We start from the raw sequence: 72,089 nt of genomic DNA on the forward strand, positions 1-72,089 counted from the left end.
TGTATATACTAGGATAAGGGACATATACACTAGGATGGGGGATATATATATATATATATATATATATATATATATATATATATATATATATATATATATATATATATATATACCAGGATGGAGGATATACACACCAGGATGTATATATACCACGATGGTGGATATATATGTCAGGATGGGGGACATATATATACCAGGATGAGGGATATATACACCAGGATGGGGGAAATACATACCAAGATGGGGAATGTATATACCAGGATAAGGGACATATACATCCGAATGTGGGATATATATAAGAAGACAAGGGACATATACACCAGGGTGGGGGATATACATATCAGGATGGGGAATATATATAGCAGGATAAGGGACATATATACTAAGATGGAGGACATATATATGTATATATATACTAGAATGGGGCCATGATGGGGACATATATACCAAGAAGGAGCCCAAGGGTACACAATTAGGTAAATTATAGTAACGTAGTCAGCATTTCCGTACCTACTGAGTGACGCAGCACTGTGGTCCCGCTCAGTTGTGACAGGGTGTGTGTGAATTAACCTGTCACATTTTGTTGGTTGGTGGAAGCGTAACAAGCCCGATTTTAACAGTAAAAGTTAATTTGACAAATTTAGTGTTTATTGCTTTCCTGGTTCCTTAGAACATCACATTACAGGCACAATCTACAGTCGGGTGTCTAATTCTTAACAACTATTTTAATTAGTTCTGCTTTAAGGCGAGTCATGAGTGAGGCAGATCAACAATAAAGAACAGATTTAACGATGAAAATTCAAAAAAACCGTAACAATGAAAACATAGATGTGACACTCTGAAAGGCACATTACGGAAACGGAAGCCTCTATGGCGGCTACGGCCGCTCCGGTCTCAGGAACAAGGGAGGACCGATCACGGGGTTGTCCTTTGTCCGGATCGCCCTGTACGTGATTGAAGAAACCCATGACGCCCTTATACTGTGTGATGAAAAGGAACAAAGCGTCAGCACAATGTGGAGATTCTGAGATGACGCTTCACATCATTACTCGCCTCTTACCTGTCAGAGTTACAAGCGCGGGCCGCCGGGGTAAGATGCCTCCACCTGTACGAAGGAACGGTGGCCGGGAGCTGCTCCAACCCGCCTGCAACAGCACACAAGTGTTACCTCCTATAAACCCTGTTCTGAGACCCCAATGTTTCATTTTTTTCTGAGATGTACGAGAGCTTATGTTTTATGGATACCACTTTGGGGTAGATACAATGTTTTAAGTTTGTTTTTGCATTTTTTTTGTGGATTGACAGTGACCCTCACCCCTAATTTTGAAAGTTGGAAATTTTTTTATTTTTCTCATTATGGCTAATTAATTTTATATTTTGATAGATCGAACTTATATGGAAGTGCACTATTTTATTTATATATATATATATATATATATATATATATATATATATATATATATATATACATACAAGTATAATATAATAAATATAATGAAAAATATATTAAATAGTAAATAACTATAAATAAATATAAAATAATAATATATACATATATAGTAAGAGAAGGGGTGTTTCAAATTTTTTTATACTTTTCACTTTATTTTTTCTCAGTCTCCTTAACACCACAGTATTGCAGTATATGGTAAAAATAACAGACTATGAATGTTGGGCAGAAGTTGGTTTTCATGGCAGCACATGTCACGGCAGGCCCAGGGGTCTTAATGTTCAAGGTATATTCTAATCTTCAAGATCCCATCCCATTATGTAGCAGGTGTAATAATAATGTTATCAAGTACCTCCAATTAGAAATGTTGTATAGTTCTTCTGATTAGCTGGTATCCCTTACCCCATGTGCAGGTCAGTGCAGTAGCTTAGGAAACCATAGTAACGACCACTAACTGTCACTATATAAGTGGCCGTAACCATGGATACCCAAGCTACTGCAATGCCCTGCACATGCGGTAAATGACATAGTTTATAAGAAGAACTATACAACATTTTTAACTGGAGGTATTTGCTAATATTACGCCTACTACATACGGGGATAGGATCTTGGAGATGAAAATATCCATTCAATTACTAATGTCCTACACCTCCGGCTGACCACTAGAGGGCGCCAAAGGAAAACAAGCTTTTTACAGCAAATGAAAACTGCAGCGCTGCGGGCTCCTACTACAACTCCCAGCACTCCCTGGGGCAATAGTGATACACATATATCCCCTACGCTGCCCCCAGGACTTGCTCTTCTCCGGCAGACCTTGCCCCACGATATATAAGGTTTGCACGTGAGTCTAAGTTGTACTCGGGTCCGGTCATTTCTCTAGCGAACAGTAATGATAATAATTGCTTTGTAGTGACATTTTTAAAAATATTCTGAAAAAAAGGTGTCAGATAACAGGCAGCACATTATAAGGACATGCCATGGGATTGTATTGTTTGTTTTATAGAAAAGTCATGATTAGAAAATGATTTACTGTAAATTGGGTATTTTTTTGTACAAAGTTTTGGCATTGTTTCTCTCTGTATCACAATCGGTATTAAAAATAAAAAAACAATTTTTGCACTGGTGCTTTTTTTTTCGACTATGACTTCCTGTTATTCTAGGAAGTGCACTTGCACATTAGCAGCAATGAACACACTCTGGCCCTGTTGAATTGAAGCATCTAATGAGCATGTGCTAAGTCATTGTGAAGGGAAGGCGAGCTGTGAAATCCTGTCTTATTAAAATGCAATATTTTCCTGCTTTTGATGAAAATTAAGCTGCGGAAAATTATTCCTGAAAGAACAAAAAGTACAGGTCTAAAAAAAAAAAAAAAGCCCCAGCGGACAGTGTGAAAATTGGAACATCACTTTTTTGTTTAATAAAAGATCGTGGTATTAAAAAAAACCTAAAATACTTTTAGAAAAATTTGCAGCATGCTGCAAATGGATGTGAGAATCAGAGCGCACTCGCCAATGCAAGTAAATGGGCGCGAGAAAAAAAAATCTGACGACTCACAGATCATGCGTATGGCACCCGACTGTTTTGCACCAATCACATAGGAAACCGGACATTTCATCAACCGGGTGCAATAAATTCACAATCAGAACCGTCGTAATAGAGATAGAATAAATATAAGTAATAGATAGAAGTGCTGTAGATATTTAATGTCACAAGTCCCTACATATTATAAGCTCGCACCCTTTAGTGCCTTTCATGTGGCACTATAGGGTGTTTAGCCTTAACCTATTAAATAAATAAATAAAAAGGTTTGGGGTCCCCCTATTTGTTTTTTATAACCAGCTAAGGAAAAGCAGTCAGCTTAGGGCTTATATTATCAGGCAGGGAAGGTCCATAGTACTCAAGAAATGGATACCTAAAAAGACACAAATAAAAAAAAAAAAAGATTGTCCCTCGTTCTCAAATTTATTACCCAAAATGTTCCCATGAAGCTCCGCCGTCATCCACGCTCCATGAATCTGGCGACTGAAATGCAGTAAGTTCCCTCTATTCACAGGCGCCGGTGCGGACGACAACGCTCATCATAGCTGCTGCCTCACGCTGTGCTCAGTGAGACCTCGCCAGCACCTGGTGCCTGTGAATAGCGGTCACTTTACTGGTATTCAGTCGCCGGAGCGGACTACGGCGGAGCTTTGTGGCAACATTCTGGGTAATAAATTGGTGAACGACGGAGTGTCTCTTGTTTTTATTTCTGTCTTTTTATGTTTGTCATGTTCCATTTCTGGACTACTTCGGATTGGTTGGATTACGGCATGATTTTTACATTTTTTCCAATAAATTGGTGAACGAGTGACAGGGTGGGGGGAGGTGTTTTTAAAAAAAAAAAAATAAAGTGCTTTTTTCCTGTGTGTTTATTTTTGATTACTGGGTTAGTAATGGGGCATCTGATAGACAACTCTCCATTACTAACCCCAGGGGTTGATGTCAGCTGTGATTTTGGACAAATCAACCCCGACTACTATTACCCAGATTGTGACCGCACCAGGGCATCGGGAAGAACCTGGCATAACGCCAAAATTGGTGCATCTAATGTGATGTGCAACTTTGGGGGTGGCTGGTATTTTTAGGCTGGGGAGGGCCCAATAACCTGGGACCTTCCCAACCTGATAATATCAGCTCTCAGCTTTACTTGGGATGGTTATCAGAAAAATAAGGGGAACCCCAGGTCATTTATTTTTTTAAATTATTTAATAGGTTAAATAAGGCAGCTAAACACCCTTTAGTGCCACATGAAAAACACCAAAGGGTGCAAGCTTATAATGTGTAGGGGGCTTGAGACATTAAAGATCTACAGGAAATCTATCAATCTATAAGATTGCTTTATTAGTTTTGTAGAGTAGCTTTAAATTACATAGAGTATTATAGTATGTAAAACATGATGTTAAAAACGCATTGTATATGGATGCTAGGTGCAGAAAAAAAAATCGCACACTCGCATGACGTAAGTTTCCACTTGTCCAACTTTTCAGGAGCAACATTAGTTATTTTTTTTATAAGCTAAGTGAGCGTTAGGGTTGAGTCACATGTAGACGGCTTTTTGTGGAAATTTGGGTGACTGCCCTGTTCATCTAAATGAAGCTCATAGGTTGCCCGACAGAAAGAAAAACCTTATTTGTGTGAACGGAAATAGAATAGGTGCGTAACTAACAAACCTGTAGTGGATGCCCTCCAACGCTGGGAGCCTTCCCCGGGGATTAGGTTAGGTGATCGCCCATCTCCTCCCCCCAGACTAACATTACCTAAACTCTACTGCTTGAGTACGGACCGGTCAATGATACACGGATGTCTGAATTCGGCCTTAAATTATGGGCTGAGCGTTTTCCAGAACCTATCTACATATACAGCGATTGTCCAGATTACAGATCCCAGGAAAGATTCCGACTTACACAGCTGATTTATCTCGCTCCTCACAGGCCAGCATATCTCGCAGTCGTGCCGTAAGCAGATCATGTAATGTGTGAAGGTGAAGCTGACATAGCGACAGTTCGAAACTGAAATATACAACATACGGTTATACGTCATAGCGGAAGGAGACTTGTCACAGCTCATACAAGGCAACGTGGAGAAAAGCTGAGGCTGCGCAAAGTCTATTAGTGATTATTTATAATAAGTGGAAAGGCACTTTGATATTGATGACTCATTAATATAACAGGGTATCTGAGCAGTGTAAGGAAAACCCCTTAAAGAGCGCCTGCGGTGGCCATCTTACACTGGCAGGTTGATCCGTCCTCACAAGACTCCATGTGTTGGAGCACGGCCCGCATTGCTCGGCACTCGGGGAGATCACAGTTGTACATTCCCGCGGTCATCCGACGATGGCTGCAGTTCCAGGCGTGATAAATCAAAAACAGAACCCGGCGCTGATACCCAGTCATGTCCCTATTAAAACGAATTATGAAGGGAAAACCGAGTTCCAGCCTTGGTTTTTTCTGTGAACGAAAAAAAAAAAAAAGTACACCTCACCTTGCTTTAACTAAAGCAATTGTTACCATCCACCTCTCGTGTCTCCCCTTTTCCCCATAGTTTGTAGCTTGCGAGCAGCAGGGCCCTCATTCCTCCTGGTATCTGTTTTGAACTGTATTTCTGTTATGCTGTAATGTCTATTGTCTGTACAAGTCCCCTCTATAATTTGTAAAGCGCTGCGGAATATGTTGGCGCTATATAAATAAAATTATTATTATTATTTATTATTACCTCACTATATTGACTGTTCTTACCACTGAGGCCAAATAGCAGGCACGTGGCGCTGTGTGTAATGCTCCTTCCATAAACCTATGAATACCGATAAGAGCCTTAGCCATACCTGAAAATTTGAGAAATATCGTGGCGAGGCTCCGATCTTCATAGATGGACATAGTCGTAAACAAGAACTTTTGCTATTTACTGCTTTTACTACAGTTTGCATCTTTTCTTGACACGTTAACTTTTGTTTACAACTCGCTGCCTAGGAGACCGACCTCTTTCTGCAGGTTGTATCGGTTATTATTATATCCTGCTTCTAGAAGGGCGCCATCTTTAATATGCAAAGAATCCGGATTTAGTCTTCCGGACAATCTGACATGTTATTGTAACAAACCTTCGCTGGATGATCGTTTTGCTTGCGATCCTTCCTCAGGCTGAACACCACCAGGCAATTCTCCTTGCTGCACTCCTTCCAATGAGAAATGATTGATCGAGCGGCCGGACATCCAGGGACTGTCAGACACAAGCATAAGGTTACATACAGCGGGGCTCAGGACGGCATCTGACCCTAACAGCAGCAACCGGAGCTCAGCTCCAATCGCCATCAAATGCTGTTGTAAATATCGGAATAGTCACGGCAGACGAGGGTCTGCTGAAAGACCCCTCTTTTTTTTAAAGGGAACCTGTCACCAGGTTTGGCAGATACGAGTTACGACCACCACCAATAAGGACTTATCTAAAGCCTGAAAGGCGGTGGCCGTGACTCGTATCGGCCAAACCTGGCGACAGGTTCACTTTAACCAGTGAAATAATAATTATTAAAAAAAAAAAAAACAACTTTGAAAGTGAACACCTTCACAATATGCGCTGTATATGTACGGCACATGTCGGGTCTCCCCCTTTGATGCGGGCTGCGGAGCGGAGCCAACTTATTTTCTGGCACATGTTAGCAGATTTCAATAGCTGACATGTGCCCCTCTGACAGCGGCATTGAACACGATTGCGCTGGAACAGGGTCACTAATCTCGCCCATGTCACATGACCGCAGGTCACCGATGGGATAGCATGCTATGTGTAGCACAAGCGATCGGATGATTGCAGCTTCTAGTCTCCCATGGAGACTATTGAAGCAAGTGTAAAGTAAAAATTTAAAAAAACAACCAATGTTAAAAAAATAAAAGTTAAAATCACCCCCTTTGACCCATTCAACATAAAACAAAATAATAATTAAAAAAAAAACATATTTGGTATTGCCGCATTCAGAATCGCCCGATCTATCAATATATAAAAAGAATTAATCCGATCTGTAAAAAGTGTATTGAGAAAAAAAGTCAAAACATCAGAATTATGCTTTTTTTTTTGGTCGCCGTAACATTGCAATAAAATGCAATAACAGGTGATCAAAAGATTGTATCCACACAAAATGGTGTCAGCTCGGCACATAAAATGTAAGCCCTCATCCAGCTCTAGGTCCCGAAAAACGGATAAACTACGGGTCTCGGAAAATGATGCAATTTTTTTTTCCTAACAAGCTTTGGATTTTTTTTTCACCACTTAAATGACAAAGAACCTATACATGTTTGGTATCTGCGAACTCGTAACAATTGTGGAATTGCCCATTTGTTTTGCATTTTCACTGCAATTGGAATTTTTTTCCCTATTTTCCAGAACATTATATGATAAAACCAATGTTGTCGTTCAAAAGTACAACTCGTCCCGCAAAAAACAAGCCGTCACATGACCATATTGACAGAAAAATAAAAAAGTTATGGCTCTGGGAAGAAGGGGGAAAAAAACAAAAAAAAAAAAAAAAACAAACGCAAAAACGGAAAATGGCCCAAGGGTGAAGGGGTTATCTACTACTAGGACAACCCTTTCTCATACCCCACGCTTGGCCCCTATAAAACGAAAAAGCTTACACTCACCTCCCGTGCCGGCGCCGTTCCTAGTGTCCGCACTCGCTCTCCAAGGGGCTCTTGTGGCACGTGACCCCGGAGCCCAAGTGGGGGGTATGAGAATAAGTTATCGAACTGGAGAATCATGTTTCCAGGCCATTTTTACCACACAATGAAATTTGTAATAGAAAACCTCCCAAAATACGGTGTTTTTTATTCACTATTTCACTGCACTTGTATTTTTTCCAGTGTTTCATTTTGTTTGCAATTTTTCATTTTTATATTTGTAGACAAATTAAAAAAAATAAAAATTGAAAAGCACGTCTACCTTTCCCTTGGCTGCAGAATTTTGAGGTCACCTATTTTGCCCTGTACCTTATTGATAAAATACATCTTGCAGTAGAAAACCCCATAACGGTAAAAAAATAAATAAAGGTTAACGGTCTCCGCACTTACATCGGCAGGACATCCCGGCGGTGCAGTACTTCATGTGGCTGAGCTCGGCATCCACGCTGTGGCACAGGGGCACTGCCTTCTTCGAGTCCTTTCTCTCACACATTTCACAATGGTGGTTGTGGAACAGGAGGACGAGCTCTTTGAAAAGTATTTTGCAAGGGGTTTCCACAGACGGTAAGGACATCATCGCTCGTAAGTGCACCTAAATAATAAAGCCGATCATAAAATGGTGGTGAGATAAAGATGGTGCCGCCGTCCCTTACAATGATTTTACTTTACACTAGTGGTTAGGGCTGTGGAGTCAGTAAGCCAAACCTCCGACTCCTGAATTCCATGACACCGACTCCACCAAAATGGACTCCGACTCCACAGCCCTGCTAGTGGTGATGGACTCATCACGGCGATCTCACTACTCCCACCGGTGATGTGACCCCGGCCTGGCGTTCGGAGGTCAGAATTGCATTTCATAAAATAAGACATACTGTATTTTCTGGCGTATAAGACGACCCCCAACTTTTCCATATAAAATATGGAATTTGGGATTTACCCGCCGTATAAGACGGGGGTCATCTTATACGTCCAGTCATCTTATACGGCGTGTGGTTCCCAGGGTCTGAAGGAGAGGAGACTCTCCTTCAGGCCCTGGGATCCATATTCATGTAAAAAATAAAGAATAAAAAATATGGATATACTCACCCCTCCGAAGGACCCTGGCTGTCACCACTGCAAGCGTCTGCCTCTTTTCATAAGAATGCATTGAGTGAAGGACCTTCGATGATGTCATGGTCACGTGAGCGGTCAGGTGACTGGTCACCTGACCACGTCATCGAAGGTCCTTCACTCACTGCATTCTTAGGAACGGAGGCAGACGCTTGCAGCGGTGACAGCCAGGGTCCTTCGGAGGGGTGAGTATATCCATATTTTTTATTTTTATTCTTTATTTTTTACATGAATATGGATCCCAGGGCCTGAAGGAGAGTCTCCTCTCCTTCAGACCCTGGGAACCATCCAGGATCGCTCCGTGCACCCATACCTACCCGGCGTATAAGACGACCCCCGACTTTTGAGACAATTTTAAGGGGTTAAAAAGTCGTCTTATACGCCAGAAAGTACGGTATTTAATTGTACTTGGGTTGTGGTGATCACAGTTTTTAGCGACGGTTTGCCACAATGCTTTTCCATTACCTGGATCTTTTTCTTGCGATCCTCGCTGAGGTTCAGGATCACAGGGCACTCATTCTTTCTGCAAATCTTCCAATGGGACACGATAACTCGGGCAAAAGAACAACCGGGAACTAATGGCAAATAAAGTTAAAAAAAAAAAAAAAGTTTCTATCATGTGATGTAGAAGAAGCGACTACAGATGTAATTCACCCTCGGAAACTCCCTGAGTGGAATCCTTATACTGAAGACTATTAACCCGCCAATAATAGGATAACGTGTTTGTCAGGGGTCTTACATCGACAGGACATCCCGGCTTGGCAATACTTCATGTGGCTGAGTACGCCGTCTACGCTGTGACAGACCGGTACGGCGCTGTACTGGAGGATGCCGCCTGTTTCCTCGCACTCGGCACATCTGTGGCCGAAGAATATGATGACCAGCTGCTCATAGAGGCGACTGCACTCGTCGGCCATGACTTTCTGGAGGAGAAATTCAAGAGGAAATTGATTTTAGCATCTGACATACTCAGCATTTGATATCCTCACCGTTATCTGCCGGCTGCCAGCGAATAAAACACGGCATTAAATAAAGTAAAAAAGTATAAAGACATAGTCAATGTGTAAAAACATCTCCAACCTCTATGTTTTCCACTCCATGACACAATTGTGGGGTCTGCTGAAGACCCTCATCAACTCCATCTCGCTGCCCCTTCTTGTGGCTTCATAAGAGATGGTGATTTTAACTAAATACTACAATAGTATCTTGCAGTATATAAAACAATCGCAGGTTCAAACTCTCAAAGACTAAAAAAAAAAGGTGTAATGTCAATTTTTTTCTCTAAACGAGTACTTTGAATGGTCTCTGCTTCTTAATCTAAAAAAAAAAAAAAAAAAAAAAAAGCAAATTCTTTCATAAAAGTCCGATCTGTCAAAATATAAAAGGATTTAACAACAAGGAAAACGCTTGAATAAAAAAATTAAAAATAAATAAAAAATATCAGAATTGCTGTTTTTTGCAGCTGCATCTCCAACAAACGATGCAATAAAAGCAACCAAAATGTTGTACGTACATCAAAAAATGGTATCGATAAAAGGTAAAGCCCGCCACCCCAAAAAACAAACAAAGCGTCTTTCAGCTCCATCGATCGGAAAAAAAGTTATGGGTTTTTGAAGAAAGGAAAGCGCAAATAAACTAAAGCGGGCAGCAAGAAGAAGGGGTGAAAAGGAAGCTGTGTCTCATTAGGGGGGGGGGGTTCTGTCTTATTTTCAACGGATCGCGTCCTAAAAATTAACAAAATCACAAATAAGTAAACATAAAACGATATCAATGATAACAAGAGAGGAAAGTCCCCGACAGCTCCCGCATGATTTCATCTTTACTTTTCAATGGCTTTTGCTTTCATTCCGTCAAAATTACTTTGTTATTGTTATGTGTTTATGGGTTTTGTTTGACCCTTTTGTGTGTTCAAAAATTTACAGAAAATTTAATAAAAAGTTATTGGTTAAAAAAAAAAAAAAAATATTTACTTTCTATCTGTCCACTTATCGCCTTTCCACAATTCGTCGCTACCTGCTGCTCCATGAGACATCACCCCACAGAGTCCCGTCCTCACGCTCTACATTAGTGTTAATGTGCGACCCCCCGAGACTCAGAGGAGGATACATGAGCCGAGAACAGAGGAGAGATATTATACTCACAAGATCTGAGCCCAAGCTACCCCGGCTTCTGCTGCTTCTGTCGCTGACAACCAGCCTGAATGTGAAAGTGAAAGCACGTTTCCCTCATGAGTGAGCAGATACCACAGGAAGCAAGACTGCAGTCGTCATCCCAAAATGTCCTCAGGCTAATTAGCTGACACCAGATGTTCTTGTTACATCATACTATACTATCTAGTATCCAGATAATAATGCCGTATAGTAAGCAGATGAGTAAGGCTACGTTCACATTAGCGTTTCCCGACGCTGCGTCGGGAAACGCGGGGAAACGCAGCGGCGACGCACGCGTCATGCGCCCCTATGTTTAACATAGGGGACGCATGCGTTTTTCTAGGTGCGTTGTTTTTGACGCTAGCGTCGGACGCAAGAAAACGCAACAAGTTGCATTTTTCTTGCATCCGATTTTCGTCAAAAAACGACGCACGCGGCGCAATACGCGCGCGTTTTTGCGTGCGTTTGCGCGCGTTTTTTCGTGCGTCGCGCCGCCGACGCAGGGCGGCGCAACGCTAGTGTGAACGTAGCCTAACAGCATACAGTGACCAGATACATAACACCATCCAGTGACCAGATATGTCACTGTACAGATAAATACCATTGCATAGTGACCAGATAAGCAACACCGCAGTGACCAGATATATAGCATTGTACAGTGAACAGATAAATAACACTGAAATTCTGAATGTTTGTGACTGTTTAACCCCTCTACAACCCCATAATGTATTATTACCATGCACTTAACTGTGACAGCAGTGATCAGAGATGGCTCCTATTGCTGCTATTTATTCACTTAGCAGTAAATGTTGTTAATCTCTGTCAGAGACAACAAAATGGCTCAATCCTGACCGGACATCTGTTCCAGGGCTCCTCAGTATCCTGCGACACGGTCACAAGATACTGATGGGCAGCCACGGCTTCATTTTTTTTGTATTTTTACCATACACTAATACCGATGTCGCAACATATGCACAAAAATTGCGGATTGCATTCTATTAATAGGATGCTTAACCCCTTACTGACATCGGTTGGGATAGTACGTCCGATGTCAGCTCCCCAGCTTTAATGCGGGCTCCGGCGGTGAGCCCGCATCAAAACCGGCACATGTCAGCTGTTTTGAACAGCTGACATGTGCCCGCAATAGCGGCGGGTGAAATCGTGATTCACCCGCCGCTATTAACTAGTTAAATGCCGTTGTCAAACGCAGACAGCGGCATTTAACTACCGCATCCGGCCGGGCGGCCGGAAATGACATCATCGCCGACCCCCGTCACATGATCGGGGGTCGGCGATGCGTCTCCATTGTAACCATAGAGGTCCTTGAGACCTCTATGGTTACTGATCGCCGGTAGCTGTGAGCGCCACCCTGTGGTCGGCGCTCATAGCACACCTGCAATTCTGTTACATAGCAGCGAACAGCAGATCGCTGCTATGTAGCAGAGCCGATCGTGCTATGCCTGCTTCTAGCCTCCCATGGAGGCTATTGAAGCATGGCAAAAGTTAAAAAAAAAAGTTACAAAAAATGTGAAAAAAAATAAATAAAAAAAATATAAAAGTTTAAATCACCCCCCTTTTGCCCCAATCAAAATAAATCGATAACAGGCGATCAAAAGAACATATCTGCACCGAATTGGAATCATTAAAAACATCAGCTCGGCACGCAAAAAATAAGCCCTCACCCGACCCCAGACCATGAAAAATGGAGACGCTACGAGTATCAGAAAATGGCGCAATTTTTTTTAAAGCAAAGTTTGGAATTTTTTTTTACCAGTTAGATAAAAAATAACCTAGTCATGTTAGGTGTCTATGAACTCGTACTGACCTGGAGAATCATAATGGCAGGTTAGTTTTAGCATTTAGTGAACCTAGTAAAAAAAGCCAAGCAAAAAACAAGTGTGGGATTGCACTTTTTTTTTGCAATTTCACCGCACTTGGAATTTTTTCCCCGTTTTCTAGTACACGACATGCTAAAACCAATGATGTCGTTCAAAAGTACAACTCGTCCCGCAAAAAATAAGCCCTCACATGGCCAAATTGACGGAAAAATAAAAAAGTTATGCCTCTGGGAAGGAGGGGAGTGAAAAACGAACACGGAAAAACGAAAAAAATCCCACGGTCATGAAGGGGTTAATGGATGCGCTTCTTTTCAGCGGTTTTATAGCGAAAAAAAAACACGAAAAATCTGGAACGTGTGCACACAGCCTTATACAGCGTCAATAACGAATACACACCTTGGAAAATGGAGACAGAAACTAATCATATTTCTTTTCTTTTTTTTATTTTTACAAAGTTCAGAAGTTTTTTAGTTCACTAAAATAATATTAAAAAAAGATAAAAATAACCTTAATAAAACGAAAAAACATACAAACAAAAAACACCTATACAAGTTTGATTTTGCAGTAATCGTACTGACCTGGAGAAATAAGTTGCCGGGTCATTTCTACCATAAAATGAACCCCGTAAAAATTATTTTTTTCCCCGTTTTTCAGTATATTTTTTGGGTAAAATTCAAAACTACAACTCGTCCCACAGAAAACAAACGTCGATGGAAAAAAAAACAACAACACAAAATCGCAAAAACAAACATTTGCCAGTGCCAGTTGAGCTTGTGATGTCACCGCTGCTTCCAGTAAACAAACCGCCAGACCCTGAGGGCGAGGACCAGCTCCACTTCGTTTTTTTTTTACATGTATAGAGAAACATTATGGGGCCCTTTTATGAGGTAAAATATGGTTATTGGTACAATTCTCAGTTGAGCCATAAACCAAGGTGTAAAAATTTTGGGGTGGAAATTGCGAATTTTTACATTTTTTTTTTTATACAAGTTTACACTTTTTAAAACAGGTAGAATTTTTTTTTGTAATAGCTATTATATAGTTAGGCTAGGTTCACATTACGTTAATGGGTTAACGCTAGCGGACTCCGTTACATGGCGAAATTGTGGCAATTAACGCCATGCAACGGATCAGTTAGCGCACCCATTGACGGCAATGTGCCAACGGATCTCTAGCGCACGCCATTTTCGGCACGCGCTAGCGATGTCCCGTTAGTTTCGGACGGACCGCGGCCGCTGCTTGCAGCGTCCGAGGTCCGTCCCTCGCTAGCGCAATTCGGGTATCTGTGCTAGCGGGCTTGCTAAACGCGATCCCTTTTGGGACATTGCGTTAGCGCAGTCCGTAGCGCTATGCGCTAAACGGACTACCCTAACGCAATGTGAACCTAGCCTTATACGTTTTATATATTTTATACTTTTATAAATGCAAAGTAAGACCAAAAAATGTAAACCACTCCATTTTCTCTCGGTTCTCGTTAATGGTAAACTAAAAGGTGTTTATCCTTACATCTGGAGCATGAATTTACAAGAAAATGTCTCAAATTATGCAACATTTGGGGCACAAAACCGATTTTCTGAGGTAAAGTATGGAGTTTGGGTGTGAGTACACATTTATGAAGGCTCCGTCTCACTTTTTAAGTCATGTATCAAGGTTTTTTTTTATACACTTTTATGTTTAGGAAACAATGACAGACCAGTAAAGGGTTGTCTAGTCATCAGGCCTGGGGAACGGGTCTCCATTAGTGAGACTAGGCCCAGTTTGTGCCACAGGAACAGGATTAGCTGGGGGAAACAGATTAGGAGCACAGACATACAGAACAGTACACTAGGCAGAGCCGCCATTTTAGGTGACCAGCTGCCGCCATTACATGACCATCGACATGGACGCTAAACCCCGCCCACCGCCAGCACGAGCGCAGAGCGGGAACCGAGCGTTCGAATCACACACTCGCGTCCACCACACACGATGCGTCATTAAGACGTTTTATTGAGTATTGATGAGGACGCCATAAAAATACCGCGTTACCTCTTAACTCGGAGCCGAGACTCTCTCTGTAATGTCCGCTCCTCTGAGGTGTGTCTCATTCAGCCGGGAGTTTCTTCTTCCGGTCAGACAGCCACCACCAGATGAGGTAATTCCTGTCAGCCTTGTGGGCGGGAGCTGTATACTGAGGTAAAATGTGTCAGATTCATGGGCGGGAGCTGTATACTGAGGTAAATTCTGTCAGATTCATGGGCGGGAGCTGTATACTGAGGTAAATTCTGTCGGATTCATGGGCGGGAACTGTTTTCTGAGGTAAATTTTGTCAGATTCAGGGGCGGGAACTGTTTTCTGAGGTAAATTCTGTCAGATTCATGGGCGGGAGCTGTATACTGAGGTAAATTCTGTCGGATTCATGGGCGGGAACTGTTTTCTGAGGTAAATTTTGTCAGATTCAGGGGCGGGAACTGTTTTCTGAGGTAAATTCTGTCAGATTCAGGGGCCTGGGGCGGGGAGAAGATGTTTCCTGAGGTAAATTATGTCAGAGTCATGGACGGAAGCTCATTTCTGAGGTAAAGTCTCAGATTCATGGGCAGGAGCTGTATAATGAGGTCAATTTTGTAGTGTCTATGGCCGGGAGCGGTTTACTGAGGTAAATTCTGTCCTGTTTATGGGCCATGACGTCCATGTTGGGACTGTATCAGGTGTGTGAAGTGCACTAAATTGAGGCTTCAGACTCTCTCTAAAAAGTAATTGATAATTCCTGGAAAAAGCCATTTAGCGGTGTCTAAGGATTATGAAATAAATTATGGCTGAATATTTTTTTTTATGTGATAGTTCAGGTTTTCTTTTTAATAAATTTGCAAAAATTTCTACATTTCTGTTTTTTTTCAGTCAAGATGGGGAGTAGAGTGTACAATAATGAGAAAAAATGAAGTTTTTAGTTTACGAAATGGCTGCAACGAAACAGTGAAAAATATAAAGAGATCTGAATACTTTCTGTAATATAGATATATATATATATATATCTATAATATAACGCTGGGAGCGTCACTCTGTCCGAAGCCTTTATACACTGCGCAGACGCAAGCGCCGGCGCAGTCTGGCCCCCACAGAGTGACGCTCCCAGGAGATCGCGGTATGCGTAAGCACTGAACGCATACCGCGATCTCCACAGGAGAAAGGGACCGTGGATGCGCCAGGAGGGAGGGTAAGTATACTCACCTGTCCTCCGTTCCAGCGCTGCGTGCGGCTCCGTCTCCCGGCTCCTCTGCTGTGACAGAGTCCAGTCACAGGCAGAGGAGCCGGAGTGTGTGTTCAAGAAAATGGCGCCGGAAAGCGCGGACTGCGCAGGCGCCGATTCCTGCTGCCGGAATCGGCGCCTGCGCAGTCCGCGCTTTCCGGCGCCATTTTCTTGAAGACACACCTGCAGTGGAGCCGGACGATAGGTGAGTATGGTATTTTTTTTTTTTTTTATATGGCAGCAGCATACGGGGGCATACACACTGGAGCGTCTTATGGGGGGCATATAATACAATTGTGGCGCAGGATGGGAGCAGCACATGACAGAACGGGGGCAGGATGGCAGCAGCACATGACAGAACGGGCGCGGGATGGCAGCAGCACATGACAGAACGGGTGCAGGATGGCAGCAGCACATGACAGAACGGGCGCAGGATGGCAGCAGCGCATGACAGAACGGGCGCAGGATGGCAGCAGCACATGCCAGAACGGGCGCAGGATGGCAGCAGCACATGACAGAACGGGCGCAGGATGGCAGCAGCACATGACAGAACGGGCGCAGGATGGCAGCAGCGCATGACAGAACGGGGGTGCAGGATGGCAGCAGCACATGACAGAACGGGCGCACGATGGCAGCAGCACATGATGGAGACCATATACCAATATAAATGCTCGCCACCCGGGCGTAGAACGGGTTCAATAGCTAGTATATATATATATATGTGTGTATCACTGACATCTATATATCTATGTCTATCTGTTCTGTCCTATTCTAGCCTGTCAGTGTGATTTTACTGTACGCGGCACATGAATTGCCGGCTTTACAAAGGATCTATGGTTCTACATGAAGTAGTTTTCTTTCCCTCTGGCGGCATTCAACATGGTTAGCATACCAAACAAGAGAACGGAGCAACAAAATCCCAAAAGACATGATCATTAAAATATACAAATTTTATTAAACCAATGTCAACACATTATATCAAAACATATAAATATATAGTAGGCATATAGCTAAGGAAGCCTGAAATATGGAGGAAACCGGTGGTGAACCTGGGGACCAGAAGGGAGTAAAAATGTATTACATCCAAGGCATAGCCAGAGAGATCACCAGATCACATCACTACCTCATGGCGTTATTTTGTAGATTAGGGGACCTCAGTACAACTGTCCATGGCAAAGTATACCGTTGTGCACCGCCACCCTATCAATCAACATAATATATAGCGTGATCAGACAGGCTTACCCATTATGTCAGGATGCCTCCCTCCGGTTCCACAGGCAGACCCCCTTAATGGTTAGCATGTACAAAGAGACACAAGATAGTCCGACAAGATATTATTATTATTATTAAAAACGCATGTAAAAAAAACACACCAAAACGTGTTTTTGCCCCAGCTACTTTCTTGTAAAGAAATCATGTTTTGCTGCAGAAAAAAAACACGCAGCAATAATGCACAGTGTGAACTTAACCTAAATGTAAGGCTATGTTTCCACGGTCAGGAAACCTTCAGTATTCGCTGCAGATTGGACACTGCGTATATCCGCAGCATCCAGATACAGCATAGTGGAGGGGATTTTAGGAAATTCCATCTCCACTATGCGTGCAGGGCCGCATCCGGCGGCTCTGCGTAACCGGACATGTGCCGTGTCTTTATAGACCGCAGCATGTCTATCTTGCGGAGATGCTCCCTGTCCTGTCTTGGTATGTGGCTCCCCATGTCCTGTCCTGGTATGTGGCTCCCCTTGTCCTGTCTTGGTATGTGGCTCCCCATGTCTTGTTCTGTTATGTGGCTCCCCCTGTCCTGGTATGTGGCTCCCCATGTCCTGTCCTGGTATGTGGCTCCCCTTGTCCTGTCTTGGTATGTGGCTCCCCATGTCTTGTTCTGTTATGTGGCTCCCCCTGTCCTGGTATGTGGCTCCCCATGTCCTGTCCTGGTATGTGGCTCCCCCTGTCCTGTCCTGGTATGTGGCTCCCCCTGTCCTGTCCTGGTATGTGGCTCCCCCTGTCCTGTCCTGGTATGTGGCTCCCCCTGTCCTGTCCTGGTATGTGGCTCCCCCTGTCCTGTCCTGGTATGTGGCTCCCCATGTCCTGTCCTGGTATGTGGCTCCCCCTGTCCTGGTATGTGGCTCCCCATGTCCTGTCCTGGTATGTGGCTCCCCCTGTCCTGTCCTGGTATGTGGCTCCCCCTGTCCTGTCCTGGTATGTGGCTCCCCCTGTCCTGTCCTGGTATGTGGCTCCCCCTGTCCTGTCCTGGTATGTGGCTCCCCCTGTCCTGTCCTGGTATGTGGCTCCCCATGTCCTGTCCTGGTATGTGGCTCCCCATGTCCTGTCCTGGTATGTGGCTCCCCCTGTCCTGGCCTGGTATGTGGCTCCCCCTGTCCTGTCCTGGTATGTGGCTCCCCCTGTCCTGTCCTGGTATGTGGCTCCCCCTGTCCTGGTATGTGGCTCCCCCTGTCCTGGTATGTGGCTCGTCCTGTCCTGGTATGTGGCTCCCCATGTCCTGTCCTGGTATGTGGCTCCCCATGTCCGGTCCTGGTATGTGGCTCCCCATGTCCGGTCCTGGTATGTGGCTCCCCATGTCCTGGTATGTGGCTCCCCATGTCCTGGTATGTGGCTCCCCATGTCCTGTCCTGGTATGTGGCTCCCCATGTCCTGTCCTGGTATGTGGCTCCCCATGTCCTGTCCTGGTATGTGGCTCCCCATGTCCTGTCCTGGTATGTCGCTCCCCATGTCCTGTCCTGGTATGTGGCTCCCCCTGTCCTGGCATGTGGCTCCTCATGTCCTGTCCTGCTATGTGGTTCCCCCATCCTGGTATGTGTGGATCCCCCTGTTGCATGCATTGCTCCCCATATCCCGTCCTGGTATGTGTGGCTCCCCCTGTTGCATGCATGGCTCCCCCTGTCCTGGTATGTGTGGCTCCCCCTGTTGCATGCATGGCTCGGCTCCCACCGTCCCATGGTTGTATGCATGGCTCAAACTCCCCCCTGTCCTACTCACCCACCTCACGCCTCCATCTACGTCCCTGCATCTCCGTTGTCCTGGTGCGGCAGCTCTCCTGTGCTGAGCGCTCACGTGGTACCGCTCATTAAGGTAATGAATATGCGCTCCATGCCTATGGGAGAGGAGACGCGTACATATTCATTACCTTAATGAGCGGTACCATGTTACCGCTGAGCAGAGCTGCCAACTTCGGAACAACGGAGATGCAGCGACGGAGGGTGAATATGATGTCTTCTGTTAGCCGGCAGCTGTCACTGTGCCACAGCCGCCGACTCCTGCCGCTGCTCCACGGCTCCCCTTACCCCCCCCAGCATTCTGGATAAATGACTCGTGTATAAGCTGAGGGGGTGTATTCAGCACAAAAAAAATGTGCTGAAAATCTCGGCTTATACATTAGTATATACGGGACTTTTCCTCTGATTGTTCCATTCCTGATTTTTGACTTACAAATGCTGCTGTCACATGCTGACCAAGTACTGATAGTGTGACTGTAGCCTTGACCGGACAACTCCTTTTAAGGTAATTGTGCTTTTTTCATCTTTTATGCATTTAATAACTTAAAAACGTATTTTTTCCTGAAATCACAGATTGAAGACTGTCTGGCTGGTAACGCCCTATGTTCTGCAGCGTTAGACACATTGCGCCTGGACTCTTGGGATGTAATGAATGTACAGGAATATGTTATGCATCTACACTGTGCGCAGAATTCAGAGTGAGTATTTCAACAATATCATTTTCATGCAGATTTTCCACCTCCGCTATGTAAGGCTATGTGCACACGTCCGGATTTTTTTGCATTTTTTTTTGCGTATTTTCCCGATAAAAACGCTATAAAATCGCTTAAAAAACGCAAACAATATGCATCCTATCATTTAGAATGCATTCCGCATTTTTTGTGCACGTTTGTGTTTTTTTTCTGCAAAAAAAACGGAACACGGTAAAAAACGCAGCATGTTCATTAATTTTGCGGATTTCCCATTAAATTGGAGTGTCCGGGAAAAAAAAACCGCTAAAAATCCGCAAAAAAAGCGTCAAAAACGCGCCAAATCCGCGCAAAAAAATCATGCGGATTTCTGGCAGAAATGTCCGGTTTTTGTCAGGAAAAAATCCGGACGTGTGCACATAGCCTAAGTGTGAATGCTGATTGGGTAAAGCAGATCAGGTGATGTGTATTTATGTAATAAAGGGAATGTGGCCTAAGGCCGGGATCACACATACACGAGATACGGCCGAGTCTCGCAGGTGAAAACCCAGCTCTGGCGCCGGCACTCCGGAGCGGAGCGTGCAGCCGCACCGCAATACATGGAGCCGCACGCTCCGCTCTGGAGTGCCAGCGCCAGAGCTGGGTTTTCACCTGCGAGACTCGGCCGTATCTCGTGTATGTGTGATCCCGGCCTAAGGAAGCAACTCCTTTATAAGGGTGGGTAGAATTATTAGGAGCTTTCTTTCCACAGGTCAAACGGACTATAAGGGGTTGTTTCCACTAGCGAGAAACACGTCCGAGTCTCGCATGTGGAAACGAAGTTCTGGCGCCGGCACTCCGGAGCAGAGAGTGCGGCCGCATAGCAACACACGGAGCTGCACTCTCTTTCGCGCCTACGTCAGCGCTTCAACGGGTCTCTATTGGGACCCGTTGAAGCGCTGACGTAGGCGCGAAACGGCCGTCGTCACATCCTGCTCACCTCCTCCCTTGTTCCACTGTCCCGGGCCGTCTATATGATGGCGTTTTAAAGGCTTGAATAAAGATTGTTGCACCTCACTGGACCGGTGAGTGTTGCCGTACTTCTCTTCAGATTTCTTGTTGGATCATACCTGCTTTCCGTACGAGCACCTCTACTGGGATGTCAGGCTCATGCTTGGAGGCATTGTTGTCAGCACACTGATCTCACAGCAGCAGTACGGTCAAACTTTCTTCTTTGTTTGTTTTGGATACAGTTTTCAAGTGTCCCCGGACCAGGGGCTCCTTTCCTGGCCCTAACACTAGGGGGCACCCTAGCTCGCCCTGTTCCCTGGCATACTTCAGATGGCAAAGAGGCCGGGCAAAAACTCCGGGGCCTCCGCCTTTGCCTTATCTTCTAAGATAGCCCTTCATCTGTTCTCCTCCCTCACCCAAGGAAGAGGAGGCGCTACTGTGCATCTCAGTACACCAACCCAACAGATAAGGCAACAAAGACATGAGGTAACTGAAAACTCCACACACACAAAATATTCACTCACATGTAACAGGGGAATCCACCGTGGTGTGCAGGAAGGGGAAGAAACCAAAATAGGGAAGGATAAGGAATTATTAAGCGCACAAATCAAACAGTTGCTTATAACTCCTCTAGCGCTTCTTCTCATACTAACTTCTCGCCCTCCTTTAGCCATGCAGCAAAAAGATAACTCTGAAGAGGATTTGTAATAGAGGCCAGATTATATAGGGAAAAGGAGTGGCTAACCAAGCACAGCTGAGCCCCGGAGATGTCCAACATGGCTGATTAACCCCTGTTCTGCTGGAAGAAATAAACACGTTTCATAAGACGGAGAAGTGCTTCTTCTCAGCGCCAGAATAGGAACAACCAGACGCTGCGGTATTCTGGCTCCGCTCCCTCGCAGTAACCCTGTGACGAGTTTCCTACTTTTCTCTCTTCCTATGATGTGTACAATCACTGGAGAAGGATATCATGGTCAGAAGAATAGAAGGAACAAGGTTAAGAGGTAGACCAGCAATACGATGGCTTGATACAATCAAGATAACGGCGGAGAAGACCCTCGTGGACCTATCTAGGCTTGCATAAGATCGATCTTCCTACGGAGAATTTAGTCATCGAGTCGTCATGACTCACGATCGAGTGAAAGGCCGTTAATAATATTATTATTAACATTGCTGACCTTTGCGTTTGCTCCGAGCTCTGCAAATACAACTTATTTCCACAACTCTTTCTACTTTGCTCCCTTCACTGTGATATATAATGGCACGAATGCTTCCTAAATTTAAAATACACTTTGAAGCCCATTGAATATGCACTCTCCTCCCACCTCAAAAAAAATCACATGTAACAATTCTTAGTTTAACTTATTATTTAATTTTAATAAATAGCTAGAACAGTTTTCTTTGGTTTTTCGCTTCCTTTTTTTCTTTGCTACAAGCTGCAACTCCCTCGAAGGGCTGGGATCAGGATAACGTGACGCTGCAATTTACAAAAACAACGACTGTGGCGTTCACTGATGGAATAGACTTTGGGGGGGGGGGGGGCAATGCATTCTTAGTCCGGGTATTCTCCAGCTATATGACATTTTCCTTCATTTTAACGGGAGAAACGGGAGGGGAGCGCTATAAAAAAAGGGGGCAAGATCGGAAGCAAAACTTTAAAAGGTATGTTGGAAAACAGAATAACAGCCCATCAGTAACAGAGCCCTTGCAATCACACCTGGCATGCACCAGGATGTACGGACTTTGGGGAGACAGGTGGAGATTTGGCAGTGATGCGTCTTAGGGAGACGAAAGATGAAATCTTAGGAGGGGACAGATACAGAGAAAAGTCTCAATGGATATGTGGGCTGAAATCTGACGTGTTTCAGTAAAAAGCTGAATTCCTTTTACTTCAGGATTTCTCTCTCTGTCAAAAGAAAAATAATTCAGTTAGAAGACTTATTGGTTTTTTTTTTATACCAGAGGTGCTTCTATTATTCCTTAGAGTCATAATGGAATAATTAATGGAGAAAACACAGAAGATCGCTCTCATTTACCACTCTGTACACGCACACAATTGTATATAAATATGTATAATGACATATTTAATAGACAAACCAAAGTTACAGAAACACCCAGAGTTTCCTGATATTAATATTATCCCGTGCAGTGAAGGTGTTTCCTGCTGCTTTGTCCTCAGGTGTCGGGATGATCTTCATTGAGATTTATAACGAGCGATCATTTTTTTTTTTTTAATACTTACCATAAATGTGACTCGGCACACATTAAGTATTGTAATTCTCCCACCACGTAGCGCCTTCCATGATGCAAATTGTAAAACGACAGCATTTTTACAGTATCTTTTTGTATTGTCAGTTTCTTTCATGTACTGCTGTGGTCTTGCCAGCAAAAATACATATTCTGAATTTTACTAACAAGAACCAATTTTGGAAAGCTTATACCCATCTGTTTTGCTTTTTTTCACATTGTTGCAGCAACTTGTAAGTTGTTTTACAATATCAAGCCAGCCACGAATAGATATGATGGATTTCTCTCATATGAGCAGTGAGACTACACCCACATACAGCTGTCCGGCGTTTTGTAACGTATGTCCTCTAGGAGCCGTAGTATGGTGCCTTTATTCTTTGCTACTTATAGGGTAAGGAGAGGAGTAATGCTAGGGATGACAGGCAATGATTGTTAGACATGATGTAATGATTGGCTTAAATGGCACAGATGAAGTATACTTAGTAAGTGATGTTAGGTAATCTGCAATGATGATGGAAAGCAACATTGTTAATAACAATGTCATTTAATAATATATAGAAGATTTAGGTTAGAAATGATTAACATTTCTATTATTGTTTTGCATTAGAGTTGTGTAAATGTCTGGAAAAAAAAGCGACTAGTTATGTTTTATAGTAGTTCATCTAGAAATGAGTGCTATACTTAAGTTCAAGGGTTTGTCCAGTGAAAACAATCTATATGGTATGTCATAACTTATTAATTGGTGGGGGTCTAACCACAGCAATCTCCACGATCAACAGATCGGTTATTTTTTTTTTTCCGTAATGGGTCATTTCTGTCCCTGATATGATTCTCATCCGCCCCATAGGGAATGAATGGAGCAGCGATCAAGCACGGGCATTACCGTTTCATTCTAGCGGGGATAAAAGTGCCCCGTTCTTTCATATTAGTGCCGTCTCAGCAGTTAGATCCCAAACGATCAATATGCTATCAACTTGTTCTCACTGGACAATCCGATTAAAGAAAAATTGCTGCCTCACAAAACTTTTGACATGTTGGTAGTTTTGATCTGTGGGATTCTGGTACTGAGATCTCCACAAGTTGCTAAAATGAAGGATGAAGGGGCGGAAATGCTCAGTTGCGCTCAGTACTCCCCCAAGACTGAAGATGGGCTCCATAAATAGTTTATGAGCCCTTTTGCAGTTTTGGAGAAGTCAGTCCCAGTTCTACTCTATGATACGTTAAAAGTTTTGTGATCGTGAAGTTTAACTGCAACTGGGAAATACGAATGTGCAATATTAGATCAGGAACAGAGAATGATATCCATAGAGAACAGGACGTGACAATCGATCGATGAGACACTCCGTACGGTGATTAGTCAATTTTGCACATTGTTGTAGGAAACGTTAATGAAAAAGAGTATAGACATAAAAAAGCACGATGAAGCTAAATGAAAATGACAAATGTAGAAATGGTACAGAATGACATGTAACACATGCAACGGGGGGGAGGGGATACCTGTTAAACAGGAACAGGGAAGTTGTGAGGAAAGGATTATGCTATGGGAAAGGATAAAAGAAATACCAGTTTAATGTGAAGTAATCATGAATTCAAAGCAAGATAATTATGAGTAAATCTGGATCAGGTCCACGGATTCTGATTTATTTCCTGAAGCTTATGAAGTCATCAAACACTATAGCAATCATGGATTCGCCTAAACAATCTTGTACCTATATTCACCCTGTGCTGTGATTATAAGGTAAAAATTAATATTATCATTGTTGGATGTTGAGTAAATCCAGATGTCTTGAGACAATGGCTGCCATAATGATTTTATCAAGGTCATGACATCATAATGGATGAGAAGAAGGATAGCGCATTTGCTCTTAGGGCTGTGGAGTCGGAGTCTGTGACTATTTTGGTAGTCGGTAAAAAATGGACCTTACTCCAACATTTAACTTAAATGATCCATTGGGTACAGTAGTTCAGTGCAGGATGTGCTGTCAATTGTTTCATAAGAAGAAACTTCTGAAAGGTCTTATAAATGTTTGTTCTATTCCTGATCTCGGCTTTTAGTTCAGATGAATCTGTGCTGCACTTTATGAACATTCTCCATAGTGAACCAGGGCTATGGAGTTAAGAGTCAGAGGTTTGGCTTACACCGACTCCACATCCCTGTTTGCTCCATATTTCACTCTTACTTTTGGTATTTTTTTTTAGACAGTATAAATCCATACGTGATTGATTTCTGTAAATGATCTCCTATGGTAAAACATGAGCTAATTCTTACCTTCAAGGTAGTTACGGGCAACAAATTTGAGAAGTTCATCCAATAGGATGACTGGGAAAGAAATCTTCAGGACAACTAACCACTTAGTAATATCCAGAGGTGTCAACTTGAAGATCATCTACAGGGAAAAAAGCGGATGTTGGGATAGGAAAGCACATCTATAACTCACTTCTATTACCAATACATATATTTCCCAGTTGCCAAATATAGGACATAATCCTGAGTATATTTTTCCATAAAGTGGTTGTATTTTAGTTTATTTTACTCACTGGCAGAGGATCAACATAAAGGATCAGGAAATGGAGGGACATGGAGAGGCAGATGGAGCCCAGTAGCCAGATGTTGACCCATGGTGGCATCCTGACTAGAGACTGGTTCTCTGAAAGACTATTGTTAAAAAATAAAATAACTATACAAAGTGAAAACTGGACAGGAGAACACAATAATCCATGGCAAAATACGTGCAATATCGACTTACCTGTTCAGAGCATTGCACATCTCGATGGTGACCAACACGGACAAAGCCATGGTCATGGGAACTGGAGACTCAAAGATTTCGCACTCATGGCCTTCAAAGTCGGGATTGTCTTCTGTGCACTGCATGAAATGGCTCTGAGAAAGGAAGAGTAAGACGTAAGGATTTCATGCTGGGGCAGAAGACCACATCATTCTGGCATTAATATGAGTTGGCAACTATAGCTGAAATGGAGACATGATTACCATGTTGAAAATTATTGTAATAAAGATTAAGAAATGGAGAACGGATGCTTACCAACTGGTAAAACGACACCATAGGTCCATCTTCAGCACACATGAACCACCAAGCAGCAGCACCTACAGTGGCAGCACCCACATAGCCTGCAAGGAATCAACATGTCTTGTAGTTAATTGGTAAATGCAGTTTTTTTTAATTTTTTTTATAGAAACATAAAATTAGGTTGTTGTTTTCTTCATCAGTGTAAAAATGTTTGTAACATCACCTCCAATGGCCATGTAACGGAAGAAGAGCCATCCACTAATGAGGGGTTCCTTGGGGCTGCGGGGTGGTCTGTCCATGATGTCCAGATCAGGGGGATTGAAGCCGAGGGCTGTAGCGGGTAGACCATCAGTGACCAAGTTGACCCAGAGCAATTGTACAGGGATCAAAGCCTCAGGCAGACCCAAAGCAGCGGTCAGGAAGATACTGTGTTATTAAGAGTATGTTGCAATCAGTTTAAGTAAGCCAACAACCATGTTAACAATGGTAATATACAGTATTATTATCACTGTCTAAACACCTCAAGAACAAAACAGTTCTCTAAGGGTCTGTTTCCACGTGCAGGAAACGCTGCGTGTCTGACGCTGCATAGAGCCGCAGCGTCAGACACGCAGCGTCCAGATGTTACAGCATAGTGGAGGGGATTTAATGAAATCCCGTCTCCACTATGCGTGGTAACACGCACGCGGCGGCCCTGCGACTCCGGACATGCTGCGCGTCTTTTCAGATCGCAGCATGTCCGTATATCTTGCGGCGACGCTGCGTCGCCGCAAGATATAGCACAGGGCCCTATGGTGGGGAGCGATGATCCCGGATGTGTGCTATGAACACAACACATCCGGCATCATCGCGTCCCAGAAAGGGGGCGGGGCTTACGACGATACCGCCGGCCATCCTGATCGTGGACACATACCCTAACAATAAATATAGATATTAAACTCACCAGACGACCTCTCCTACATTGGAGGAAATGAGGTAGCGGATAAATTGCTTCATGTTGTTGTAAATGGCACGACCTTCTTCTACTGCAGACACAATTGTGGAGAAGTTGTCATCAGCCAACACCATTTCAGAGGCTGTCTTAGCTACTGCGGTACCGGAACCCATAGCAATACCAATCTCAGCTTTTTTAAGAGCAGGGGCATCATTTACACCATCACCAGTCTGTTGGAAGTTAGCAAAAAAGGTGTGAGCCAGAATGGATTAAAAAAAGGAATAATCAAAGTCTGTGTAGTCATAAATAATAACCCCTTACGTGAATAATTTTACCTACCATAGCTGTGATTTCATCAAAGGACTGCAGGAACTCAACAATCTTAGATTTGTGAGTAGGCTCGACTCTGGCAAAGCAAGAAGCACGTTTGCAGGCATCTCTTTGTTCTGCTGGTGGCAGATCATCAAACTCACGACCAGTGAAGGCACGTCCTGATACATCGTCATCCTCACCAAAGATGCCAATACGACGGCAGATGGCAATAGCTGTGCCCTTGTTATCACCAGTGATCATGATGACACGGATACCAGCTTCACGGCAAAGCTTAATTGAGCCCATAACTTCCTTACGAGGTGGGTCCAGCATACCCACACAGCCGACAAATGTCAAGTCAGTCTGTGGAAGAATGAATGTATCATAAGAAATGTAGTACTTCATCTTGGTGAAAAAAAAGATGATGCTAACTCTAATGCATGATTATAAATAAGATAATAATGAGATGTCAGTAGTGCAGCCAGTGTTTCTCTTAATATATTACCTCATAGTCAACAAACTTGGTGGCGTCATCGAGAACCATGTCTTCTCTTTTTGGTGGGGTGTCTCTTGTAGCAAGAGCCAAACAACGCAAGGTGTCTCTTCCTGTGCCCCACTCCTTGATTACAGCCATGATCTTTTCCTTGATGGCTGAAGTGAAAGGCACACGTGTTGTGCCCACGCGTACATAGTTGCAACGGTCAATAACACCCTCTGGGGCACCCTGTTGTTTTGGGAATAAAAGTGTAAAAATGTAATCTCCAAAGATTATTCAGGGTCTTAAACGATACCCACCATAGCAGTGGGCTAGCTCTACTTATTCGATTTATGTTTTGGCTTCGGTTTACAGAATTCTTGTACAAAGTTATTGGGTAAATGTATTAATCGTTTGTACCCCACAAAAAAAAATTATCCGTGGGTACCATGCTCTGCAATGGTTTTTTTTTTTTTTCAATTCAAAAGTGGGCATAGCCAAATATAGGTGTAATTCACGCAAAATTGTGTGTGGTTCATGGTAAGTGTCCTTAAAGTCAGCATAAGTAAGAAAGGTATCTAACTTGTAAGATGTGCCAAATAAATCATGACGGGGGGGCCAATGATTTATTTGGAACTTATTCAGATAGCATTACTGTTTTACGATTACCAAGCATTAATAAACATGCCCCAATATATCTCAGCTTTTACCTTCACAAACATCTTGTTACCCACTGCAGCACGGGAAGCTTTGGCGGGTGTGCAGTAGACGGACATGGACTTCCTGTCACGGGAGAACTCCAGGGTGAATTCTTTCTTCATCAGCTGTTTGATAACCTGTGAGAGTCGCCTTGTTTTAGATTTTTGTGATACAACAGAAATATTGGTTGATTTTCACAGTTTTGAAGCAAATATGTTGCTGGAGACATATTTTTGATTAAATAGACATTTGCTATAGCTCGTATTTCAAAAGCCTTTTTATCATAGAACACAGAAATCCCAAACTTAAAGCCGTATTTCAAGATTCAGAGAAACGGTTCTAAGTTGTAGTACTTTAATTCCACAATGGCATGTGTTTGGGACAGTGTGTGTCATGGGATCATTAAGGACAGCATAGCTAGAAGGGAGTTAAGTTTCTTGTACATGACGAGCACAAGGCAGGTGCGCGGTATACAGAGTTCTTGATACTCTGCTGCCAGCTTGCTGAGTGCTACATAATTAGATTTCTATAATGGTAGAAGACAAGCAGCTGGGGCTGTATGTCACCACGGGCAGTGGTTCTAGGAAAGTAGAAGGTTATTTCTTCTTGTGTTAGAGAAACATGATAAATGTAGATTCAAGTTCTCCAGGGTTATACATTTGATGTTATCCGGTACCAAGCTTTATAGATGTGTAGAGAGTCTCTCACAACTTTGTTTTAGCAATATATTTCTTCCAGAACTTACAGAGTTGCAGGCATTGGCACGCTCTACTTTAGACAGACTCTTCACTTCCGTGTTAAATACGTTCATTTTCTCAACAAGGGTAGTCAAAGCCGTTTCAGTGGCCTCTCCAACCTTCTCAAACACTCCTTTAGACTAAAAAAAATAAATCATTTATTAAAAAAAAGAGTTAATGTATAGTAGTTTACATGCATCTTTTCATCACTTTAAATGTTAATGCGAGATTTTTTAACATTTCTAACTTAAATGCAGCTATGGCAAACAGTGCATAGAGCTTGTATTTTCTTCTTCGGTCAGTTTTATTAGAGTACTCCAGTTTGTATCAGTGTCAAAAATAAGTTAAGGCCCTTGCATAATTGTGAGCTATACTGGAGGCAGGGACCATGTAAATATGAGTAATAGAAAGTGCAAAATAAAATAAAAACTATAGAATGTAAAATAATAATGAAGATGAACACACAATCCTCGGTAATTCATTTTAGTGGAAAGCGAATTGATAGTTTTATTACTCCCAAATCTTTTAAACTCATGCAGTTAGTGTTAGATAAAAAATCCAAGCCTTATCCTCTCTTGTGTTTTTTTTACCTCGTTGAAGTCAAGAGAAGAGTCATTGCAAAGTGCACAGATTGTGGCCAATTCCACTAGCCCATCATACTGGCCTGCCTTCACAGTCTTATCATTCTTCATACTGAGATGACACCCCAGAAAGACAAGGCCAGCCCAGTGTAGGTGGAGATGATAAGGAAGAGTAGTTTATGAAAAAAGTGAAAGAGAAGTACGATGACATGCGAAAATGAGGATGGCAGCAGTAACTGAGAAAAGGAAAATTATAAAGGCAAAACAACGGCAGTGGATAACTTATAGGGAAATGTGGTTGATGAGAATAGAAAAACAATATTGGACAGTTCTATGGATGCACATTACTGGTTTATTTTTGCACTCGTGTTTTGGGCCATAGCTGTCTATAATGATATCAGGCAGCCAGGGTCGTATTTCTGTCCAGCCGCTTCACCGATGCCTCCATCTTGTGCCAGTCATTACACTGGCTACCTATTCGCTACAGCAGTGTTCCCCAACTCCGGTCCTCAAGAGCCACCAACAGGTCATGTTTTGAGGATTTCCTTAGTATTACACAGGTCAATGAATGCTTGCCTGTGCAGGTGATGCAATTATCACCTGTGCACTACTAAGGAAATCCTGAAAACATGACCTGTTGGTGGCTCTTGAGGACCGGAGTTGGGGAACACTGCGCTACAGGGTCCAGTATAAACTCATCTCTCTCACCCACAAAGCTCTCCACAGTTCTGCACCGCCTTATATTTCCTCTCTCATCTCTTTCTATCGCCCTACATGTGCCCTCCGCTCTACAAATGACCTAAGACTAACATCCCCCGTAATCCGAACCTCGCACCTCCGTCTCCAAGACTTCTCTCGTGCTGCGCCAGCTCTCTGGAATGCTCTTCCCCAGGCGATCAGACTGATACCTAGCCCCGACCTATTCAAGCGCGCTTTGAAAACCCATCTCTTCAAACAAGCCTACCACATCAACTACTCAGTAAACTAACTTTACCCTGTTCCCTCCTTCCAAATATTATTCTGAATCTGCCCCCTACTATTCATCTGTCTCCACACCCTCCATGCACATGATAACTGCACTTGATACTTGACTATTGCACTTAAACACACGGGCTGATGACCGGATCATGCAGCTTTATATGAAAATCCCTATTTATTATAATTGCCAGACCTGAAATAACAATCACTTTTCACCTATTGTGTCCCCCCATTTCCTTGTAGATTGTAAGCTTGCGAGCAGGGACCTCACCCCTAATGTCACTGTTTAAATTGTCTTAACTTGTACTGAATCTATTGTCTGTACATGTCCCCGCTTAATTGTAAAGTGCTGCGGAATATGTTGGCGCTATATAAATAAAAATTATTATTATTATTATATCAGTTTGGATTACTCCTGACCATTCAGAACACTCTTATATGGTTGCAAACCTATGTCTCTTATATACTTCTGGTTTGCACTAATCATCAGTTACGTAATGAATGGATTTGGGAAGTGTTGAGAAAAATGTTGGTTGTAAGTTTTAGTGTAGTGAAGGTTTTTTGCTGCCAAATATTAGGGCTTCTACACCGTTATTGGAGGTGGTTAGTGACAATCTTGAGAATATTTACTTACACCTCTCCTTCGGGGGCATAGGTGGATCCAGTGATTGAGAACTCATTCAGGGAGCAGACATCGCCCTCAACTTTATCAATGACAAACATCTGCAGGAAAAAAAATACATATATTACTTCAAAGATGTATTAAGTAAAAGCTTGATGTATTATGAACCTTTCACTGGATTTCTGAGTTATTGCTGATCATATTAATATTAGTTAACAACATAGAAAAAGAATTATAAAGCCATTTGTTGTGGGCTTTCAGCACTGTTTTCATCTCCTTCGCTGTCTCGGTCTACGGGCTGGACGGGAACAGCATGAGGGTCAGATGTGGCCCTCGGACCGTACTTTGCTCAGGTCTGTATTAGCCTCATCAGGTGTAAGAGATCTGTTTAACCCCTTCATGACTGATGACTTTTAGGTCGTGTATGCCCCTTTGATGCAGGCTCGGGCGCTGAGTCTGCATCTTTTCCAGCACATGATCTGATCAGGTGTCATGTGAACCTAACAGCCGCGGGTGGAATCGCGATCCACCATCGGCTGTTATCAGTCTGTGACAGCGGTATTTAACATGATCACGCAGGAAGCCTGTCACAAACCCCACTCATCGGTGCCCCTGTCTAATGATTGCAGAGTGCCGATGGGTTGGCATGACAACTGGGGGTCTGCAGAAGAACCATGTGCTTGTCAATACAGGACTGCTATGAACATCATAGCAGACGATGATTTTTGCTGCATATAGCAGGGCTGTAGTACAATCGATCAGATGATTGCAGCTTCAAGTCTTCTAAGGAGAGTATTGAAGCCAAAACACACACATTTGATATCGCTGCGTTCAGAAACGCCCATCCTATCAAAATATTTAAAAAAAAATATGACCGGTAAACGGCGTAATGAAAAATAAAATCAAAACTCCAGAATTACTTTTTTTTTTGTTCACTGCAACATTGCAATAACAGACGATCAAATAATCGTATGTACCCCAAACTAATATCAATACAAACTGCAGCTTGGTGCACAAAAAATACTCCCTCACCCAGCCGCATATCCCGAAAAAAAATGGAGACGCTGCGGGTCTTGGAATATGGCACCATTGTTTTTTTTTTCTCACCACATAAAAAGAACGTATACATGTTGGGTACCTGCAATCTCGTACTGACCTTTAGAATCACAATGGCTGGTCAGTTTTAGTGTTTAGTGAACATGGTTAAAAAAAAAGAAGTTGTTGTGGAATTGCACTTTTTTTTTGCAATTTGACTGAACTTTTTCCCGTCTTCCACTACGCTATATGGTAAACTGAATGTGTCGTTCAAAAGTAAAACCTGTCCTGCAGAAAAAAAAACGCAAGAAAACGCATAAACTAAAAAATCCCAAGGTCGTGAGGGGGTTAAAAAAGTATTCAGTTTGTATAAAAAAAAAAAATTGGACAAATACACTTTATTTGACATAGCTACTGCTCTTTGTTCATTGTAAATATCCTGCAGTATAATCGTACCCTGCAGACGGACATCTGGTTGGTGGTCAGAGTACCAGTCTTATCAGAGCAGATGACTGATGTGCACCCAAGTGTTTCCACAGAGGGCAAGCTTCTGACAATAGCGTTCTTCTTGGCCATACGTCTTGTACCCAAGGCTAGGCAAGTGGTGATTACAGCGGGGAGACCTGTGTGCATGAAGAGCAATGAGTTAATGTATTGAGAAAATACCATGGACATGACCTTTTTCCAGCAGTAGTAATTGAAGCAAACCTTCAGGAATAGCAGCTACAGCCAGAGCCACGGCAATCTTAAAGTAATAAATGGCTCCTTTGATCCAAGAGCCACCATGGATGGGGTCATTGAAGTGTCCAATGTTGATCAGCCATACAGCAACACAGATGAGGGAAATAACTTTGGACAGCTGCTCTCCAAACTCATCAAGTTTCTGTTGAAGTGGGGTCTTCTCTTGTTCTGTGGCTGCCATCTCGTCACGAATCTTACCAATTTCGGTGTTGGCTCCAGTGGCAATGACAACACCAATAGCTTTTCCAGCTCCTACATTGGTACCCTATGAAGGATTAGAAAGACAATAAAAACTGTCTAATAGAAACAAAAAAAACAAAACAGAAATTGAAGAATAGAAAAATAATAGAAATACTTACGGAAAACAGCATGTTTTTCTTGTCCTGATTGACAGCTCTGGGGTCAGGAACAGCATCTGTGTGTTTGATGACAGAAACAGACTCTCCTGTAGGAAACACAAATTTTGGGTTAGGAATTCATAAAATACTCTGTTTATACTTGAAAGGGGTTGAACACACCTGTCAGGATGGACTGGTCAATACGCAGGGTGGTGGACTTGATGCTGACGAGTCTGATGTCAGCTGGGACTTTGTCACCAACTAGGAATTAAAGAAAGGCATAAATGTAAGCGGCATTAGTCTGCCTTGTTTCTACAGTACTGTATGTAGTCATAGTTCTGGCCTGACAGCTCTATTGCACCTTTTATTTTACAATAGAAGGTGGTTTATTCATTGAATATTCAATTTTTTTTGTCTTGGTAGAAAGTATTTGCCTACACCAGAGCAGATTTTATATCAGTTACTACAAGGACAATGGATCCAGAAGATATTGATTGCTAATAAAAAAAAAAAGGCGTTCTAATGGCTCCAATATAATTTTGTATATATGTTATTAATATTGTATAATGATAATCACTAATTGTACTTGAGCCATTTATGAAGAAGTCTCAGAGTGGAAAATAGAGGAGTCGGAAGTTTGGTTTAATGACTATTTCAAAACCCTATGGCTAACGGTGGATATTAGGAGATAAAGGCTAAAATGTGGGAAAGGGGTTCGGGAAAGAATACAATGGCACGTGTTGTCAGCCATATAGATGTCAGTAACTCACCTGCTACCTCCACAATATCACCAGGCACGATCTCTCTTGCCTTGATTCTTTGTACCGATTTTCTGTCACTGCGGTAAACTTTTCCCATCTCGGGTTCATATTCCTTAAGAGCTTCAATGGCATCTTCAGCATTTCTTTCCTACATTACAAACAGAACTTTCTTAGGGCTTTATTACCTGGAAGCAGACTTAATATATTAACGTTTCGGAAGTGTTATAATTTTACCCTATATTTGGGCCCTTATTTAGATTTTTGCAGACCTCCAACATTCACTGTAGAAGCGCAGATCACAATATGTGAACGGGCCACTACTTTCCTGACCCAAACTCAACAATCTCATTTACAGTATGTCTATACCTACGTACATGGCACAACATTTGCTGAGTTTGGGTCGGGAGACCTGCTGATTGAATTTCAGAGCTGTAAAAAGTCAGTCTCTCTGTTTTTATTAAACACCCTGGATTATTAGCTAAACAGATGATCATTATCTCCCAATACCACTTATATCCTTAAAATCTTAGAATCCTTGAAAGTCAATTCTATCCTAAGTGACGATTTCAAACAGAAAAGTATTTGGTTGTAATTGTTTATAACGCAAGAAAAGCTGTCTGGTTCTATGTTAGGTATGACGATCTTACCTGCCAGACTCCTACAACTGCATTAGCTATGAGGATCAGCAGAATGACAAAGGGCTCCACAAAAGCTGTGACTGTCTCTTCACCTTCTTCAAACCAGGCCAGCACCTGCAATCCACGCACCGTTATTATTCTCCGCATATTCTCGTGTCCTTTTTAACAATTGCACGCTATGGTTTACAGGTCCTATTTTCAGAATATCACATAAGTCGTACAATTATCGCTGTGTTTAATGTTAATGATGCAACTATGAAAACTATTTCTGTATTTTATCGTTATACTATATCTAATTGTTCCAGCATTTTTACAACACTTTTGTTGTAGAGGTAATGTTATATGTAGTCCACAAACCGCTCTTCTCTCCATGCTACCCTCTTCCATTAGCTACCAAAAAGAAGGATATCCTGCGCTTTTGTTATATGGCTGCTCACTAAGTGATCCCAAGACACTGGGTTTCACCTCAAGTTCCCTACATAAATGAATGGTACTCGGAAATGGTTGAATTTGTCAAATGGAGGAACTGACCTCTGAAAGTTCTGGTAACTCCTATAAATCTAGGAAGATCTGGAGTATTTGGATTTTTTCCCAAGACTCACCAGACTTCCATAAGGTATTTCATGTTGGATCCACTTCTTTGCTGATCTGGGATGGTGCTGTGGAATACAACTTATGGCCTATGACTTGGTCCATGCTCCCCTCACATTTTACCTCCCTTAAACTTTCCTTCGCCTATATTTCCTTTTTTTCCCCTCCCTTTTTTTTTCTTAGCTACATCTTATTTTGTGTGTTTCTTTGTTTTTTTTTTTCTGTGTGTGATACCTTCAGAAAACAATTGATTACCATGATCTGTTTGACTTTACATAAGACTTTTATGTTTTCAGAATTCTAAGGAAGCCCTGTGTGGCCAAATATGTTTTGCCTATACCACTGCAACGAGTTTTGATTGCTTTTGTTTAATATGTTATATCTTTAAAACTTATCTTAATAAAGCAGGTTTCCTTATTCATTTTTATGTTCAAAGTGCTCACCCGGGTACTGCTCTGCTCAAAGGCTTAAAGCGAATCTATCACCACATTTGAACTATCAAAACTATTAATATGGGCATACAGGTTATAGACTGCTGAAAAGTCCCCCCTGTATCCCTCAGATCAGATGCCTTGTCTTATTGACAATAAGCACTGGAGTCAGAGTTATCCTGCACGCAGCATCCCGCCTAGAGCCTGGAAGAGGTCGTTTACACAAAATGACGAAATATGATTTCTTAACAACAAGGCATCTGATATAAGGCTTACAAGGAGGACTTTTTTCCAGCAATTTATAACCTGTATGCCCATATTAATAGTTTAGATAGGTCAAATGTGTTGACAGATTCCCTTCAAGATAGACATGTTAGTCTTGCAATTGGGGAGGAGGAGGACAGGGATCGGCTAAACACTTCTGCTGTGACATTTCAGTGATTGTGGCAATCTCAGCAGCACTACCCCAACCAATCAAAACTCATGACTTGTCTTTGTGACCTTTGCACAGAATTTGATATAATCAAATAGTGTGAGCCCATCAACCAATCGTAAAGGTGGTCTCCTAAAACTGATGGGTCCCTGATCTCCCTGTCCAAATGTGAACACTTACCGAAGGCCAATGTCTGTATGCCTGGGTGAATGTGGACACCTCTGTTCAGCAAAGCCTACATATGGGTTGACCGGGACCAAGTGTGATGAGATGCAATTAAAAACTACATGGTGATGGGAGGAGTGCGCAGTCAGTCAGCTAACATAGAAATGACAGGAAAAAAAGACTCGCACATCCAAACTAGTGTGAATAGGTGCATACCAGGAGCAGCTACCTCCATACATAAATATACAAAAAAGGTTGCACTCTATCGTGCAAAAGCATGTCTAATATGAAATATATGAAATATGAATAGCAAAATAGCCATTTTTGTATATTTATGTATGGAGGTAGCTGCTCCTGGTATGCACCTATTCACACTAGTTTGGATGTGCGAGTCTTTTTTTCTGTCTTGTCTTTGTGACCTGTCGAAAGTTTTGTAAAAGTGCAGTTATGTCTTAAAACCCCAAACAACCTTATGTGAATGTTGGACATTTCAACATTGGCTTTTAGCTTTGAAGAAAAGTGCTACAGCAAGTAATCTTTTCACATATGTTGTACACTATACAGTTAGAAGTAATGTGCTCAGATCTTGTGGATTGTAAACCATAATAAGTTTATTTCTCAGGCTATAAATGTGCTACTTTTTGTTTTGCCTGTTCTGAATAGAGCTGTGTCACAGCAGCACCCTTGTCATTATAAACAGCATCTTAAATTACATTAGAGTAGATTTACAGCTATTTTATGGGGCCCTCCCATACTTCATGCAGCTGTTGTGCTTGCAAAACACACAGCCACCCGGGCCTGTCACTCAGGGAGGCAGGGACCACCCTCCGTCTCCCCTGACCTCCCCTCTCTTGTTCGGCCTCCTCCTGCGCTCTCACAGCAGCTGTCTGACACTTGAGCTGGCCACTGGCTGGATCGAGTTATCTTCAAGACAAATTTAACCTGCAGAATGTGCCGCTCATTGGGAAAAGAAAAGGTCAGGGTTAGAGCCCAGTTAACCCCTTCACTGGGCCCATATCATGTGTGTTCTCAAAACCAGTCAGTTCTCTGCTTGTCTGGTCTAATGGTCATACACTTAGAAATATTCTGCAGAAATTAAGAAGAATCCAGGTATAAAAATGCATATATATCATGTAATCTGTCTGAATTGTAGCTGCGGTATTATAATGATCTTCATTGTCCTATAGAATGATGAACAAGTGTAAAGAAATCTCAATATCTGTACAATTATTGGACTCCTTATACTCTGAAATGTATGTGATGACCCCTCTATTTTAGCTCTGGCTTTTCTTTTGTCCTAGAGATACTTCCAAGAGCCGTACGTATGGCTACGTGACTGCGTGAGTGTTCACACAAAGGTTATGAGCTAAGAACCGCCTGCTTTTTGTCAGGTAACAGATCATCGGTCTTTTTCATCACATAGTGGTTTTCTTTTCTTTAGGTAATCTAAATCTTTCAAGATCACTGCCCTCCAATTAAAGAAAGGCTTTTTTTTTTGCATAAAATATTCTAAAAAAAAAAAAAAAAGCCTTTTTTTAACTGTAGGTGGAAATAACATTGTAATTTTAGAAATTTTGCAGTAAAGAAGGAACAAATACGCATCCAGTATTGTACATATCATAAACATATAAAAAGAGCGCAACACAGCACCGTTCTAGTCTAGGTCATTACCATTATTTCTGCCTCTACTCATCACCTGCTGTAAGTACTTACAAAAGATATGATGGCGGCCAGCAGCAGAATTCGGACAAGCAGATCTTCAAACTGTTCTATGACCAGTTCCCAAAGGGATTTTCCTGAAGGAAGGAGACAAGTTTGTGTTAAGTTTTTGTTGGCGGACTTCACCATTCATTTGCCCACAGATGACGCCAGGAGATGCAGTTATTTCCACCACGCACACCTCACACTTTACCAAATTTTGTAAGATATTCCGTAAAAACAGCTTACCCTCCTCAGCTGGGAGCTCTGGTCCACGACAACAGCGGCAAAAGAGGGGAAAAAGAAAGAGTAATTTATTAGTATTATAAAGGTCCACCAATGCATACACCAAGCTTATATTTGCAATTATTTATATACCCTGGTTACATTTACACTAATGTTTATTGTTGGCCTGGCTTCATTCCTGAGGCCTAAACTAAAAAATAGTAAAAGTAAAATCAATGTCCGAAGAAATCACTGTTATTTTATATATCCTTATACATGTAACGCTCTTCCTTTACCTAATATAAGTTATCCTAGAAAACCAGTATCTGTACAGACAAAAGTTCATCAGTAGAACTCATCTGATATATTGCATCAAATGATCATTTTATATGTAAGTGAGAAATTAAGGCCAACACGAGCACAGGTGCCTTGTAACAAAGGTGCATTGGGTCGTCTTATTTTGCTTTAATTATTGTATTGTTAACGTTGTTACTTATGACTGTTGTGTTTGAAACTGTTAAACTGTAAAGCGCTGCAGAATATGCTGGCGCTATATAAATAAAGATTATTATTATTAAAGGTAATGATTGAGGACGAAGCAAATGCGCAGTCAAATGACCATGTTGATGTGTGTGCGAGAGGCTATCCTGGGGGGTTACGTGACAGCTTTATAAATCCTCCTGTCACATTGTGTCACGCAGATACTATGTGTGATCCCGCAGAGGGAACAGAATGCTCTCGGCCATGAATCTCTGGATCTTGCACCACACGGTGATGTGGGCCAACATACTGCTGTGCTGCGAGCCCTCATGTGCCCTTTAACCTACTCGCTTCCAGAAAGAGTACCGCAGAATTTATACCCCGTGTTATCAACCCTGTAATGCTAACTAAATCATTTAATGGCTTAGAAAGTCACTTTTAATTATTGTAATTAGCGATCGAAAGTATAGAAAGAAAAGATTATTTAGTTGCCGAAAGAGGTGGATGAAACTTGTGCTATACTGTCCTCTGCGCTACAAAAGAAGCAAGTTTAAGTAGAAAACATTTTACCAGTGGTTGTAACTTTATATATGATTCTGTTCAAATAATTTTTATTAACCATTTTGACATTTTTCTTTGTAAAACTTTTTGTAAGTTCACATAGGTTGAGATTGCGAATACAGTACAAATTATAACATATTATAACATATTATAACAGATGGTTTGACAAGTAGAAACATTGTAAGCTTAATGTCCTGTATATTAAAACAGTACGTCTTTTTTAGGATATTAAATTATATATTGATTTTAGGAGGGAGGGGGGGAGGGAGAGGATAAGGGATAGATGTTGTCCCAGTGAGACCATTTCTTTGAGAATTTGGGAATTTGGTTGTTTAACATTGCAAACTTCATCTCGTAAGACCTATGTAATGAGATTTTTTCAGTAATGTCCGAAAAGGAAGGTGGAAGCTTATTTTTCCACATTGTGGCTATAGTATTTTTAATTGTGAGTAGGATTTGAAGAATTATTTGTTTCTTGTCCGTGCTGAGTTCTGTAAGACCTAATGATAATAGAGCTGTTTGTGGGCTTAGGAGTCCTTTTTTCTTTGTAATTTTGTTTATGGTATCTGACGTTTGAGACCAAAGTAAACTTAATTTCGGGCAACTCCAGAACATGTGGAGTATGTCCCCTTTCTGGCCACATTCTCTCCAGCATAGATGTGAATTGTCTTGGCTGACATGAGCTAGTCTAGCTGGAGTGAAGTACCAACGAGAAATGACCTTAAAATGAGATTCCTGTAGGGACAATGATAACTTTATATATGATTCAATGCACGTCCGGAGCTTTATTTAGCCCTCCCACTATAGTATTTCCTGCTGGTCACCAATATGTCTATATATAGAGATGCATGACTTATTATGAAAGTATTTTGGGGCACACTGTCTGACATTGAGAGTGGGAAGACCATAGGAAGGATCTTGTCTCTCAGCAGTTTGCAGCCTGGGACTCTCTTGAAGGACACAAGCGAGATGGCTGTATAAGGAGAGTGACATCATGAGCTGGATCCAATGCCCCAATACAAAAATACTCCTCTCTGCCATGCGAGAAGCCTTCTGCAATGTATAGTGTCTGATATATTACAACACCTATATGTCCCCCTGCAGAGATAACAGTATACGTTTAATGTCATTCTGTGCTATACATGTCTGCTAATATGCTCAGTATGCAGAGCTATACCTAACACTTGGCATATGGTCTTCCTCGTACATCTATACGTCAATATCACACGTTTTGTAAACTAGCATCTAGTTTCTGTCATCCGATTAGTCACATAAAAGCTAAAAGGCACTATTAAATGTAAATCTGTGCATTGCAAAATCAACCCAGACCTCACTGTTGGCTATTCTGCTCCGCCACCGACTCATGTAGCTTTGATTACAAGAATGTGACATTTACAGAGATCCCCCAGGACTAGTGAAAGATAATCATAGCAACTCTGTAAGGGAAGCCTGTTTTGTATGTGCAGGGATGTAGTGTAGAGTTGTATACAGATAAAGTCACCACTATATTTATCGTTTATAAACCTTACTAATACAGAACTAAGAAGCATCATGGACAAGATAGGATATTGAGATATGTAACTCTCCTTGCTGATACTGGACTACTGCGGACAACGGTCTGTCATTCCCAGCAGGGTGACAAGAGGCACAGAACAGATGTCCTCAACTTCACAGGCATTTCAATGCAAAGTACATCACTTAGACTTCTAAAAGTAAGATCTGCAGATACGGCGCAGCCTCTCAGGCCCCAGGATTCAGCCTACAGATGACTAGACAGGTCTACTAAGCCTACCCAAGTCTAATGTAGGCATTCATTTTACTCATCCATTATATCATCTACGAGTGTCCGGAACATACATGATAATCAGCCGCTGACGTTTTAGTAAATCAATAGCGTAATACTTAATAAATCATTATTGACTTAGAAAATCAGTTTTCATTATTGACTATAAAATAACGTTGACAATCATTTTATCAGATCGCGTTGGAAGTAATATTGTATTTCCTAGCATCGATTTATAACTTGGAGATGTAAGTTGTGCATTTAGTACGATGCGATACATTCAATAACTCGTTATAACATCCATTCCCAAGTTTGCTTTTTGTGCAGTGTTTTTTACAATAGCTGCTTGTTTTACTTGTAGATTGTGCTACATCGGATGTGTGAACTAGAAGTGTGAGGCGCGTGTTACACAGTTTGGTCAGAGGACATTTGTAACCCTGTATGAGAAGTGGGAAATGTGCTGTAATCGTATCAATTAAACTAAGTTTGTGTATTATAAAACAACATAAATGTAGTAATTGACAGATTTCTAGTGATATATTATGTATAAAAAAAAAGTTGACATACCATTGGGTCCAAATTTGTCAAAGTTCTTCTTGACTTGATCAAGTGACAGACCTGTGTTTTCATTGACCCCAAAATAGGCGAGGCATTCCTCTGTGTTTTTGGTGTGTGCGTCCTGCATCCTTCCCTTTCAGCCCTGCCACAAAGGGCTCACCTTGTCCTTAAGAGAAAGTGGTCTGTTTCCCCCCACCTCTTGTGGTTGACAGTCTTTAATGGTCAGGTCTCCCCTTTTCTGCAGCTGAGTATTGCAGCGGATTCTCCCTTAAGAGCCGACCCGTGGCTCAACAGCTCATCTCCTGCTCTGTCCTTAGCAGGAGACTGGATCACCCTCAACCCTGGACCCCACACAGAAGCTGTCAGAGAGAACCTTTTCTGGAGAGGCGCTTATAAGAGGGTGAGGAAGCCCACACCCCTACCTTGCATTTCGATTGGTCAAGGATATGACTGATGTCAGTTCATGCATTATCACCCTGTCCAGCCCTTTACAGAAAGGAGACCCTCTTTGGTTTTTTTGTTTTTGCTGACTTGATATGAGCTTTGTAGGCGTTTCACACAGACACACTCACACACACGAACCTGTCACTCAAAGTCCAGGACAAGCTTGTAAGAGAACCCAGCGGGCGTCCCTCCCTCAGATCCCATCCTGGCAAGCTGGTGCCTTTCCCCTTCCACTAAACCCATTCAAGTTATTTTTGTCACCTGTCCATAATTGTTATATATATATTCAGACAACGACTACACACTTCGTTGCTTGTCACTTACATAACCGTCCTTGCTTTTATCTTTCTTTTATCACTCTTGTAAATACCTTTTTAATGGTTTCAGCCAGTTTCCTCTCCTTGAAAAAGATTTATGCGCTCCACACAGTCACATTTTATGTATTATTTATTACAGATCTTTTTTATTATTATTATTAATTCTTAGCGTCACCATACAGTTAGTCCTAATTCATCCAATGATTGAAGTCTATAGTGTTTTATTTTTTTTTTTGCAAAGACAAACTATTTACTTATATCACTAGTTACACAATTCCAATAAAGAGGAAAGAATGCCAGCTCACCCGTAGTGGCTATTTCATAAAGGAGCGCAGAAATTCGTCCTGACCAGATGTGGAGAAATTCCGTTAAAGTAGTATCCGGCTCCAGTTAAAATGAGAATCCTATATTATTAAAAATTGACTCCATGATGGCAAGACATGGCTCACTCGTTTCAGGCGCACTCCTGCTTTGACAAAGGACCCCGGAGTACGTCTGAAACGCGTATCTATAACATGTCTGTCTAAACCATGTCTTGCCGTACAGCTACTCCAATTCAAGGCCTAATAGTCCAGTGACCTATTTTATGAGCTTTGCTGTACATCATTTTTAGATGGCATCTTCACACAGTATTTATACTCTTGAAGTTTGGATGGTCAACGAAAGATACTTTTTATACTAAAAAAAAAAATTGTCGGCTGATCCGTCTTGTAGACGAATGTTAAGATGTAGGGGAGGCAGAAAGGTCACTTTTTTAGGGCTTTTGAGCTACCAGTAATGTGGGCAAGTACCAATTTTCCTCAACTTTTGAGGACTTTTTTTTTTTTTTTTATTCTCATAGTCCTGAATACAATAGGCCAAAACGCATTTATACCACGCTGATATGTAAGGAACCATAACAGCAAGAAGTGACCAAAAACAAGAAAAATGAATAAAATTGTATCTTTTATTTGTTACAAATATAAAAACATGTAATAAAAAGGCAGGGAATAGGGGGAATTGCCTCCAAAACACGAGGGAGGAGACAGCAAGGAAAAAACAAAGCCTGCACCAAAGCGAAGAAAAATTGGGAGAAAGGTAATGAGTGTCACAAAAAATATATATGCCGAACAAATGGCTATGGAGTAATAAATATACTATGAGTATGGAGGGCAAATAGCTATAAAAGCAAAAGCCCTATACATCCAAAATGGTACCTCCCTGCTAGTGAGATATGTGAAACCAAATAAAAAATAATACTAACAACCATAGGGGTATAAGGACTGGTAAGGATCCAGTCACCATATGTGGCCTGATGGACATTCACCTGAAAGGGAACCTGTCACCTGAATTTGGCGAGACCGGTTTTCGGTCATATGGGCGGAGTTTTCGGGTGTTTGATTCACCCTTTCCTTACCCGCTGGCTGCATGCTGGCCGCAATATTGGATTGAAGTTCATTCTCTGTCCTCTGTAGTACATGCCTGCACAAGGCAATCTTGCCTTGCGCACGCGCAGTATGCTTTGCCCAACTGCGGGCAAAGCCGAAAAGCATTAGAGCGCATGCGCCGGCGCACTATGTCCCGGAACACAGCAAAATACCTCCGGGACATAGTGTGCCGGCGCATGCGCACTAATGATATGTCAGCTGAATGTGGCTTTCATAGCACAGTTTTATCTGCTTACAAATTCTTTCAATAAGCATGTTATTTTTCCATGTCACAAATTTGCTAAGAATTGACATTTGGGAAAACCCCCATGGTCACATTCATTATTTGTTTCACATTTCTTCTTTGTCTTGCATTTGTTGCTATTTTTTCTGCTAAATTTTTCAAATTAGGCAGAGACTTAGACAGTCAGCTGACCTCCACAGATCTGACTTTGCTATCCTTTGTTGATGAGCTGTTATTACTGTGGGAGACTTCATCAGTTCGCTTATTTTTCCTAAAGATAAAATATATTATTATGTTTAAGTGAATAGGCATCTGTATACGACATGTTTGCGTTGAGCCTGCTAGAGTAGGAGTAATTTTTTTCTTAGTGGCTCCACACTATGGCTCATAAAGTTCCCAAGCTTCTGGGTCATATAGAAATGGACTGTCCAAAGTGCACAGGTTTATAAAAGTATTTGGACATTAGATTGTTGGTGGTTCAACTTGTACCATACAATTGGTATTGTAGCTTTTAGGACAAAGATCTAATAGTAGAGAATGAGTGGAACAATTTTTGTGACTCCGGTCCAGTCCTTCCAGCATCCCCATCATAGCTTTTGATTAGCCAAGGCTGGCATGATGTCATCTGAGCATCCCGTTGCACAGATGATGTCACAGCATCAAATGCCAAAAAATCAAATGCTAGGTCGGTGATGATGCGAGGTAAGTCTGAACTCCTAGAAGAGGCAGACAGAAATCCAAGTGTATATCTCATAAAATGCCATCTACAGCAGGAATGGGAAATCTGCTTTACTGTTCAGTTTCACAGATTTTTTTATTTTACCACATTTTTCAAGTTACGCAGAACCATGTGCTGTGATCTTTGTGTTGAACACCTCCCTGCCGCCCCCTATCGTACAGGCAATTACACAATTGACCGATTAACAGAGGAGGCCACAAACTATTTCCAGCGATAGGCTGGTTATCGGGAAAGTAACAGTGAGCGTTTGGTACTTCTGATTCCAGCACTGGGAATCAGACCTGGTTTTGGTAGCTTATGGCTTTCAGAGGTGTGGTTTACAGAACAAAAGGGACAGAACTATACATTTTTAGATGCAATCTGAAAGGCAGGGTTTATAAAAAAAAAAAAAATGTACAAAAGATTTTACAAAGAAGACAAAACAATACAGCATATACAGTACATAAAATAAAACTTAATAATGTAAGACAACTTCACTCCTTATGATCGAAGAAGTTTGAGATTGCTGCCATATTTTTCCATTGGGACTTTACCTTTCCCCAGAGATCAAATATGACATGGCTCTGGTCATTTTTCTGGCCACTATGGATTTGTGGCTTATTGGTGGCAGGGGATACAGTTATGCCGGGGGTAGCTGAGACCCCGGAGAACATAATTTTTACTATCCCCAGTTTTGTGATCACCGTTATTCACCAAATAACTGCGATTGCAAAAAAAAGTCAGATTTCCCATTTATTTATCTCTCTGATATGATCTAGCACAGGGGTCCCCAACTCCAGTCCTCAAGGCCCACCAACAGGTCATGTTTTCAGGATTTCCTTAGTCTTGCCCAGGTAATAATTGCATCACCTGTGCAATGCAAAGGAAATCCTGAAAACATGACCTGTTGGTGGGCCTTGAGGACTGGAGTTGGGGACCCCTGATCTAGCATACCCAAGGACAGAGAAATGGGGTCCCCCAAGCCTCCCTCCATATCATCGCCTTCCTCGGACCCTCCTGCTCCGTCCCGTGGCCCTCCACATCTTTTTCCTGGAAGAAAAAGGTGGGCCGGTACCCGGCAAGAATAGGAGATTTTTCCTTTTGGTTCATTTTGATCACTGGGATAGACCCTATCACAGTGATCAAAATAAAAAAAATAGTAAATCAAACCCCCCTTTGTCACCCCCTTAGGTAAAATAAAAAATGTATTTATTTCCATTCTTTGGTGCTAGGGTTAGGGTTGGGTTTAAAGCTAGGGTAGAGTTGGGGTTAGAGCTAGTGATGGGGTTGGGGTGAGGGTTGTGGGGGGTTAGGGTGGTGTTGGGGTTAAGGTTGTGGTTAGGGTTGGGAATAGAGTAGGGGTGTGTTGGGGTTGGGGCTTGGAGTTAGAATTGGGTTTTTTCATTGTTTAGGTAAATCAGGGGTCTCTAAACGTGACATGGCGCCCGACATTTATTCCAGCCAATTTTGTTTTGAAAAAAAATCAAACGGTGCTCCTTCCATTCTGAGCCCAAACAGTGCTTCCCCCTACATTCAGGAGAAATTGCACAACAAATTTTGGGGTCCATTTTCTCCTTTTACCCTTGTGAAAATAAAAGTTTGGGTCTAACGTAAATTTTTTGCTTTTGTTTTTGTGAAGCACCTGAAGGGTTAATAAACTTCTTGAATGTGATTTTGCGCACCTTGAGGGGTGAAGTTTTTAGAATGGTGTCACTTTTGGATATTTTCTGTCATATTGACCCCCCAAACTCACTTCAAATATGATGTGATCGCTAAAAAAATGGTTTTGTAATTTTTGTTGGAAAATTGAGAAATCGCTGGTCAACTCTTAACCCTTATACACTACATTACATTACATTACACAGTACATTAGATTACACACTGAATGGGAAACCACTGGGTAAATCTGACAGGGAGAAGGACTTGGGGATCCTAGTTAATGATAAACTTACCTGGAGCAGCCAGTGCCAGGCAGCAGCTGCCAAGGCAAACAGGATCATGGGGTGCATAAAAAAGAGGTCTGGATACACATGATGAGAGCATTATACTGCCTCTGTACAAATCCTTAGTTAGACCGCACATGGAGTACTGTGTCCAGTTTTGGGCACCGGTGCTCAGGAAGGATATAATGGAACTAGAGAGAGTACAAAGGAGGGCAACAAAATTAATAAAGGGGATGGGAGAACTACAATACCCAGATAGATTAGCGAAATTAGGATTATTTAGTCTAGAAAAAAGACGACTGAGGGGCGATCTAATAACCATGTATAAGTATATAAGGGGACAATACAAATATCTCGCTGAGGATCTGTTTATACCAAGGAAGGTGACGGGCACAAGGGGGCATTCTTTGCGTCTGGAGGAGAGAAGGTTTTTCCACCAACATAGAAGAGGATTCTTTACTGTTAGGCAGTGAGAATCTGGAATTGCTTGCCTGAGGAGGTGGTGATGGCGAACTCAGTCGAGGGGTTCAAGAGAGGCCTGGATGTCTTCCTGGAGCAGAACAATATTGTATCATACAATTATTAGGTTCTGTAGAAGGACGTAGATCTGGGGATTTATTATGATGGAATATAGGCTGAACTGGATGGACAAATGTCTTTTTTCGGCCTTACTAACTATGTTACTATGTTACTTATGACTTTGTAACAAAAATAATATTTTTCAAAAATTGTGCTGATGTAAAGTTGACATGCGGGAAATGTTATTAATTAAGTATTTTGTGTGACACGGATCTCTTATTTTAAGGGCATAAAAAATTGAAAATTGCAAAATTTTCAACATTTTTGCCAAATTTCCGTTTTTTTTTTTTTCATAAATAAACACAAGTCATATAGAAGAAATTTTAGCATTGACATGAAGTACAATATGTCATGAAAAAACAGTCTCAGAATCAGTGGGATCTGTGGAAGCGTTCCAGAGCTATAACCTCATAAAGTAACAGTGCTCTGAATTGTAAAAATTGGCTTGGTCAAGCACAAAATGCATATTTATCAATATTGTCTTAAAGGGAATCTGTCAGCAGGTTTTTGCTACCTCATTTAAGAGCTACATTATGTAGGGGCAGAGACCCTGATTCCATAAATGTGTCACTTATTGGGCTACTTGCTGCAATTTTGTTAACCCTGTTTTTGTCTGCTGCAGATCTACCAGTTCTCTGAATGCTGAGCTATGTATAACCCCGTCAACAACACTGATTGATTGATAGCTGTCTGTACACTGTGTAATCTGTTGAGGTTATATAGATCTCATGAATATGGAAGATTACATGGCAGCGGGTTTACCAGTCCTCTAATGATAGTCTGCTGATGATATCGTTGATTTTCTCCAAATCACAGCAAGCAGCACAGTAAGTAACACCTTGCTGGAATCCGTGACTCTATCCCTATATTATGCCTACTGTCACTCCACAACACGGACAGTGCCACCGCTTTCTATAACGCTACCCTCACATCAGCCATAGACTCAGTCGCTCCTCTCATGCATGGCAAAGTGTGACAAATCAATATGCAACCCTGGCATAACAATCTCACCCAAAAATGTCGACAAGCATCCAGGGTCGTGGAGCGGCGTTTTTGTAAGAAAACACGCCTACCAGACAACTTCACTGCCTTCCAACAAGCTTCACTTGCCTTCAAATTAGCCCTAACCTCTGCTAAACAGACCTATTTCACAAACCTTGTATCTTCATTATCCTACAACCCAAAACAACTGTTCAGCACATTCAACTTTCTCCTCTGCCCACTGCCACCTCCAACTCCCCTCATCTCTGCCGAGGACTTTACCACCTACTTCAAAAACAAGATTAACCAAACAAGGCAAAGCTTTACTGTTCCACCACCCCAACCAGCCATATACCAGACCTCTGCCCTTCCCTAATAACCTCCCTCTCCAACATCGTTGAAGGAGCGCTCACTCGCCTCCTTTCCAAATCACTCCTCACCTCCTGTGCACTTGACCTCATCCCTTCCCACCTGCTCCTCCAGCCTCACTAACAAAACTCTCATTCCAGCCCTAACCCATCTCTTCAACCTATCGCTATCTTCTAGTAACTTCCCCTCTGCCTTCAAACATGCCACCATCACATCCATCCTCAAAAAAACTAACTTTGAAACCTCCAAACTCCTTGAGCAGCAGGTCCATGCTCAACTTTCCTCCCACCTCTCATCTAACTCTCTCCTTGACAACCTCCAATCTGGCCCCCTACCACTCCACCGAAACTGCCCTGACCAAAATTACTAATGAGTTACCCACAGCTAAAGCTAAGAGACAGTTCTCCATCCTCCTTCTCAACCTGTCCTCTGCCTTCGACACAGTCGACTACTGCTACAGATTCTTAATTTCCTTGGCATCAAAGACCTTGTCCTGTCCTGGATTGCTTTTTACCTTTCCGACCGCACATTTAGCGTTTCCCACTCCCACAGTACCTCCTCATCCCCCCTCTCTCTATTGCAGTTCCTCAAGGCTCTGTCCTGGGGTTCCTACTTTTTTCTATCTGTGTCCTTGGCTTATGACAACTCGTAAAGTTCCATGGCTTCCAGTACCACCTGTATGTGGATGACACTCAGATCTTCCTCTCTGGCCAAGATGTCACCTCTCTGCTCTCCAGAATTCCAGACTGTCTGTCAGCCATATCCTCCTTCTTCACTTTTCGCTTCCTAAAACTTAATGTAGACAAAACCAAACTCATCATCTTTCCCCCATCCCGCGTACCTCCCCTACCTGATCTATCTATTATGGTAAACGGCATCACGCTCTCTTCCGCACCTGAAATCCGCTGCCTCGGGGTAACTCGATTCTGCCCTGTCCTTCAAACCACACGTCGAAACTCTTGCCACCTCCAGTCGCCTCCAACTCAAAAATATTTCCAGAATCCGTCCCTTCCTCAGCCCTCAATCTACTAAAACTCTTGTGCATGCCCTCATCATCTCCCGCCTTGATTACTGCAACATCGCCCTCTGTTGCTTCCCCGCTAACTCTCTTGCACCACTTCAATCTGTCCTCAACTCTGCTGCCCGGCTAATCCACCTCTCTCCTCTCTACTCCATTGTTTCTCCCCTCTGCAAATCTCTTCACTGGCTCCCAATTCCCCAACGAATCCAGTTGAAACTACTAACACTGATCTACAAAGCCATCCACAACCTGTCCCCTCCCTATATCTCTGAACTAATCTCCCAATATCTCCTCTCACGTAATCTTCTATCCTCCCAAGACCTTTCTACTCCCCTCCACACTTAGGGTACCGTCACACAGTGGCATTTTGATCTCTACGACGGCACGATCCGTGACGCTCCAGCATCGTAACCATATCGCTCCAGTGTCGTAGACTGCTGTCACACTTTGCAATGTACGACGCTGGAGCGATAATTTCATGACGTATGTGCGATGTAGAAGCCGTTGGTTACTATGCGCACATCGTATCCAATATCGTGCACACCTTTGTCACACCATGCGATCATGCCGCCACAGCGGGACACTAGACGACGAAAGAAAGTTTCAAACGATCTGCTACGACGTACGATTCTCAGCGGGGTCCCTGATCGCAGGAGCGTGTCAGACACAGCGAGATCGCTGGAACGTCACGGATATATCGCTGGAACGTCACGGATCGTGCCGTCGTAGCGATCAAAATGCCACTGTGTGACGGTACCCTTATTCGCTCCTCACCCAACCGCCTCCAAGATTTCTCCCAAATATCCCCCATCCTCTTGAATTCCACGCCTCAACATATCTGATTATCCACCACCCTCAGATCCTTCTTCCGGACCTGAAAACCCATCTCTTCAGGAAAGCCTACAGCCTGCAATAACCGTTCTGCCGCCTCACCAACCACCCGAGCTGCCGCCTCACCACCACCCGAGCTGCCGCCTCACCACCACCCGAGCTGCCGCCTCACCACCACCCGAGCTGCCGCCTCACCACCACCCGAGCTGCCGCCTCACCACCACCCGAGCTGCCGCCTCACCACCACCCGAGCTGCCGCCTCACCACCACCCGAGCTGCCGCCTCACCAACCACCCGAGCTGCCGCCTCACCACCGCCCGAGCTGCCGCCTCACCACCGCCCGAGCTGCCGCCTCACCACCGCCCGAGCTGCCGCCTCACCACCACCAGAGCTGCCGCCTCACCATCACCAGAGCTGCCGCACCCCTGACCTGTCTCTTCCTCATCCCGTAGAATGTAGGTCCGCAAGGACAGGGTCCTCCCCCCTCTGTACCAGTCTGTTGTAAGTCCGCAAGGACAGGGTCCTCTCCCCTCTGTACCAGTCTGTCATTGTAAACTTATTTACTGTAAATGATATCTATAACTCTGTATGTAACCCCTTCTCATGTAGAGCACCATGGAATTTATGGCGCTATGTAGCTAAATAATAATAATAATTATGCTGCTCTCAGATTAGGCGTCAAAAACTTGGTGACAGATTCCTTTTACAGGCAAAACTATCCAGAAGGCAAAATCTGAGTTGTGTAACCTACAACAAATTGTGGCAAGTGTATTAGTAAGACACAATCGGCCCAAGAGTAAGTAACTCGCAGCATGGAAGCCATTAGATCACCTCATGGACACCACAAAAATAGAAAGCACATATATTAATAGAAAATATATAAATACAAATTCCATTGTGACTAAGCGTTATTATTCCTATCTCTCGTTTATCTCTATCAGTTCCATGGAGAATGACTGGAGCGATGTCCTCTGTCTGGACTGGGCATTTCAGAGCTTCGTTCTCGGGATCAGTGGGTGTCACTGTGGTCAGACCTCCCTGATACACATATTGTTTCCTATCCTTTGGATTGATGATAGTTTTTGAAGTACTGGAAAAACTTTTGAAAGTTCATTAGGATATATTCTAAATTTTACATACAAAGTACAGTCTTTGTAAATTTTAAAGTAAAGAGAACTTCCTGTTTTCTCTGGATTTTGCCAAACAACTTAATTTGATGATTTTTGACTTTCGCTCTTGTATTTTTTTTTTTAATTTTGTGATGGAAAACTTTGTTGTTCAAACTTCCTCTTGTCATGTATTTTACTGATTAACACGATCTAAACTTGTTTGTGGGAAATACAGTTTTTCAGATCTTAGAAATTTGGAGAAAAATATGAGATTGAGCCAGTTGGTGAATTAGTGAGCTTAGCCCCCATGCTAGTCCTCCTCTTCCCCCCCTTATTCCCTTACACCCACTGTGTTAGGCAGGGGCAGCCGGAAGATGTGACTAGGGATTTAGTGTACTGATCAGGAACCAAGGACGGGATTGAATGTTCAGCTCAGACTTTCAGCCTGCAGGAATAGATAGAGGCGCTGGACAGAGGGCAGAGAAGAAGCAAGATCTAAGGGAGATTGAAAGCTGATGACAGAAATGCAGATATATATAGAAGCACTTGAAGATGAACAGATAACGATGGATATATAGGCTAGTATAGATGAGAGATACATACAAGATAGACAAATAGGTAGAAAATAGATACATGATAAATAGATAAATGATAGACATGGTATAGATTGATAGGTAAATTGGTAGTTACATAGATACATTTATTGATATAACATAGTAACATAGTTAGTAAGGCCGAAAAAAGACATTTGTCCATCCAGTTCAGCCTATATTCCATCATAATAAATCCCCAGATTTACGTACTTCTACAGAACCTAATAATTGTATGATACAATATTGTTCTGCTCCAGGAAGACATCCAGGCCTCTCTTGAACCCCTCGACTGAGTTCGCCATCACCACCTCCTCAGGCAAGCAATTCCAGATTCTCACTGCCCTAACAGTAAAGAATCCTCTTCTATGTTGGTGGAAAAACCTTCTCTCCTCCAGACGCAAAGAATGCCCCAAAAAAGTGTCTACAGGGGGCACTCGGAGTTGAACTAAGGACCTCTTGATCTGCAGTCAAATGCTCTACCACTGAGCTATACCCCCTATATGCACTGAGCTATACCCCCTGATAGATATGTAATAGATAAATGCGTAGGTTGTTTGATACGTGGATGCATAAATTGATAGATATGGGATAGATAAATCAATTGATAGATGGAAGATGCATAGATAATAGATAGATGAAAGATACATATTTGGTAGATAGATGGATAGACTTAGTTCAAAATGTAAAAGATCTAATTAAAAAGAACCTGGCACTATTAACCTTCAGTTATGGAGTTAATCTGCAGGTTACTAGCGTTCTGAAGCTGCCTGTGTACGCAGTGAGAGCCCCTCTGCCGGGAGAAAGTTAACTTTATTCCCCGGTACTGTTCTGGTTTCAGTCACGGGGTCGGCGCTGGTTCAGGCACTGCTCTTGACTATAGAGAGTGGCTGCTTTAACTGCGCCCCAGGAACTATCAGTAGCTCAACCTTATATATATTTGAAAGGTTACTTGCGTTTTAATAGGAATTTGCTTTTCTTACATAACCAATGCTATATTTTTTTTACTATTTTAAACTTACTTTGCAGACTTCATGTTATTTATAGAGTACGTAAAGATTTGTACCCCAGGAAGTGGTGGCATCAATGCTGCTATAGATCCATACCGGTAATTATTAGCTAATATTTTCTTCTACCTTTCAGCAAACTTTTTTTTTTTGTTATGCATGTTTGATGCTGTGCCCAGAATTTGTGCAAAAAATAATTAATAACAAAAAAAAACTTGCCTATCGGTAATTGAAAGGTTGGATTGGCAAAGGTTACTCCTTGTATTGTAGAATGTTTGTCGGTCAGAATTTTTGGTAACTGAATATCATGGAATGTTGATTTCTGACCCCGGTAGTGAAATCTCTCCTTGTTAATTTTATCAGGTGGAAATGGAGCAGATTCCATCGAGAAGCTAAAAGACAAATAAATTGTGTTATTGGATCAATCCCAGCAAAATCCCAAAGGAACTTATGCAGTTTTAGGGATCAGTACTTCAGTCCCAAAGATTAAATGAGTAAAATTACAAAAACAAGCACACAGCGCTTGGGTAGAAATGGGAGAGAGGTTACTAACTCTGATACTAATATTATTCCAAGTAGTTCTGGCTCAGAGATAGAAACAATCTTGTCCCACACATGAGATTTCTTACATATATTGTTACTTAGAGAACAGTCTGAGGAATTTAAAAGAGCCCACAACATTTAGGGGGATTTTATCATATTCGTAAGAATGTATTTGCTTTCCTAAACACATTAATTACATTTAGCTGCTGGGTTTAGGAAGGTAAAAGATTTTGCGGAAGTCTTTATTCAAGTGATTTGGTCAAAACCAGAGGCGTAGCTAGGGTTTTGGTTCATGGGGGGCGAAAATTCTGCGTGGGCCCCTAACCAGGTAACCTTGTTTATGACTGGGTTACGCACCCTTATAGTTGAGGAGAACCTCAGCAGATGACCGCGCTTTGGCTTAAAATAATCTCTATATAAAGACCGCTATTGATATTACCGCCATATGGACAGTGGTAAATACCAGTCCTACAGAACATATAGAGATTACAGCACAGTTACAGATTATTATTTATTTATATAGCACCATTGATTCCATGGTGCTGTACATGAGAATGGGTTACATACAAATTACAGATATCACTAAAGGTACCGTCACACTGGACGATATCGCTAGCGATCCGTGACGTTGCAGCGTCCTGGATAGCGATATCGTTCAGTGTGACAGGCAGCAGCGATCAGGCCCCTGCTGTGATATCGCTGGTCGGGGCAGAAAGGCCAGGACTTTATTTCGTCGCTGGCTCTCCCACTGACATCGCTGAATCGGCGTGTGTGACGCCGATTCAGCGATGTCTTCGCTGGTAACCAGGGTAAACATCGGGTTACTAAGCGCAGGGCCGCGCTTAGTAACCCGATGTTTACCCTGGTTACCATCGTTAAAGTAAAAAAAACAACCACTACATACTTACCTACCGCTGTCTGTCCCCGGCGCTCTGCTTCTCTGCTCTGGCTGTGAGCGCCGGGCAGCCGGAAAGCAGAGCGGTGACGTCACCACTCTGCTTTCCGGCCGCTGCGCTCACAGCCAGAGCAGAGAAGCAGAGCGCCGGGGACAGACAGCGGTAGGTAAGTATGTAGTGGTTGTTTTTTTTACTTTAACGATGGTAACCAGGGTAAACATCGGGTTACTAAGCGCGGCCCTGCGCTTAGTAACCCGATGTTTACCCTGGTTACCGGCATCGTTGGTCGCTGGAGAGCTGTCTGTGACAGCTCTCCAGCGACCAAACAGCGACGCTGCAGCGATCCGGATCGTTGTCGGTATCGCTGCAGCGTCGCTTAGTGTGACGGTACCTTTACAGTAAGCAAACTAACAATGACAGACTGATACAGAGGGGAGAAGATCCTGCCCTTGCGGGCTTACATTCTACAGGATGTTGGGGAAGGAGACAATAGGTTGAGGGTTGCAGGAGCTCCGGTGTTGGTTAGGAGGCAGTGGAGTCAGTGCAGGCTCTAAGCTTTCCTAAATAGGTGGGTTTTCAGGTTCCATCTGAAGGATCCGAATGTGGTTGATAGTCGGACGTGTTGGGGCAAAGAATTCCAGAGGATGGGGGATATTTGGGAGAAGTCTTGGAGGCGTTGGGTGAAGAGCAAATAAGTGTGGAGGGGAGAAGGAGGTCTTGGGAGAACCGGAGATTGCGTGAGGGAAGATATCGGGAGATTATTTCAGAGATATATGGAGGAGACTTATGGATGGCCTTGTAGGTCAGTATTAGTAATTTGATCTGGATATGCTGAGGGAATGGGAGCCAGTGAAGAGATTTGCAGAGGGGGGAAGCGGAGGAGTAGCAAGGAGCGAGATGAATTGGTCGGGCAGCAAGAGTTAAAGAGAATCTGTCACCCCAAAATTGGCCTATAAGCTAAAGCCATCGGCATCCGGGGCTTATCTACAGCATTCTGTACTGCTGTTGATAAGCCCCCAAGGTCGCCTGAAAGATAAGAAAAACAGGTTATATTATACTCACCCAGGGGCGGTCCCGGTGCGGGGCGGTCCCGGTGCGGTCCGGTCCGATGGGCGTCGCGGTCCGAGTCCGGCGCCTCCCATCTTCATACAATGACATCCTCTTCTTCCTGCCGCAGCTCCAACACAGGCGTACTTTGTCTGTCCTGTTGAGGGCAGAACAAAGTACTGCAGTGCTCAGGCTCTAGGCCTCTCTGACCTTTCCCGACACCTGCACACTGCACTACTTTGCTCTGCCCTCAAAAGGGCAGACAAAGTACGCCTGCGCAGGAGCCGCGGCAGGAAAAAAAAGAAGAGGACGTCATTGGATGAAGACGTGAGGTGCTGGACCCGGACCTCAACGCTCATCGGACCGCCCCTGTGTGAGTATAATATAACTTGTTTTTCTTATCTTGCAGGTTACATCTGGGACTTATCTACAGCATTACAGAATGCTGTAGATAAGCCCCTGATGGCAGTGGCCTTAGCTTATGGGAAAATATTTTGGGGTGACAGATTCCCTTTAAGGGTGGACTGGAGAGGTGCAAGGGTATTAGTAGGGAGGCCACAGAAAAGGATAATTGAGGCAGTAATCGAGGTGGGAGATGAGGGCATGCACAAGCATTTTAGTAGATTGACGGTTGAGGAAAGGACGGATTCTGGAGATATTTTTGAGCTAGAGGCGACAGGAGGTGGAAATAACTTGGATGTGCGGTTTGAAGGACAGGGCAGAGTCAAGGGTTACTCCGAGGCAGCAGATTACCGGGACAGGGGAAAGCGTGATGTCGTTAATTGCGCTAGATACTGTAGGTCAGGTAAGAAAGATCTATGAGATGGAGGAAAGATGATGAGTTCAGATTTGTCCACAATGAGTTTGAGGAAGTGAGAGGAGAAGGAGGATATGGCTGATAGGCACTCTGGGATTCTGGAGAGCAGAGAGGTGACGTCTGGGCCAGAGAGGTAGATCTGAGTGTCATTAGCATAAAGGTGGTACTGGAATCCATGGGACTTTGAGTTGTCCTAGGCCAAGTGTATAGATTGAGAAGAAAAATATTTAGAATTGAGAGTCCTCAGAGGTTGATACCCTTTAATGGCTAACTGAAAAGATGGTAACAAATTGCAAGCTTTCGAGACTACACAGGTCTCTTCATCAGGCAAAGACTAAAAGAAATTCTGAAGAATCACATATTTATGCACAACATATTATAATGCACCGCCATAGGCAACCTCTGTATTATAGTGCACCCCCATAGGCAGCCTCTGTATTATAATACACCCCTATAGGCAGCCTCTGTGTTATAATGAACCTCCATAGGCAGCCTCTGTATTATAATGTACCCCCATAGGCAGCCTCTGTGTTAAAATGTACCCCCATAGGCAGCCTCTGTGTTATAATGAACCTCCATAGGCAACCTCTGTATTATAATGAACCTCCATAGGCAGCCTCTGTAGTATAATGCAGCCCCATAGGCAGCCTCTATTATAATGAACCTCCATAGGCAGCCTCTGTGTTAAAATGAACCTCCATAGGCAGCCTCTGTATTATAATGAACCTCCATAGGCAGCCTCTGTATTATAATGAACCCCATAGGCAGCCTCTATTATAATGAACCTCCATAGGCAGCCTCTGTATTATAATGAACCTCCATAGGCAGCCTCTGTAGTATAATGCAACCCCATAGGCAGCCTCTATTATAATGAACCTCCATAGGCAGCCTCTGTATTATAATGAACCTCCATAGGCAATGAACCTCTGCATTATACTACAGAGGCTGCCTATGGAGGTTCATTATAACACAGAGGCTGCCTATGGGGGTACATTATAATACAGAGGCTGCCTATGGGGGTACATTATAACACAGAGGCTGCCTCTGTATTATAATGTACCCCCATAGGCAGCCTCTGTGTTATAATGAACCTCCATAGGCAGCCTCTGTAGTATAATGCAGCCCCATTTAAAAAAAAAAAAAAAATACTCACCTCTCTTCCTCCTGGTTCCTGTTCTTTTCCGAGCTCTCGCTCATCTCCGGACTGTGGGTGCCGAGTGGTGAAGTCATCACGCCCGCTGTCAGTGTTGGCGTCGGTGACGTCAGACGCTGACGGGATGATGGGAGAGGGAGCGTAACACTCTCTCATCAATGCGGTCAGCTGAACCTGCGATGACGGGCGGGGGCCCACTGCTGGCATCGGGCTGCCTTCTCGAAGGCCCCATATCAACCGGCGGCAGAGCATGGAGATCGTGTCTCCCTGTTCTGCCGCAGAATGTAACTGTATCGGCGCGATGCACATGCCTATACAGTAGCGTAGCTCCGGGTGGGCCCCCTCAGAGTGCGAGGCCCGGGGCCACCGCCCTCTCTGCCCCCCCCCGGCATCTATGCTACTGGTCAAAACTTTACACCTACAAAATGGCATACCGTTCAGCTTCAAGTCCAGCTTTACGAAGGCAGTGCCAAGGCTGGATCATAAAAGGTGGTAAAGTATAAAATGAAGAATTTAAAACTTTGGCAAAATAAGAGGCATAAAACCTGCACTTTGTTAACCTGCTCTAACAGGGTTTGCAGTGCAATGTTGTTAATTAGGGTCTCGGGCACACTGCCATATTACATCTCATTTTTTTCTATGGGGGTGTAATAGGGCTCCATAGATTGTGTGAAACATATACTGTATCCTGTATGACGCAGAATTCAATTATGGCGTTCAGAGGTTTTTTTGTACAAATATGAGTTTTTCAATTCAATCCTAGACGTTATGATGGATCCAAAAGCAAACTGGATGTACGCCATACGTGCCAAAAGAACCTCAAGTGTTAAAGGCGCTCCAGAAAATGCAATGTTTCTGTGCATGCAGGTTATAGAGGCTGGAAACACAGGGTAGAGTTGTATCTGTCGGGAGTCTTACTGTAGCAATGAAACAGAGTCCAGCGATGTAGCAGAGCATAGCCCTCACTTTGTGAGGTAGACAGTCCCAGTTACATTTCTACATTTTGGAGAGTTAATTTTTTTCGTATTTATAAAAGGATTGCACAAAAAAATGCATTTGCATAAGAACCAAGCACACCTTCTGACAGAGATAAAGAAAAAAGTGTAATTGTAATTCAAATACATCAATCTCACAGAGCCGGGCACTTCTGCTGGCACTCCTCCTATTTCTCCCCTCTGTTAATTTAATTTCTCTATTATTTGCTGACTTCTAATCTCATCTTAACTCCTACAGTGATTACATTTGTTACTGTCTGGAGTATTTGTCCAAGGTTTTAGGGGGATCTCTTCCTATATCAATTGCTGAACCATGAGGTCTGAAACACTCTGGCTCACTCAAAATGACTGCTTCATTCCCTGCCTCAGCTTTTATACAGGTCATAATAGCCTCTCCTGTGATATGATAGCTGCAAGGCATAATGGCGATGTCTGTGGGATTGCACCTGGGGTTATGTTTTTGTTCTGTTATTGAGGCATATTTTTATGCCATGTGTGAAAAGGTGGTGTGCATTGTTTGGGCAAATTCAATTGCAGATTGTTTGAAGTTGCCAGAATTGGTGAATTCCTTAACATTCAACTCAAATTTAATATGCATCAATCTCTTTTATCACCTATAATATATCAACACACAATAGGGAACTCATTCTTAAAGCAAAAAAAAAAAAAAGGTTTAAAGGGAGTCTCCAGGTTTTTGCTACCCCATGTGAGAGCAGCATTATGTAGAGGCTGATGTGTCACTGAGGCTATGTGCACACATACAGGTTTTTTCCGCATTTTTTCACGCTAAAAACGCTATAAAAACTCATTAAAAACGCATACATTATGCATTCTATCATTTAGAATGCATTCTGCATGTTTTGTGCACATGGATGCGTTTTTTTCTGCGAATAAAACGCATCGCGGTAAAAAAATGAGCATGTTCATTATTTTTGCGGATTTTCTGCATTTTTCCCGCAATTCTATGCATTTGGGAAAAAACGCATCAAAACCGCGGTAAAAACGCATGCGGATTTCTGGCAGAAATGTCTGGTTTTTGTCAGGAAAATTTCTGCAAGAAATCCTGACGTGTGCACATACCCTAACGATGTAGCAATTACTGGGCTGCTTGCTGTAATTTGATAAAAATCACCGTTTTATCTGCTGCAGATATAGCAGGGCTTAGAATGCTAAGCCCTGTATAACCCAGCGCCCACACCACTGATTGGCTGTTTTTTGCTTACACTGTGCATAGGCAGAAAGCTGCCAATCAGTGGTGTGGGTGCAGTTATAGAGAGTGCACTGATATTGAGGACAACATGGCAGCAGGTTCACCAGTCCTTTAGTGATAATCCTGCTGATAAAACAATGATTTTCTCAAACTACAGCAGTCAGCCCAGTAAGAAACATATCGCTGGAATCAGGGTCTCATTTCCTACATCATGCTGCTCTCCGATTAGGTAGCAACAACCTGGAGACAGTTTACCTGTAAGAACAGTCCTATGTCTTGTAAAAAAAAAAAAAAAAACAGAAATAAAAAAAATAAAACCAAAATTATGGAAACCTAGGAAAAAATAAATAATAAAAATGTTAGGGTGTGTAAAAAAACATCTGCGAAATGTCAAAATAATACCAGATTATGTAGGACTGGCTTGATATGAATTTATAATATTTACCCCTCAATACATTGCGGTTTACACAATTGTGGTATATGGCAGATGGAAACAACATGTTCCTGACATTAATTTTACTTAATAAATTTAGGGCCATTTTCTTCTAGATCATTGCTACTAAATCTAATTTTTGGCCATTAAATATTGATACACAAGCCCCCAAGTTACTACCTGCCAGTGACACAGCCTCGTGTGCCATTACTTCCCTGCTGGGAGACAGCGGCAATGAACAGCTTGATAACACTCACAAATCAAATGGAGCTGGTGAGACATATCTATGATCATACAGCAGTTACAAAACAAGAGCAATAGAAAAGGGAAAAGTCACCACTATTCCTCAACAGCAAGGATCTGACAAAGTCTTATCATTCCCAGTATGCTGGGAGCTGTAGTATCACAGCAGCTGGAAAGCAACAGGTTTAGGAGCATTGCTATATAGTAATTCTGTAAAATTACGTTTGGCCTTATATAGGAAATTATATAAGTAAAAGTTCTGTAATCCACCAGCTGGAACCATGGTCCCTAGGCTGAAGTCCAGTAGAATCACACTGGTGACAGGAACGGGTCCCTTTTATATCCCTCAGCTCCCGTTCCAGAGCATTGTTCCACAGGATTGGAGGGAGATACTCATGGCTGTTCCTTCATTGTTCACTAGTTCAATTAGACTGCATAATTGTCCTCCAAATGATGCAGACTAGTACACTGCAGGAGGCTGATGCATCCATAATCGGCAGGTATACTACAAATTAGTAGACAAAATGGGACATTCACACATGAAACAATGCTCATGTCTCTTGACATACTTAAAGGGAATCTGTCACCCCAAAAATCGTATATGAGATAAGGTCACCGGCATCAGGGGCTTATCTACAGCATTCTGTAATGCTGTAGATAAGCCCCCCGATGTAACCTATAAGTTATATTATACTCACCCAGGGGTGGTCCCGCTGTGGTCTGGGTCTGATGGGCGTCGCGGTCCGGGTCCGACACCTCCCATCTTCATACGATGATGTCCTCTTCTTGTCTTCACGCTGCGTCTCCAGCGCAGGCGTACTTTATCTGTCCTGTTGAGGGCAGAACAAAGTACTGCAGTGCGCAGGCGCTAGGCCTCTCTGACCTTTCCCGGCGCCTGTGAACAGCAGTACTTTGCTCTGCCCTCAACAGGACAGATAAAATACGCCTGTGCAGGAGCTGTGGCAGGAAGACAAGAAGAGGACGTCATCGTATGAAGATGGAAGGCCCCGGACCAAACCGTGACATCCATCGGACTTGGACCGCCCCTGGGTGAGTATAATATAACCTGTTTTTCTTCCCTTTCAGGATACATCGGGGGCTTATCTACAGCATTACAGAATGCATTACAGAATGCTGTAGATAAGCCCCAGATGTCGGTGGCCTTAGCTCGTATACGATTTTTGAGGTGACAGATTCCCTTTAACAAAGGAATACAAGTAGTCAAATTATTTAAAAACAACTACAGTTCTCAGTTTCACTCAGGAAATAAACAGCATTTGTGTGAGATTTCTGACATTAAAAATGCCGAGAAAAAAAATCACTGCATGCGAACATAGCCTAACCCTTTTAAAATCGCTTATTGTTGCAATTTATTGCTTGAGCCTAAATGTGTAGACCCTGCAGATTTGGCTGATTACTCTGTGCTGGAGTCAGGCTGATTTATTGAGTGTTGGCGGGAGGCTGATCTTACACCAACCGAGTATCTTTTATATCTGGCAGCAATGACATCAACGACCTCACTGGCAAAGACATTGCAAGCCATCCTCCGTGGCGGCAGTCAGTGCCAGCTTGTTTCCTAAATGTACCTTTATACACAGGTTACACTGCCGAACATTGGAGAACCGGAGACATATTTGTTTAATGACTGGACAATTTTTAGTTTTTGTGCTTTTGTTTTTTTCTCTCCTTCCAATGACTGATAACATTTCTATATACAGTATATAGCACAGGACTATATACAGTATATAGCACAGGATCCACAAAACTCAATAGATTATGTCACAGCTCACCTCCTCCTCCTGTACAATGACTGATAACACCTCTATATACAGCTTCTAGCACAGGATTCACAACAGTTGATGTCACAGCTCACCTCCTCCTGTACAGAGATTAACACCTCTATATACAGTAGATAACACGGGATCCACCATTCACAATAGGTGATATCACAGCTCACCTCCTCCCCCTCCTGTACAATGACTGATAACACCTCTATATACAGGAGATAACACAGGATCCACCATTCACAATAGGTGATATCACAGCTCGCCTCCTCCTCTAGTACAATGACTGCTAACACCTCTAGTGATAGAAGTCTCTATAGGTTACTTACCAATTTGGAAAACGCAAAACTGATAACAATCTTGATTTTACAGGTGCTAAAGTTTTGTGAGGTTTTATAATGGACCCAGTGGAATACAAAGCAGTCATGAAGTTCAGAAAAAAGAGGGGTATATTCAGCTTGCCACATAGAATGAATGGTGTCATTCTAAAGTACAACTTGGTCCGCAAAAACAAGCCCTCCTATGGCTTTATTGATGGGAAAAATAAAAAAGTTACAACTCTTGGAAGAAGGGGAGCAAAACAAGGAAAATGGCTCAGGGGTGCAGGGGTTAAACAATATGTCATTTACTCATGACACTTTCCCATTAACAAAAGGTCTGATTTGGAAATCTTTTAGATAAAGTTCAGAAAATAAAGACATCAGCTACTTAAAGGGAATCTGTCACCCCCTGGGACGTATATGACCTATTAATATGAGCACTGTAATCATTACCGTAATCATCCAAACAATTGAAAAAGAAGAAATAACTCACTGACCCATCGCCAAAAATATCTATATTGTACAGTACAGACCAAAAGTTTGGACACACCTTCTCATTTAAAGATTTTTCTGTATTTTCATGACTATGAAAATTGTAAATTCACACTGAAGGCATCAAAACTATGAATTAACACATGTGGAAATATATACTTAACAACAAAGTTTTAAACAACTGAAAATACAGTTATATGAAAACATTTGGGCACCCCTATTAACCCCTTCCCGACCTTTGACGCATACGCTGCGTCATGAAAGTCGGTGCCATTCCGACCCATGACGCAGCATATGCGTCATGGAAAGATCGCGTCCCTGCAGGCCGGGTGAAAGGGTTAACTCCCATTTCACCCGATCTGCAGGGACAGGGGGAGTGGTAGTTTAGCCCAGGGGGGGTGGCTTCACCCCCTCGTGGCTACGATCGCTCTGATTGGCTGTTGAAAGTGAAACTGCCAATCAGAGCGATTTGTAATATTTCACCTAAAAAAATGGTGAAATATTACAATCCAGCCATGGCCGATGCTGCAATATCATCGGCCATGGCTGGACACACTAATGTGCACCCACCCCACTCCTCCGATCGCCCCCCCAGCCCCCCGATCTGTGGTCTGCTCCCCTCGGTCCTGTGCTCCGCTCCCCCGTCCTCCTGCCCGCTCCCCCCGTGCTCCAATCACACCCCCCGTGCTCCAATCAAACCCCCCGCACTCCGATCCCCTCCCCCGCACAGCGATTTCCCCCCCCGTGCTCCGATCCACCCGCCCGCACAGCGATCCCCCACTCCGTGCTCCAATCCACCCCCCCGTGCTCCGACGCCCCCCCCGTGCCCTGATCTCCCCCCCCTTATACTTACCTGGCCTCCCGGGGACCGTCCGTCTTCTTTCCTGGGCGCCGCCATCTTCCAAAATGGCGGGCGCAGTGCAGTGCAGATTCGGTCCAGAGTGAATTTTGATCACTGAGATAGGTTATATCTCAGTGATCAAAATAAAAAAAAAAGTAAATGACCCCCCCCCCTTTTTGTCACCCCCATAGGTAGGGACAATAAAAAAAATATATTTTTTTTTTCCACTAAGGTTGGGGTAAGAACTAGGGGTAGGGTTAGGGGTAGGGTTAGGGTTAGGGTTTCGGTATGTGCACACGTATTCTGGTCCTCTGCGGATTTTTCCGCTGCGGATTTGATAAATCCGCAATGCTAAACCGCTGCGGATTTATGGCGGATTTACCATGTTTTTTCTGCGCATTTCAATGCGGTTTTACAACAGCGATTTTCTATTTGAGAAGTTGTAAAACCGCTGCGGAATCCGCAGAAAGAAGTGACATGCTGCGGAATGTAAACCGCTGCGTTTCCGTGCAGTTTTTCTGCAGCATGTGTACAGCGATTTTTGTTTTCCATAGGTTTGCATTGAACTGTAAACTCATGGGAAACTGCTGCGGATCCGCAGCGTTTTCCGCAGCGTGTGCACATACCTTTAGAATTAGGCTATGTGCACACGGTGCGGATTGGCCGCTGCGGATCCGCAGCAGAGTTCCATCAGGTTTACAGTACCATGTAAACATATGGAAAGCCAAATCCGCTGTGCCCATGGTGCGGAAAATACCGCGCGGGAACGCTGCGTTGTATTTTCCGCAGCATGTCAATTCTTTGCGCGGATTCCGCAGCGTTTTACACCTGTTCCTCAATAGGAATCCGCAGGTGAAATCCGGACAAAAAAACACTGGAAATCCGCAGTAAATCCGCAGGTAAAACGCAGTGCCTTTTACCCGCGGATTTTTAAAAAATGGTGCTGAAAAATCTCATACGAATCCGCAACGTTGGCACATAGCCTTAGGGTTGGGTTGGAATTAGGGTTGTGGTTAGGGTTAGGGGTGTGTTGGGGTTATGGGTGTGTTGGGGTTAGGGTTGTGATTAGGGTTACGGCTACAGTTGGGATAAGGGTTAGGGGTGTGTTGGAGTTAGAATTGAAGGGTTTCCACTGTTTAGGCACATCAGGGGGTCTCCAAACGCAACATGGCGCCACCATTGATTCCAGCCAATCTTTTATTCAAAAAGTCAAATGGTGCTCCCTCACTTCCGAGCCCCGACGTGTGCCCAAACAGTGGTTTACCCCCACATATGGGGTACCAGCATACTCAGGACAAACTGCGCAACAATTACTGGGGTCCAATTTCTCCTGATACCCTTGTGAAAATAAAGAAATGCTTGCTAAAACATCATTTTTGAGGAAAGAAAAATTATTTTTTATTTTCACGGCTCTGCGTTGTAAACGTCTGTGAAGCACTTGGGGGTTCAAAGTGCTCACCACATATCTAGATAAGTTCCTTGGGGGGTCTAGTTTCTAAAATGGGGTCACTTGTGGGGGGTTTCTACTGTTTAGGCACACCAGGGGCTCTGCAAACGCAATGTGACGCCCGCAGACCATTCCATCAAAGTCTGCATTTCAAAAGTCACTACTTCCCTTCTGAGCCCCGACGTGTGCCCAAACAGTGGTTTACCCCCACACATGGGGTATCAGCGTACTCAGGAGAAACTGGACAACAACTTTTGGGATCCAATTTCTCCTGTAACCCTTGGGAAAATGAAAAATTCTGGGCTAAATAATTATTTTTGAGGAAAGAAAACGTATTTATTATTTTCACGGCTCTGCATTATAAACTTCTTTGAAGCACTTGGGGGTTCAAAGTGCTCACCACACATCTAGATAAGTTCCTTTCGGGGTCTAGTTTCCAAAATGGGGTCACTTGTGGGGGGTTTCTACTGTTAAGCCACATCAGGGGCTCTGCAAACGCAACGTGACGCCCACAGAGCATTCCATCAAAGTCTGCATTTCAAAATGTCACTACTTCACTTCCGAGCCCCGGCATGTGCCCAAACAGTGGTTTACCCCCACATATGGGGTATCAGCGTACTCAGGAGAAACTGGACAACAACTTTTGGGGTCAAATTTCTCCTGTTACCCTTTGTAAAATAAAAAATTGCAGGCTAAAAGATCATTTTTGAGAAAATAATTTTTTTTTATTTTCATGGCTCTGCGTTATAAACTTCTGTGAAGCACTTGGGGGTTCAAAGTCCTCACCACACATCTAGATTAGTTCCTTTGGGGGTCTAGTTTCCAAAATGGGGTCATTTCTGGGGGATCTCCAATGTTTAGGCACACAGGGGCTCTCCAAACGTGACATGGTGTCCGCTAATGATTGGAGCTAATTTTCCATTTAAAAAGCCAAATGGCGTGCCATCCCTTCCGAGCCCTGCCGTGCGCCCAAACAGTGGTTTACCCCCACATATGGGGTATCAGCGTACTCAGGACAAACTGGACAACAATATTTGGGGTCCAATTTCTCCTATTATCCTTGGCAAAATAGGAAATTCCAGGCTAAAAAATCATTTTTGAGGAAAGAAAAATTATTTTTTATTTTCATGGCTCTGCGTTATAAACTTCTGTGAAGCACCTGGGGGTTTAAAGTGCTCAATATGCATCTAGATTAGTTCCTTGGGGGGTCTAGTTTCCAAAATGGGGTCACTTGTGGGGGAGCTCCAGTGCATAGGCACACAGGGGCTCTCCAAACGTAACATGGTGTCCGCTAACAATTGGAGCTAATTTTCCATTCAAAAAGTCAAATGGCGCGCCTTCCCTTCCGAGCCCTGCCGTGTGCCCAAACAGTGGTTTACCCCCACATATGAGGTATCGGCGTACTCGGGAGAAATTGCCCAACAAATTTTATGATCCATTTTATCCTACTGCCCATGTGAAAATGAAAAAATTGAGGCGAAAAGAATTTTTTTGTGAAAAAAAAGTACTTTTTCATTTTTACAGATCAATTTGTGAAGCACCTGAGGGTTTAAAGTGCTCACTAGGCATCTAAATAAGTTCCTTGGGGGGTCTAGTTTCCAAAATGGGGTCACTTGTGGGGGAGCGCCAATGTTTAGGCACACAGGAGCTCTCCAAACGCAACATGGTGTCCGCTAACGATGGAAATAATTTTTCATTCAAAAAGTCAAATGGCGCTCCTTCCCTTCCGAGCCTTACCATGTGCCCAAACAGTGGTTTACCCCCACATATGAGGTATCGGCGTACTCAGGAGAAATTGCCCAACACATTTTAGGATCCATTTTATCCTGTTACCCATGTGAAAATGAAAAACTTGAGCCTAAAAGAATTTTTTTGTGAAAAAAAAAAGTACTTTTTCATTTTTACGGATCAATTTGTGAAGCACCTGGGGGTTCAAAGTGCTCACTATGCATCTAGATAAGTTCCTTGGGGCGTCTAGTTTCCAAAATGGGGTCACTTGTAGGGGAGCTCCAATTTTTAGGCACACGGGGGCTCTCCAAACGTGACATGGTGTCCGCTAAAGAGTGGAGCCAATTTTTGATTCAAAAAGTCAAATGGCGCTCCTTCCCTTCCAAGCCCTGCCGTGCGCCCAAACAGTGGTTTACCCCCACATATGAGGTATCAGCGTACTCAGGACAAATTGGACAACAACTTTCGTGGTTGTTTCTCCTTTTACCATTGGGAAAATAAAAAAATTGTTGCTAAAAGATAATTTTTGTGACTAAAAAGTTAAATGTTCACTTTTTCCTTCCATGTTGCTTCTGCTGCTGTGAAGCACCTGAAGGGTTAATAAACTTCTTGAATGTGGTTTTGAGTACCTTGAGGGGTGCAGATTTTAGAATGGTGTCACTTTTGGGTATTTTCAGCCATATAGACCCCTCAAACTGACTTCAAATGTGAGGTGGTCCCTAAAAAAAATGGTTTTGTAAATTTCGTTGTAAAAATGACAAATCGCTGGTCAAATTTTAACCCTTATAACTTCCTAACAAAAAAAAAATTTTGTTTCCAAAATTGTGCTGATGTAAAGTAAACATGTGGGAAATGTTATTTATTAACTATTTTGTGTCACATATCTCTCTGGTTTAACAGAATAAAAATTCAAAATGTGAAAATTGCGACATTTTCAAAATTTTCACCAAATTTCCGTTTTTATCACAAATAAACGCAGAATTTATTGACCTAAATTTACCACTAACATGAAGCCCAATATGTCACGAAAAAACAATCTCAGAACCGCTAGGATCCGTTGAAGCGTTCCTGAGTTATTACCTCATAAAGGGACACTGGTCAGAATTGCAAAAAACGGCAAGGTCTTTAAGGTCAAAATAGGCTGGGTCATGAAGGGGTTAATCTTAAGCATAATGTTTTGTAAAAATTGTTTTTTTGCAATAGCCATTTCAGTTTCAAATATCTAATAACTGTTGGACACAGTAATGTTTCTGCCTTGAAATGAGGTTTATTGTACTAACAGAAAATGTGCAATCTGCATTCAAACAAAATTTGAGAGGTGCATAAGTATGGGCACCCCACCAGAAAAGTGACATTAATATTTAGTAGATCCTCCTTTTGCAAAAATAACAGCCTCTTGTCGCTTCGTGTAGCTTTTTATGAGTTCCTGGATCCTGGATGAAGGTATTTTTGACCATTCCCTTTTACAAAACAATTCCAGTTCAGTTAAGTTTGATGGTCGCCGAGCATGGACAGCCCTCTTCAAATGATCCCACAGATGTTCAATGATATTCAGATCTGGGGACTGGGATGGCCATTCCAGAACAGTGTAATTGTTCCTCTGCATGAATGCGTGAGTAGATTTGGAGCAGTGTTTTGGATCATTGTCTTGCTGAAAGATCCATCCCCTGCGTAACTTCAACTTTGTCACTGATTCATGAACATTATTGTCAAGAATCTGCTGATACTGAGAGGAATCCATGCGTCCCTCAACTTTAACAAGATTCCCGGTGCCGGCATTGGCCACACAGCCCCAAAGCATGATGGAACCTCCACCAAATTTTACTGTGGGTAGCAAGTGTTTTTCTTGGAATGCTGTGTTTTTTGGCCGCCATGCATAACACCTTTTTGTATGACCAAACAACTCAATCTTGGTTTCATCAGTCCACAGGACCTTCTTCCAAAAAGAAATTGGCTTCTCCAAATGTGCTTTTGCATACCTCAGCCGACTCTGTTTGTGGCGTGCTTGCAGGAACGGCTTCTTTCGCATCACTCTCCCATACAGCTTCTCCTTGTGCAAAGTGCGTTGAATCGTTGACCGATGCACAGTGACACCATCTGCAGCAAGTTGATGCTGCAGCTCTATGGAGGTGGCCTGAGGATTGTCCTTGACTGATCTCACCATTCTTCTCTGCCTTTCTGATGTTTTTCTTGGCCTGCCACTTCTGGCCTTAACAAGAACTGTACCTGTGTTCTTCTATTTCCTTACTATGTTCCTCACAGTGGAAATTGACAGGTTAAATCTCTGAGACAGCTTTTTGTATCCTTCCCCTGACAACTATGTTGATCTTTGTTTTCAGATCATTAGACAGATGTTTTGAGGAGCCCATGATGCCACTCTTCAGAGGAGATTCAAACAGGAGAACAACTTGCAAGTGGCCACTTTTAGTAGCTTTTCTCATGATTGCATACACCTGGCTATGAAGTTCAAAGCTCAATGAGGCTAGAAAACCAAAAAAAGTGCTTTAGTAAGTCAGTAGAAAGTAGGTAGGAGTAGTTAAAACAATAAAATAAGGGTGCCCATACTTATTCACCTGTCAAATTTTGTTTGAATGCAGTTTGCTGTTTTCTGTTAGTACAATAAACCTCATTTCAAGGCAGAAGCATTACTGTGTCCAACAGTTATTAGATATATGAAACTGAAATAGCTGTTGCAAAAAAACACGTTTTTTTTTTTTTTTTTTATAAAAGCTTAAGATTAATAGGGGTGCCCAAACTTTTTCATATAACTGTATGTCTTATATTCTAGGTTCTTCAAAGTATCCACCTTTTGCTTTGATGACTGCTTTGCACACTCGTGGCATTCTCTTGATGAGCTTTAATAGGTAGTCACCGTGAATGGTCTTCCAGAATCTTGAAGGAGTTCCCAGAGATGCTGAGCACTTGTTGGCCCTTTTGCCTTCACTCTGCGGTCCAGCTCACCCCAAAACATCTCGATTGGGTTCAGGTCTGGTGACTGTGGAGGCCAGGTCATCTGGCGTAGCACCCCATCACTCTCCTTCTTGGTCAAATAGCCCTTACACAGCCTGGAGGTGGAGGTTTGGTTATTGTCCTGTTGAAAAATAAATGATGGTCCAACTAAATGCAAACCGGTTGGAATAGCATGCTGCTGTAAGATGCTGTGGTACCATGCTGGTTCAGTATGCCTTCAATTTTGAATAAATCCGCAACAGTGTCACCAGCAAAGCCCCCCACACCATCACACCTCCTCCTCCATGCTTCACGGTGGGAACCAGGCATGTAGAGTCCATCCGTTCACCTTTTCTGCGTCGCACAAAGACACAGTGGTTGGAACCAAAGATCTCAAATTTGGACTCATCAGACCAAAGCACAGATTTCCACTGGTCTAATGTCTATTCCTTGTGTTCTTTAGCCCAAACAAGTCTCTTCTGCTTGTTGCCTGTCCTTAGCAGTGGTTTCCTAGCAGCTATTTTACCATGAAGGCCTGCTGCACAAAGTCTCCTTTTAAGGGCTGTTTTCCACTTGCGAGATATACGTCCGTGTCTCGCATGTGGAAACGAAGCTCTGGCGCCGGCACTCCAGAGCGGAGCGTGCGGCTCCATGTGTTCCTATGCGGCCACACGCTCCACTCTGGAGTGCCGGCGCCAGAGCTTCGTTTCCACATGCGAGACACGGACGTGTATCTCGCAAGTGGAAAACAGCCCTAACAGTTGTTGTAGAGATGTGTCTGCTGCTAGAACTCTGTGTGGCATTGACCTGGTCTCTAATTGGAGCTGCTGTTAACCTGCGATTTCTGAGGCTGGTGACTCGGATAAACTTATCCTCAGAAGCAGAGGTGACTCTTGGTCTTCCTTTCCTGGAGCAGTCCTCACGTGAGCCAGTTTCTTTGTAGCGCTTGATGGTTTTTGCCACTGCACTTGGGGACACTTTCAAAGTTTTCCCAATTTTTCGGACTGACTGACCTTCATTTCTTAAAGTAATGATGGCCACTCGTTTTTCTTTACTTCGCTGCTTTTCTCTTGCCATAATACAGATTCTAACAGTCTATTCAGTAGGACTATCAGCTGTGTATCCACCAGACTTCTGCCCAACACAACTGATGGTCCCAACCCCATTTATAAGGCAAGAAATCCCACTTATTAAACCTGAAAGGGCACACCTGTGAAGTGAAAACCATTTCCGGTGACTACCTCTTGAAGCTCATCAAGAGAATGCCAAGAGTGTGCAAAGCAGTCATTAAAGCAAAAGGTGGATACTTTGAAGAACCTAGAATCTAAGACATATTTTCTGTTTCACACTTTTTGATTAAGTATATAATTCCACATGTGTTAATTCATAGTTTTGATGCCTTCAGTGTGAATGTACAATTTTCATAGTCATGAAAATACAGAAAAATATTTAAATGAGAAGGTGTGTCCAAACTTTTGGTCGGTACTGTAGATCTACACTAGCATGTATGTACAACATCATATATATATTTATATATTTATTTATATAGCTCAGTCGTGTATCAGGTGGCAGCGGTTGGTAGGATGTGGGATCAAATGACCTCCTTAAGTGTTCTGCAAAGTGCAAAAGGACATGCAATATACATTGCCCAACAAAAGCAATGTTACTGTAATATTGTCACCCTCTGATAGGGTCGGACCCAAGGAAATGTCCAATTATGAACACCTTCCACCGGCTGTTGTCTGATCCTTCGCTTTATGATTCTGTTATGTACAGGAAGGTTATTAGGATTCGTTCTGAATTAAACAACCTGCACTTTATTTACTCTCTCTGGGTTCACAGCCATGTCTGCACCATTGAATTGGTCTCTCTTGTTTGGTTGCAGTGTGGTGTCACGTCAGCAGCGCTGCAGCCAATCACTG

At 42.8% G+C, this 72,089-nt stretch overlaps 2 protein-coding genes across 4 annotated transcripts; both read right to left on the reverse strand.

Moving 5' to 3' along the window:
• Nucleotides 1-633: 633 nt before the first annotated feature.
• LOC138645487 (uncharacterized) lies at nucleotides 634-14,911 on the reverse strand. 2 transcript variants are annotated; one of them, XM_069734846.1, is made up of 10 exons: nucleotides 14,771-14,911; nucleotides 10,899-10,953; nucleotides 9,497-9,680; nucleotides 9,223-9,332; nucleotides 8,038-8,239; nucleotides 6,081-6,199; nucleotides 5,214-5,433; nucleotides 4,891-4,995; nucleotides 1,061-1,145; nucleotides 634-980 (listed from the first exon to the last, which is right to left on the reverse strand). In XM_069734846.1, exons 1-10 carry the CDS (start codon nucleotides 14,827-14,829, stop codon nucleotides 878-880), a joined length of 1,242 nt encoding a protein of 413 aa, XP_069590947.1. In that variant the 5' UTR covers nucleotides 14,830-14,911; the 3' UTR covers nucleotides 634-877. The 2 variants fall into 2 exon arrangements, with proteins under 2 accessions (XP_069590947.1, XP_069590948.1); XM_069734847.1 differs by lacking the exon at nucleotides 10,899-10,953 and having other exon boundaries at nucleotides 14,771-14,909.
• Nucleotides 14,912-22,010: 7,099 nt separating this feature from the next.
• Nucleotides 22,011-42,220, reverse strand: LOC138645489 (sarcoplasmic/endoplasmic reticulum calcium ATPase 1). 2 transcript variants are annotated; one of them, XM_069734849.1, is made up of 23 exons: nucleotides 41,720-42,078; nucleotides 38,353-38,370; nucleotides 38,119-38,201; nucleotides 34,795-34,899; nucleotides 34,157-34,295; nucleotides 33,567-33,647; nucleotides 33,408-33,493; nucleotides 33,016-33,313; nucleotides 32,764-32,930; nucleotides 31,285-31,373; nucleotides 29,682-29,784; nucleotides 29,100-29,231; nucleotides 28,366-28,491; nucleotides 27,686-27,904; nucleotides 27,208-27,543; nucleotides 26,878-27,098; nucleotides 26,158-26,360; nucleotides 25,950-26,035; nucleotides 25,656-25,789; nucleotides 25,447-25,564; nucleotides 25,178-25,295; nucleotides 24,406-24,446; nucleotides 22,011-22,567 (listed from the first exon to the last, which is right to left on the reverse strand). In XM_069734849.1, exons 1-22 carry the CDS (start codon nucleotides 41,835-41,837, stop codon nucleotides 24,442-24,444), a joined length of 2,985 nt encoding a protein of 994 aa, XP_069590950.1. In that variant the 5' UTR covers nucleotides 41,838-42,078; the 3' UTR covers nucleotides 22,011-22,567; nucleotides 24,406-24,441. The 2 variants fall into 2 exon arrangements, with proteins under 2 accessions (XP_069590950.1, XP_069590949.1); XM_069734848.1 differs by lacking the exon at nucleotides 24,406-24,446 and having other exon boundaries at nucleotides 41,720-42,220.
• Between the last annotated feature and the right edge of the window lie 29,869 nt (nucleotides 42,221-72,089).

The sequence above is a fragment of the Ranitomeya imitator genome, chromosome 7 (assembly GCF_032444005.1).
Source record: "Ranitomeya imitator isolate aRanImi1 chromosome 7, aRanImi1.pri, whole genome shotgun sequence".
Taxonomy (NCBI): domain Eukaryota; kingdom Metazoa; phylum Chordata; class Amphibia; order Anura; family Dendrobatidae; genus Ranitomeya; species Ranitomeya imitator.

Coding starts and splice junctions, on each gene's coding strand:
- LOC138645487 (XM_069734846.1), bottom strand. CDS start 14,829: ATGAGACACACCTCAGAGGAGCGGACATTACAGAGAGAGTCTCGGCTC. Junction 9,681..10,898: donor GTAGCTTGGGCTCAGATCTT/GTGAGTATAATA, acceptor TTTCTCCTCCAG/AAAGTCATGGCCGACGAGTG. Junction 9,333..9,496: donor AGCCGGGATGTCCTGTCGAT/GTAAGACCCCTG, acceptor ATTTGCCATTAG/TTCCCGGTTGTTCTTTTGCC.
- LOC138645489 (XM_069734848.1), bottom strand. CDS start 41,837: ATGCAGGACGCACACACCAAAAACACAGAGGAATGCCTCGCCTATTTT. Junction 29,232..29,681: donor CTTCTCTTGACTTCAACGAG/GTAAAAAAAACA, acceptor TATTTTTTTTAG/TCTAAAGGAGTGTTTGAGAA. Junction 27,544..27,685: donor CCAAGTTTGTTGACTATGAG/GTAATATATTAA, acceptor ATTCTTCCACAG/ACTGACTTGACATTTGTCGG.